We start from the raw sequence: 72,089 nt of genomic DNA, 5'->3' as shown, positions 1-72,089 counted from the left end.
TTGCTAAGGGAATTAAAGGGTCTTGCTTGCCCTCTCTGAGATAATTTTCACATAGTCTGGCAAACTGAGTGTTGTTGCTGGTGGACCTAGCTAACAGCTGAGTTGGAAGTACAAAGAGGATGGGATGACACAATTGGGCACAAGATCAGGAGATGCACAATACCCCTCAGCAAAAAGATATTAACCAAAAATAGTTTTGGTGAGTACTTCATAAAGGTGAGAAACAGCTTCACAGAAGCCAGTGTAATCTGAATTATATATATATATATACACACACATATATATAATGAAAAAGAGGCACATAATGTAGCAAAATACTCCTTGTATTCATCATTAGGCCAGACAGCTGGGTGGCTGTGGGACAGACCAGAACAGCTTGCTGATCTAGCAAGTCTGCATCTAGCTGACCCACCTCAGCCATTGTTCCCATAAGGAGGGGGAACCCCTACCTTATATACAAGGTCCAAAGTACAAGGAAGGAACTATTTCTGTTTTGATTTACCTACCACCTGCTGTGCGAGTTAGTCACAATCTGATAATCTAAAGCCTTCAGTAAGTTTAGCAGCATGCTTTGTTCTTATTTGGCACTATATTTAAGAATGTGCTCTGTTCCTGTTTGGTAGTGTAATGCCATTGAGTTATCATTTAAGCATTACGTGTTGTCAGGCTGCCAGCAGCACACTGTACGTGTGGGATGGTGTTTTCTGTTTAACCACCATTTAAATAAAATCTTAATTGCAAATGGAAAAAGATCTGCCTAATTAATCAGGCCAGGTCTGCACTGAATAGCTTCTGAAGCCTGTTTGGAGTTCTGAACTACATGAAAGCATTTATTTCAAACTTTTCCCAAAGTTCCAATTCAAGCCAGAAAATCAGGTGGAGAGCACCATCTATTGGCCTGAAAAGTTGCTGTAATGCCATTTCTTTTCACTTAACTCAGATCTAGAGGTACCTCCGCCACCTGAAGCCCTGGTTTCCCTCAGACAATTCCCCAGTTCTGTACTGCCATGTGAAGCAGCCCTGCAGGCAGCAAGCAGGCAGAAGGACCAGCACAGCTATAGGCCTGTGCAAAGTAGCTCATTCACATTCAGGGAAGAGATATTTTGCTTGCACATATTTGACCCTAAGGGCCTGAGAGGAAAACAGTCCAGGTAGTGTGGTCCTAGTGGTTCATCTCTATGTTACTTTTCATTTCTGCTGATGATACAAGGTTTTTTTTACTTCATGGTACAACCAAGCTGCTGATGTTTTCTGGCATTAGACAGATGCAGAGCACACACCCAAGGGCCTTTTCCAGCAAGCATCCCAGACCAGTATAGCAGTGTCAAACTGCCACCTGGACACCATTTCTGTATGTCACTGAGCCAGTCCATCAGCCCTCTGTGTCCTTCTCTGCATGCACACAGTAGCATTTTCCTACATGTCTCAATACAGAACAGGGAAGTGCAAGCTGTTACGTATCAGTACCTGTATTTTTGTGACACTCTATGAAAGCTCCATAGGATAGATGGCTTTTTCAGAAGGTTTATTTTTGATCCCAGAATTCTGTTTCTAAGGATTCCTACTCCAGTCTTGTTTCTAGACTACCTCTACTCAGATGCCTAATCTTAGATTTCAAGCATTGGCCTATGAATTCTACTTTTAGCTGTGAAACACAATACCCTCTGGATTACTTTTATTAGAGCAGGTTAACACTTTTAGCCGTGAAAGCAGGAAATAAATATGAATTAGACTTTCACTACATTTTGCCTAATTGCAAATTGAGTTTATTAGATGTGCCATGAAGGTACTAAAAGGAAATTAATACTGTCTTGCACCCAGGGAGGCAGTCCCAGGCAAGCTGGTGCCATATTCAGCAGCACCAGCACTTTCCCTGCAATTGCTCCATAGAAGTCAAATAGGACAAAAGGACTCCTTCAGCCTCCAGCTTCAACAAGATTAGAAGGACCTGGCTGTGGTACAGATACAACAGGGAGCAGAGCCCTGCAGCAAAGGCATGGCAGGCAGCTTGAGTTCAGTGTTCCAATGTGACAGCCCGGGTTCAGATGCCTAACACCTCTAGCAGGGCTCATAACTCCCCAGTCAGTGAGTCAGAGGGATGCTCTGTACCACATGCATGTCTCTTTGGAGCACTTCCAGCTCCAGTAGTTTTCCAGAGACTTTTTGCAGAAGCTGTACAGAATAAAGTAGGATAAATAAAATGTGAGTGATGTTAAAGCCAATCCATGCTTTCTTCTGGTCAAAACTGAATGTTTCATACATATCTTTTAGAGGGAAAAAAAAAAAAAAAAAAAAAAAAAAAAGAAAGAAAAGAAAAAGAAAAAGAAAAAGAAAAAGAAAAAGAAAAAGAAAAAGAAAAAGAAAAAGAAAAAGAAAAAGAAAAGGAAAAAGAAAAAAAAAGTCTATTAGGACTTTGATTTTTTTATTTTTATTTTATTTTATTGGGGAGATGACTCATGTCTGAGTGGATATAAGCATTTAACTTCAGAGCAACAAAAATCTGGATTTGAAGCAAAACATTTCAGCTCAAACCACACACCAGCTGAAAAAATCAACTGAACAGTGGCAATGGCAACAGCTACAGCTACAGCCTCATTTCAATAATGGTCTGCCCAGCAGAGCAGATTTCTTGGTCTAAAAATGCAGGGTAGAACAATACAAAACTAACTGGATTCCAGGAGTGGGCTCCGCTTTTCTCACAGCTCATCTTCATGGTCAGAGGGTATATAGTATTCATTCAAAGAGTGTAAGAGATGCAGCAGTGCAGACATGGAAAGAAGGTTGGCAGTAAACTGAAACAATTGCTTAAATAAGTTTCAGCCTATAAGCTCAACTCTACTACACATTTCTGTAGTAGGAGACAAATCAGAAACAAAATTTATGGCTGGCAAATAGCTTGATCCAATTAAAGGAAACATAAATCAACCTGCCTGTTAATCCCAAAGAGACAGGTGAGGGGATTTCAGGCAAAAAGCACCCTGTTTGAGTGGAGTTCTTAAGTGGAGTTCTCCTGGGAGAAGGCAGGCAGATCTGAGGTCTCAGAGTCCACTGCAGTGATTGGAAAATAATGAAGCTGGAACACTGTGATTGCTCAGGAGGTGTCAGCACTGAAAAACAAAGAGATCTTGGAGCCTGAATTAGGGCAGTGGGAAAGATCAGCTTGCACATACGGCAAGGGGTTGGGTTACATGTAATTGCTCCTGTGAAGAGTGGGTGGTTTGAAAGTGTTATGACAGCTGCAAAGCAGAGGATGTCTCCGCTATGAGACAACACAAAGCTGGACCAGAAAGCAGGGAGGCACAAGTCACTGAACTTGCTAATGCAGGGCAAGTACTTGGTCCCAAGGCACTTGTGCTGTGCTAGGACTCCAGAAGCAGTTACTTTTATCAGCACTTAGGCTTATCCATTTATTCCCTCCTCACAAGGAGGGAATAGCTACATTCACTGCTCTGATCTGTGCATTAGCCATATGAGTGGGACCTTCTCACAACATGCAACTCTAGGCTGGAGGACGGTGGTTTCTAAATATCTGTATTTATTAACAGTTTTCATCCTCATCACCTGAAGGCAGAAAAGCTTTGACTGCATGTTCTTAACATGACAGGTTGTCTTGCCAGTATATTCAGTGTTCAGAGTTTCCTGCATGTGCACAGTTCATTATAATATGATTTTACCTTTAAGTGGCTGATATGCAACCTCACCTTTAACTCCATCTTTAAATTGTTTATCTAGCAATGTATTTAGCAACCAGTTCTCTCCTTAACTTGTCTGCATTTTGTAACCCCGTTCAGTTTAGCTCAGGCTGAACAGATGTAAGTGCTTTCAGCACAGGAGGCCTCTCATTTTAGTCCTGGGGAAACCTGCTTCTAGGCAGGTGTATGGTAACTGTTGAGTCATAGCCTAAATCACTGATTGAGCACCTGGGGAAAGGACCTGGTCAGTGCTGGGAGCACAGGTGAAAGCAATTCAGCGGTGTGACTGGAAGGGGTCTGTCTCTCTTAGACCCCATTTAAGGGCTGACTGCCTTGTGGAGCTTCCCTTGTGAGCCTAGATCTTTAGATATAGGTGAGCAGTTGTTTTTTCCTTCCCTTGTAATAACTCTCCACTGTCCTTTTGTTATTATACTTCTTATATTGCTACTCTATCTCATTGATCTTTCAAATTGTTACAGCAGGATTTCTAGAACCATTACCACAAAATTAGAAGAGCTATATTGTGTCTTTAAGATTTGGAACCACCTGGAGTATCACTGAACTACCTGTCCTGAGTAGAAGCTCAAAATGTGATTCTCCAAGAGAAGATGCTGCCCTTCCATCAGCTAACAGATAAAGAGGCTGTTTATCTGTCCTCTCCAACACACGTTCCTTTACAAAAGTAAAACCAGCCATCTCTGCCTCCACTTCCTGAAACAACAGCTTCTTGTTCTGCTGAAGTTCCTTCTGGACTCTGCAGAGAGTCATCATTAATAGCTGTGCCCAGTGCATCACAAACTTCCAACTACATCAAGAGATCTAGAACTAGTCCTACAAAAAAGCCAACACCTTTCTCTCCATGTCTCTCTGCCGTTGTGGAAAGGGCAAGCAGCTGGCACAGAGGTCTTCTGCAAAGAGAGGCAAAGCAGTCTACAACAGCCATCACTGCTCACTGTGTAATTTGATTTGACAGTTCTAGCAATTTTAGCACAGACATTGTCTGTTTGTGCACTTTACCTTTCCATTTAGTTCTTTGCAGGTTTGCCTGATTAGAGACTGAGAAATTAAGCACTTGCACTGTAACTCCATGTATACAAACCTGGCCCCACTAAGAGCCATGGGAGCACCTTTACTGATTTTGCTCAGGCCATTGTTCCACACTTTTCTACTGACAGAAAAAAGCCCCCGCTTTGTACCCTGCCCCATTCTTAATAGTGCTCTGTATGGGAAATTGGTAATCACAGCCTGAACCTTTGATTTATCAGCTGAGGCAAGTGTTGGGTCAGCTGTGTGAGCACAGGTGAGAGTAATTTAGCTGTGCTCCTGGAAGGGGTGGAGCTTGACTCCATCTCCTCTAGACCTCATTTAAGGGCTGACCACCACTAAGGCAGCATCTCAGAGATTACTTCAGAGATAACTCCACTTCAGTGGAGTTTGCCACAGTGGTTTCCAGCAGGCTGAAGGCTTCCATATGGGTGAGTTTTTCCTGTAAATAATCTTTTGGGTGTTCATAACTATCATTATTTCATTATTGTCACCGTACAGTGCTCACACGTTCTCCAAATCTACAGCACAATTTGCATGGGGAGTTCTTTTTTTTTTTTTTTTTTTTTTTTTTTTTCCTCCTTTCCTGTAGTAGCACAAATTTGACATGTGACAATCTTGGGTTTTTTGATGTCAGATATGATTCATGTGACGGACAATGGTTTTACTGATTAATCTTACTTATGCATATGTCTTATTTCTCCCTTATGACTTGCTAAGATTATTTATTTCTGTTGCACTAGGAACAAAATCTCATCTATGTCTCTGGAGCATTACATATTGCAGACTCTGTCTCTCTGGTCCTCTGCATTAATTTTCTTCAAATGACACCAAGGGGCCAATATGTTAAGTTTGCACTATTGGTCTGACAAAATTTTGGCTTCTATTTGTAATCATTTGTGTAACATGCATCAGTTTGGGTTAGCTTAGACCTATTGCGGAGGGAATTGCCCTAGCACAGATCATTCCAAAACTGCTTTCGCTTTCTCTGCTTGCTGAGGTTTGTGTTTTTGATAGAGTCTGATTTGTGTCAGGGATACTGATAACTCTCTGATGTAACCCTGGAGGTGTACACTAGAAGGCTGTATTAATACAAGCTTTAGTCTCTTGTCCTTCTGAAGAGGGTTTTTTTGTAGAAATAGGTATTGATCCTGCCCTATTTATTGGGCTTCATTCACAACTGCATGACTCTTTGGCCTACTGGCATAAACCGTCTTAAATCATATGAATATTATGAGTAACAGTATAAAAGTTGCAACAAGGCCAATTCTAATTACATATCAGGAGGCAAAAATCACATTCAGTAGGATCAAACACTGTGGCAGGGCTCTAGGAGAGATTCAGGAATTTCTGTCCCTGGGGATATTCAAGGTTTGACTGGACACAGCCCTGATATAATTATCTGCTTTGAGTGCAGACAAGTCCCTGCTGATTCCCTTCCTTCAGCAGACAAGGTCTTTAGGTACCAGCACAGCCCTGCAGCACAAGAGCCGGGCCTGAACTACTGGCACACTGCACAGGGCATGCATTCCCCACCGCATGAGTACAATTGTTCTGGAATAAAAAAGTACCAGGCTTTCTTCAAATTGGACAAAATGTGGGATAAAAAATCAGATTTGGCTAATATATTGGATTTAAAGATAATGTTTGTTCTTTTTTTTTGCTTTATCATTTGGATGCAAAAGTCTAATGTTACTCCTTACACAGTATTCTCCAGAGTTTAGGAATATTATAGTTGTACATGACCCATGCTACAGGGCTTCTGATGTTTCTTTAGGCTGACTAAACTCTAATAAATTTAGCTGTCATAAAGTTCTTTGATATTTAGTCTAAAATTTGATGGGTTTTGTTTAATTTTGTCATAACATTTCTGGTTATAAATGAATGCTGTCCCCAGATACTCTACAGGGAATTGGACTGTAAAGCAATGCATCTTTACTCAAAATATTTGGAGAACACCAAGCTTCCCTAATTGAGAGCCAAAGTGGGTTCTATTCAGTAAAAGAAACAGTTCCCTTTTCTCTGCATGACTGATTTTTGATGTGTTGAAATAACTCTTGCAAACCACTGTAAGAAGTACAATCAAATAGATCAGACTGCTCATTTTGAGGGTTCTTCCAGGAGAATTTACTCTGAACGTTCCTAGGAGCAACTTGGAAGTATGTCAGACAAAAATACTGGGCTCTGTGAACCAATCCCAGATCTACTTTCTTTTACTTCTGCAACAAGATGCAGGAATGGGAAAGAGTTGTGTCCAAGTCCTGAATGGACTGAATAAAGGCTTATATTTTATTATGGGGCTTAATAGTTCAGTTCAATATGCCCAGAAGGAACATTTTTGTATATACCTAATAAAAGGTGTTGCTCTGCTTTGCTGTACCTAATCAGATGTCAAAATGCAAATCAGAGTTCTTAACTCCTAGAAGTAAAATATTCTATCAGGAATTGAAGTACATCTAAGCTGAAAACATGGGAATTTTCAGTAAGGAACCTAGATCTGCAGTTCTAGGAATTGATTACAAGCAATTAAGAAAATAAACCGAAGAGGTAACTGATTAATCCATGCTTGGGAAAGCCCAATATGTTTTTGCAATCTTAAATGCCATAATGAGCAGCTCCTCAGTAGAGGCTCTATAAAACCTGGATCTGCTCCAGTGAAGTCTATAGAAGGTTGCTCATGGATTTTAACTACCCAGCATCAAATCTGAAAAGATTCATTCACACAGCGAGTCTCAGTGAAGCCAAATAACTAGGCTTAATCTAGGCTGCCCTGAGATATTGCATTACAAATGTAACTGATGCTCTTTGAAGACAAGGGGATATTTTAGTTGTTGGACTCTTTTTTGCTTTTGGCTGTATCTGCATAAATCTGGAGTAATGACATTGACTTCATAATCCAGGCTTACAGTGATGTCAGCAGGAGCAGCACACAAGCACTGTTTGATTGCAAATGAGTACTGAACCCTTTAATTGAAATGGAAACATAAGGTAAAAAAAAAATGGGAAGATATTTTCTCAATTGCACTTGAGATTATTTTTTGTTTGTAGTTAATAATTAATGTAGCCACTACAGTCTAGGAATTCATATAAATCAGCATAACTTATGTGAGGAACTGACCATGCCTAATTAAATCCAATTGTTGCTTTGTTGTTTTTATGTGGGTTTTTTTTTTTGTTTGTTTGTTTTTTCTGGGAAATCAAGGCCCCCAGTGCTATAGGGTGAGCCAGAAAGTCCAGTCTGCTTTGAAAATGTATAGATAATCAGGATTTATAGCGCACTGAAAGGCCCACATTTTCTTCATCATAAATCCTTCCAATTCAAACACATCAAAAAATGAGATGTAAGGAAAATTATGCTTTTTCTTAGGTAGATTCTCAATGTTTTATTTCAAAAATATTAGAATTTATGAACAAAAGCAACAAAAGCCAAAATATGTATGGAAAAAGAAAATGTGAGGCATAAAAACTCCATGTACTTGAAAAGTCTTTTCTGAGGGGAAACCATTTTTGAGATACCTTTTTCCATCAGATTCATAATACCAAGGCATTAAGCTAACAGCAAACATGTTAGAGTTAAGCCATATTTCTAAAAGTTATTTAATATAACATTAAGAAATCATTTGAGTTCCTGGCAAACTCTACTCATTTTGTTATAAATGTTTAAGGCCCAGAGTAGCCATTATCATAATCTAGTCTGATCTTTCACTAAGTTGCCAGCCAAGAATTTGCTATCAGTAGTAGTGAGGATTTGTATACCCAGGCAGGACACTTAAGACTGCATAGTGCCATTTGGGGGTTATGCTGTTCTTCTATTCTTAACCTACAAATTTAATTGGTGGAAATTCTTAAATATTTTAGCTCAGTCATCTTAGGGAATTGCACAAGGTAGAGCTAGGATTATACAACAAAATAGACACCTCATAGATGATCTTCATCTTCTTAACCTTGCTCCAACTTGCATCTAATACAGTCCACCATCATATCACTTCCTCCAGAGGGATTTGATGGAGGTATGGTACCTTCTAAACCTCCTAACGCATGCAGTTAAACCTCTAGACTAAGATCCCTTACTGAAGCTCACCTTGAGTCACTATGTCACAGAAGGCAGAATGCGGGAGCATTATTTCATCAGTGATGTCAGTAGTGAGGGCATTTAGCCAGATCCTATTTCATCCTCCAACACACTCTGCCCCAGATATCATGGTGTTAGAAAATCCAGAGAAAAATCCAGAGCTGAGAAGGAAAATGACAGCCTTAGGTCAGATCATGTAGGGGTAGTATCAAACGTGTTCATCACAAACAACATTAACAAGCTATTGTAATGCAGCAAGATGGAAAATGCTTCCCTGTTCTTCCTACAACTGATATTTTGGGCTTAAACAATAGTTTGAGGAGCCTTTTGGCCTCATGTTTCTAATCCCAACTTCAGGACCTCGGATCGATTTAAAACAGTCCAGCTGAAATTATTTTCTTGGACTGTTATTTGACTGTCACATACATTAAATCTGTGCCAAAGACAGATCAAGTTCAGGCTGTGGTTCAGGTTTGGTTTTAGGTCCAAGGGATGTCTGTGCTTTGATTAGATACAACATTAACAAGTAATAATAGTGTAATAATTTGTAATAACTTCGCAAAAATACAGTCACAGATGAGTCAAAAGAAGAAACTAGTCCTCTTGCTGATATTGGCTTAGAATATAAATAGTATGAAAACTGTTGGATCTTCAGAGACATGGAAACTGATCCAAAATGCAGCAGGATTTGTTTGGCATCAAGCTTCCAACTTTGACTTCCTCCTAATGAAAATCAGCATTGTTTATATTTCAGCATCTTTCCCTAACATAAACTGATTTCAACCAATTTGAAAAACAAAACCCTCTCAAACTACCAAAGTTGAGGGGCCTCTGTATTTGCAGTTCCAATATTTTTACTAAGACATCTACTTTGTGACATTTTAATTATTCACAGCACCAGGGCTTTGCAAGTGGAAAATGCAGTGTATTCTCCATTCACTCATTCATTAGTTTTAATTAAACCCTTTAATTTTATTTATGCTGTCATGGACTGATTAACAATTTGCGGCACAAACCAGGAACTCTTAAACAGCACCTTGAGAAATCTTCCTTACTCTAAACAGAGATCTGCTATAATAAATACAGATCTGCAGGATTATGTTCTGCAAGACAAAAGGAACTACATCATCACCTTTCCCAATGCAATTTTCTTGTAGCTGTCTAACAGAATGTATCTCAGGGCCTTAGGTGAGAATCACAGATGATGAGGTGTCCAAGGGAGGCAGCAGAAAGAAACTACAGACAGACACTGTGCAAGTTCCTTTGTTAGAAGCAGCACATGGCTGAGCTGGTGCAGTGTGATGTATTAGGAACAGTGGATAAAGTCTCATTTCAGCAGAGACTCAGGACATTTTAAGTGCTGCCAAAAGGACAAAAAGTGCTGCCTGGAACTTGTAAAGGATAAATTCAAATAACAGCACAAGGGACTCTAAACAGGGCCATGATAGCAGTAACTTACACATTTTATTATTCTTTTAAGTGCCATCCATTTGAAGTGTCTGTAACTTGCTCCTTCTTACAACAGACCTCCTGCCTCTTAAAACCATCATAGTGATCTGAGAGCACCTGGGGCCATCAGCCTGTATGTTATAACTCACTAAAATTTAAAGAATTGAATCCAATGAAAAGATCCACCCCTATATCTCTGCACCACCCTGCTCGGCAAAAAATTCTTCTCTCCAAATCTTGCAACAGCCCTTCTTCCAGTCTTCTCATCTGTTTTTTCCTCTTTGCCTCCTGCCGTCTTTTCCTTCATATGTCTGTTTCTGTTCTCAGCTGCACACCCCATCTCTGCCTCTTGATTCCTCAGCAGCGTTACACCTCTGCTGCCTGCATGAGAAAGATAACGGCATGGCACTTCGTTCCTTCTTTCTCTGCAAGGTGTGGTAGTTTTCTCCAGCTGAGGCAAAGGGCACGTGAGTGCAGGTGAAGTAAGAAGCATCTCTGCTGAACAGCATGTTATGGGCAGGTTAGCTCCTGGGATCTTTCTATGACTCTGCTTCCCTTCTCCATAAGCTACCTTTAGTCCTGAGAATAAGGAGCAGGGACAAGAATACATGATCACAACCATAATCCCTCTCCACTTTAGTGCAATTAACTTGCAGGACTCTTAGCTTGCTGGTCTCTTACTTAATAAATGTATCTTTCAACACTCAGCAAAATATGCGCATTATAGCCACCAAGGTTAAATTTCACTGCTATGGAGTTCTCTGAAAAGTATTCAAGTTTTTGTAGATCTCTCATGGAACTTGCAAAATACAGTTTGCAGATATAGAAACAGTCCTACTGTGAGTGAGGAAACTGCATTAACTACCCTTTGTGCAGTACAGGATCCATTCTGTAGCTGGTGAAGATAAAGGGACGGGGGGTTAGAAGGAAACCACCAGAGGGACCACAACCTTTCCCACCTACCTACCTTCATTTAGTCAGTCACTGTTATTTTGCTTATAGGCTTGCAATTATGCAGAAGTAAATACTGAGTGAGGCAGTGATGTTTCATCCTCTTGGTCTCTGCTTTGAGCACAAACCAGAGCCAGACAGGGAAACCTGTGTGAGTGTGTCAGTGTCAAGTGAACTGAAACAACACAACCCTCTGTCCTTTGGCGCAGCCTTTACAATGTGCTCACACAGGAATTCAGCAAGGAGCTATTTATAGAGGCCCAGCTACCTCCAGGCCCTCTTCATGCAGCCCTCCCAGGAGAGCCCTGCTAAGACAAAGCAGAGCAGTGCAAGCTGAATCTGCCTGCCTCATCATGAAGGTTGAATTTCACTCCGGCCAAGAGCATTCTGGGCAACAAATGAGGCCTCCCGTAATGTATTCCAATAAAAACAGAGACTTTAAAAAGAAATCAGTGTTTCGTTCCCTTCCAAAACACATAAATTGTTGTAAATTGTGCTAGTTCAGGAGTCTTGATGATTTCTTTTAGGCGATGGCTCCCTCTAGCGTCAAAGCAGACAAGTCCTCTTTTGGGTCTATAATTTCAAGAGGTGAAAGATTTAGAACAGTTAACATCCACACGTTTCTCTTCCTGGCACCATCTGACAGCTTAAACACGGACTCAGCACGTACTTAAAACTACTATGGGCTTGCTTTTTAAGCAGAGCCTCAAAAAGTGCTGAGAGCTATGAAAGATAGATAGCAAAGATAAAATGCGAACCAGTGATCCAGCCGCAAGCTCAGGAATGTTCCTCTACAAGCTGGTTTGGCTAGGATGTCACTTGTCGTCTTCCTTTGGAAAATTATGCATCTTGGATAAGAAAAAACATGGAGTGTTCCTAAAAATTGGGTATTCTTAAGAACTTTCATTTTATGTGAGTCTTAGGCCAGTGGTGTTTGCTGGGAACATACACAGGAAGAAATATATGTAAAAGATGAGCAAATCTACCTTAAAGTAGTGGGAGAAACCTTGACTTCTGGAATTTGATCCCATTTAACTTTTCCAACCTAATAATCCACTTGGAGTAGATTTCTGCATTTAATTTCTTAAATGTACCGTATCAGGGAGAGCAGGGAGAAGAAAAATATTTTATTTCTTTGCAATATAAGAAGTACTGCTGCTTGCCAACTACGCAATTATTTTCAAAGGGCTTAAGTTGATATATTGACTTTAATACACTGGCATGGCTCTGAGAGAGATACTTGCCACTCAACTTGCTGGTACAAAGACATACAGATGCTTTATTACTGCAGATGGAATTCCCATTTCTGCCAATGCTGCCAGCAATTCTGTGCCCTCCTGAGAAGTAATGCAGACTTTAAATCACTTGTTATCTATTTTCACAGCAAATCTACAGTGTTAGTATTCTGTTTTAAAAGCGTGCTTGTGCCTCTGTACAGCATTTTCACCACGAGTACAGAAACCTCCTAGGATGCTGGCTCAGACCCACAGCTGATAGTTCATCAGGAAAGGAAATAAAACTAGAGAAGATAAACCCATATACACTAAAATCTGCTACTGCCATATGTTTGTTCTCTGTTTGAGAACAGTGCTGCCTTGCAGCAGTAGGATATTCTATACCTGCCTAACCAATCTCTCTAGCATTGTGTTGGGATTTTTTATCTTCTAAATGCAGCCCTGGGCAGGATGAGCATACCCAGCCAATCGGCTCAGTCACAGTGGCAGCATTTCTAGGAACACCCACAGCACAACTAACTGCTCAGGGAAGTTTCAGCTGGAAAATGCAGATGTCTAAGGAAGTATGGGGAAATTCGTTCCCCTGAAATTCAGAGTCAAGATTTTACTTAGGCTTCTTTTAAAATCCCACTGGAGTTTTTCCTTCCACTGTTTTTAAAACGCCAAGCCCTTATTTAAGTACCTGTGGGTGTTTAGTATTTTTTTAAAGCAAGAATGTTTCAGGCTACTTGAAATATGTTTTTCATTGCAAAGGGAATTACCCTTTAGAACACCTTACCAAGTCATGTAGTGGATTTCTATTGTTCATTGTATTTAAATCAAAATGTGATGTCTTGCTAAGCCATCTGTGCTACCTCCTCTCCAAGACACAGGCTTCATATAGGAATTACTGAGTGAGAATGTTCACTGTGTGTCACACAAGAGGTCAGAAAAAGTGATCTAATGGTCCCGTCTGGCCTTAAGCTCTATGAATCTATGAATAAATGAAAATATTAGGTCTAAGCACTTTGTGACAAGGGATGTCTTTAAATATTTAGCAAATCTCTGTGTCCATTGGGATTGTTCCGTAAATAAGAGTAGCAGTTGCAAGCCTGAGGCTCAGACATCTCAGATCACCTTAATGCATGTACACATTTGTGTGATGACAGCTCAAAGATGTTCAAATACTAGGGTCACATAATTCTGAATATATAAAGGTTCAGATTACCTTTTTCTTGGCTGGTCAGTCAAGCCTTTCTGTGCGATAGCTCCTTTTCAGTCAGTTGTACTCCATGTACAGGATTTCCTGAGAACAAAATCTGTAAACGTGTCCTGCCACTAAGTTCTTTTATCTTCAGTTTGGCAAAATACATACTGAAATCTGTGAAGGAAAGGCTTAATTAAAAACTTAACAGTGATGATTTGGCCAAGTGTCAGCAGGTCACACCCTTAACAGCACAACCAGGTCACTAGGGGAGCTGAGAGAATTGTCTCCTGCTAAGAACCAGGGGCTTACAATGTGGTAGGTTATTACTGATTACGATGGGTGTGTTGCTGGGACATGTATTCAGGCTGGGTGATGAGGGGATGGAGAGCAGCCCTGTGGAGAAGGACTTGGGTAACTGGTGGATGGAAAACTCAGCATGAGCTGGCAATGTGCACTTGCAGACCAGAAGGCCAATAGTATGCTGGACTACAACAAAAAAAAGCAGAACAAGAAGGTCGGGGAAGGTGATTCCCCTCTTCCACTCCACTCTCATGAGACCCCACCTGCAGTATCGTGTTCAGTGCTGTGGGCCCCAGCCCAGGAATAACATGGAACTGTTGGAGTGGATCCAAAAGAGGCCATAGGCTGATTAGAGGGTTAGAGTACCTCTCCTGTGATGAGGGGCTGAGGGGGTTGGGGTTGTTCAGCCTGGCTCCAAGGAGACCTTATAGCAGCCTTACAGTATTGAGAGGGAAAAGCTCAGGAGAGATTCTTTCAGAGCATGTAGCGATAGGACAAGGGATAATGGTTTTAAAATAAAAAAGCTTAGGTTTAAGTTAGATAAAAGGAAGAAATTCTTCACAATGAGGGTGGTGAGACCCTAGCACAGGCTGCCCACAGGAGCTGTGGATGTGCTATTCCTGGCTGAGTTCAGCTGTTTCAGGCTGAGCTGGCTCAGCCCCTGGGCAGCCTGATCTATGGGGAGGTGTCCTTGCTCATGGCACAGGGGCTGGAACTGGATAGTCCTTAAGGTTCTCTCCAACCAAAATTGTTCTTTCATTCTGTGATTCTATGTTTCACATAGAATTCCTATGCCATGACTCTCAGGGTAAGATTTTACAGCAAGAAAATGAAAAAATGACAATAAAAATGAAACCACTGCCCCTTTCCATTTCATCACTGACAGTATATTATGGATCTTGTTTTTTCATTACCCAGTTCAGAATCACATATAAGCAAATTGCTTCCTTTCCAAGTTGTTATTCTACTCAAGCTTCCTTGGAAGCCTAGTTGCATTTCCTCACAGACCACCAGAACAGACAGCTGAGCTCTGAGCTATTACTTTACACACTTGGCCAGGATCCTTTCCAGCATTCCTGCAAGGCTGACAAAAAGGGAAGAATGTCCACACAGTTTTAATCTGCCAGCCTCGCTAATTCATGTAAAAGAGCATCATTTCTGTGTATCAAAAGCTGCCAGAATCAGCTCCAGCAAGGATTAAGTGTCATCATTAATGCATGCACGCTAGAGAGGAAGGTTAGGACTACATTACTATATTTTTAAAAAAACTAACCAAACAAGCAGAACATGTCCTACCCAGAAAACCACACTGATGGTGATTTGGCAGAGTAGCTGCACTGGAGCAAGCAGTCATCCACGTGTTGGGGAAAAAAAAAAAAAAAAAAAAAAAAAGATAAATGGAATACTTGAATACAATACTGAGAAACATGGATGCATGAGGCTCTATTAGTGACTGTGTAAAAGAATCAGCATTCATATATATGTGTTTCTGAGAGGATACTTCTGATTCATCAGAGCCTGATTTTCTATGTGAAAAATGTCTACATGGGAAATACTGTTTCAAAGACACGCTGTTTTATAATATGGATTTTGAATTTTTATAGACCTTTTAGTGAATAGTTCCAGGAAACAGCTCAGGTTGGAAAGAGATTAAAACCGTAGATCTCACTCATTTAGGCAGAACTATACATAAAGTTAAAAGAGAAAAAGAAAGGCATAGTGTAGTAAGTGCATCAAGGATGGACCACCACAGAATAGTTTTAAAGGCCAATGGAATCTATCCTCATTATGACTTTAGTGGAGCCACGTTAATTTTTAGCTGCTGGAAGATTTGGTTCCATCGTTCTTCAGTCAAATAGCCTACATCCACACCACCTAGGAGATCAACAGTTTGCAACAGATTTGTTGCCCAACATACTTAGTATTTAAATGTCACTCCCAGTGTGCATGGCATTTCACAGATAGGTAATATTGATAAGTCTCTGCCTGAAAAGCCTGCCACATTTTTAACTTATGGTTTCAGAGCACTGTCACAAAGACCATCTTCATCATAAACAGATAATAAAAGAAACCATTATGAGCAAGCTCTACCTGGGGTGTTTGGAGGCAGTCATGACACCAGCAGAAATGTTTTGTTCTGTAAGTACCTACCTCAAACCAATAGTATTGTGCATTCAATTATAGCCTCTTACTTCTGGACCTAGTATGACCACATTAGAAATCTGTAAATATATAACAAAATCTTCACTCATTTTCCTGTCAAGCTTGGGAAAGAAGAAGCTTTTCATTTGAAAACTCCTCTCCTGGCAAATAATACAAAGCTCTTTTTTTCCTTCTTCCAGGACAACTTATTTTTCCTCCTCATCAATCAGTTTCTGGAAAGCTGAGCCTACCCCTCCATACAGCAGTTTACTTTTGACAACAGTTTGATGTTGCAATGTCTTTAAACGTGCCCTAGCTGCTGCTTATCTCATTCTGCTAGAAGACTTCGCACTCCACATATTCAATCATTTCAGCAATTACAAAGCATCATTCTTTGCATTTAGAGCATAGCAACAAAGGTTAAAAATAAACCTCCTCTTTCTAGTTCTTAAATAGGAAATAAAGGACATTTGCAGTAGTAGTATAGGAGCTAAGGAAACAAACAAGAACATATCAACTGACCAGTTTGTTGCTGTTGACCTTTCAGATCTTGACATTACAGAACATAGGTGACCAGATCTCTGCTTCCTTCAGACTTCCAGAGATTGGGAACAGGAAAGAAAAAGGCGTGGAAAGATGGAGAAAGAATATCTTCAGTCAATGAATGGCTCGTAATATTTGATAAGAACAAAGCCAGGCCACCAGCAATTTTGAGTTATTCATTCAAGCTTGGCACCAGTGGGTATTAAAGGAAATGGCTGAATTTCTCATAGAGCTTGCACACGGAGCACTCGGTAGGATATAATATTTTATTTAGCTGACAGTGCTAGTGATCTACAGAAAAAAGAAACAGAACTCCTACTCTTGGATCAAGTGCACCGGGACCGTGTGGGTGTGTTAAATATGTCACAAATTTGTAAAAAAAAAATTTTGTTATGTTTGAAATGCTTGAATCACTGAGTACTTGATTTATCAACAGTGTTTTACCACGGCAACCCGGGTTCCATCAGTGCACTGTAGAAAATGTCAGACAACCACTGTCTAGAAGGGCTAGGACTTTCCCAGTACCAGAGACTCAATGGAGACACCAGATTGCATCCAGGAAAGTGTGATGAAGATGTCCACAGGGCTGGAGCATCTCTCCTGTGAGGAAAAGCTGAGAGCTGGGACTGTCTAGCCTAGAGAAGAAAGGGTTTCATGGGTGATCTTATCCATGTGTACAAAAGGAACTGTGTGATTCTATTATTCTAACCTATAAGAATAAGGATTCCTTTGGATCCAGCTATTAATGTATCATCATCACTGGACAAACTATCTTTCTCCCTTTGGCCTGTAGCAGTTTATCTGAATTTGGTGTGGGAAGAATATGCCATCATGACTGTCACTTTCACACACTCACCCTGTCCCTCAAAAATCCACAAAATATATAGATGTATATATATGTGTGTGTGTATATATAGATGTGTGTGTGTGTGTGTATAGATAGATGTATATAGATGTATGTATAGATGTATGTATAATGTGTATATACATATGAAATGTGTGTGTGATATAATATGTATATGTGTGTAATATATATATGTATATGTGTGTGTGTGTGTATAATATATATACACTATATATATATATGTATGTATATATATATATTGCTTTGTTGTCTTTGTTGTTGTTTTTAATCTGCACTGTTTCAAGACTCAAGAGAAGATGACAACAGGAACATATACAGGAGCAACTAAAAGGCAGCTGAGGGAAGCAATTCTGTGGTTTAACTGAATCACAAATCGCCCCCTGGAGCCCAAGTTCGAATCTAGCTGCGCAGAACTCCTTCGGCACACGAATTCTAAACGTTCTGCGTGCTTGTCCTATCACAATGAGCCAAAGGCCGTTCTGCAACTCAAAGAGAAGCGGTGTCCAGATGCCTGATGGGGAGAAAGAAGGAAGAGGGAAGAAGGGACAGAAGGACTAACGAGTTCTGGTGAACTTTTAATTTTGCTTTTGCCACTTGGAAGCAATCAGGAACGAACGCGGAGATTGACAGTAGGACACACGCAGCCGCCCACCCCGCCGGAGGTGGAAGTGACGTCGCAAAGCGGCGGCGGATGTGATGGCGGTGGGTGAGGTGCGTGCTGCTCAGCGCAGTGTTAGTGGGACCCTGCGGTCAGGGGATGTCGGGTGTGGAGCACTCGGAGCTCCTCGGGTTCTCATCTCGCCAGCCTTGAGGGACGGCCGTCTGACACGGTCCTGTCGCAGCCACACCGGCCCGGGCCCGTTCGCGGGGAGGTGGTGCAGCTGGAAGTCGGGGCGGGCTGTGCGAGCTGATGGAGCGTGGGGTGGTAACGGTGTGTGGGTTTTATGCGCAGGGCCTGGCCTGCTGTGTGCTTCGCTTCGGGGCTGATGAAAGAAGAGGGTGAGTGGGAACCCAGCCCCGCGGGCTGCCGTGCTAGGAGGGGATGCTGAGCCCTCCTGCTCCGTCAGCGTCTTCATTCACAAAGCTTGTGCCTCCCTGAAGTTGAACAAAGCCACGTACTTCCCAGAGATATTCATTCTAAAGGCTCTGAACAACACCAGCACCGAGATAGCCGTGGTAAGTCGTTCCCACGTTGAAGCCTATTATTTCCTAGGGAACTGTGTCCTGTTTAAAGCTGAGCTGTCAAACTGAATCCTGCAGTGGTTCACAGAAGTGCTTTTGCTGGTGAGTTTCCTGGTTTGATTCTCAAACACCTGATCTGTCTTTTCTTGGCTGGTGAGAAGCCTTGTATTGTGATTTTTCTCCAGTAGCTGTCCTTTGAGTTCTCTGTCATAATTTCTTAGGAAAAGGTAAAAGGTTGTATGTCAAGTGGGCGTGCTTCTCTAGCTGTACTCTTACCAACAACAAATACGGAAACAAAGCCAATTTCCAAGTTAGGTTTGGCACATCAGAAAACTTATGTTAGGCTGTTTAAAATATTCAGTAAATACTAATGTTTTGGTTTTTATGCTTGATTCTTATCCTGTTTTGAATGCTTGTACTTTGGTTTAGCATATTTTATGTCACGTATGATTTTGGTTTTTTGTCCTCTGGAGTGTGACCGTTTATGCAAGGCTCAGTTCACTCTGGTGAGGAGAATAGTTAGTAGTCTCAGACTTTTTTTTTTCTTGATATTGGCATTTTCTAGGAGTGTATCATGCAGTAGACTTTAAGATGTTTTTGCCACTTCCTTTTGATTGTAGAAATTAGTGTAGAGAGAGAAGCCTTTGGGTGGAAGATGGCTCACAGAAGGGTTTGCTACCAGGTGTTTTGAAATAACAGTTTCTCATGAAGATACATGCTTGTTTTACTTCTGTTTGGGCACCATCTCAATGAGGAACTTTGTATGTGAATATTGCTATGGTGATGTGATTCTTACTGTTCTTTCTTGCTTTTGAACAGAGGATGCCAACAGAAAACAACCACCTACCAGACAGTATTCAAGAACAAGACTCCATTACTACTGTAAGCAATGTTTGCCCTCATGATGCTGAGGAATCAGGAACTGAACACGAAAATGGCATTTGTAACAGTGACGTGGGTAATAGATTTGAAGTTCACAACTATGACAGCAAGCCATCCACTTCTGTGGCAGTTCCTCTGGAGGTGCCCAAAAGAGGACAACCTCTTTTACATATCAACAGACAGCAGATTCAGTCCGTTTCATACAGTGCACAGGCTGCTGAGCTCAAAGGTTTAGGAGTTGATGTGTATGACCAGGATGTATTGGAGCAAGGAGTTCTCCAGCAAGTAGATGATGCAATTAATGAAGCTAACAAAGCAGCAAAAATAGCTGATGCTGAAAAAGAATATCAGTCAGTTTTGGATGACTTAAGGTAAGTTGTTGGTTTTTTTTTTTCCTTGATGTTGTTTTCTGTTACTGGCAATCAAATTGTGCTCAATGTCTCATTTTTAAAAGCTGAAAGATTAAAGCATTTCACTATCAGCATGAAGCGTTGCTCTTGTTTGACCTGTTCAGTCGTGCATCAAGGCAGTAGAGATGTAAGATATGGAGTGTATCTCCTTTTTCTACTTTGTTGCGCACCTTGCTGCTGTGCTTGTGTGTTTGCTGGGCCGTGGATACATGTGTTATACTTTGTTATTCAAAGTTACTACAAAAGTATCACTTCTTCAATCCTCCGTGTTACATGTGGTTACCCACTTCTAATTTGTTTCAATAGCTTGGTACAGTTATTTTCTGTAACTTATGTGACTCCATATTGTCAGAGTACTACAACCAGAACAGCCTTTGTTCTGGTTTGTGTAAAGTCCTTTGAGAATACTTTCGAATAATCAAATGCTTACTATAATATGTTGATAGTAGAAGACCTTGAGCGGTAGCAGCCACATGTCATTGAGTTTTGATCACAGAATTTCCTATTTCTAATCTCATTGTAGAGAAATATGTGGTATTATAGCATTATTGTGTGATAAAGTTATTTACATGTGCATCTTTCATTGAGCTGCATTAGTGTTCAAAAGTACTGTATGCCTCCACTGTCTCTGTGAACTTCTATGGAGTGTATAGCGCTAAGCATATGCATTAATTTTCCAGTTTGGGTGTGGAGATATAAAACAAAATATGTGTGTAAAACTGGAGCTTAATTTTACATTTTATGTAGCAGAAAAAAGTAGATGGTCATTGAGAAGATGCACATGATGAAACTATATATCTTGTAATCTAAAAAGGCATTCTTATATAATGACATTAGTCAGTGGACAGTTTTACAAAATGAAAGGAAAGAATTTCTCATTTAAATTATTGTATAGTATCATGGAATTGTGTAGATTGGAAGATACCTGCAAGATCAAATTCAGCCATCAACTTGACCTATAAAGACCCATCACAAAACTGAGTGCCTCGGTGCCATGTTCACAATGTCAGAACAGTGCACAGAGTGAAAAGAGCGAGCTCCAGATCCAACTCCTGAGCCCCAAAATCTGTTCAATAGAAAGTCTTCCCATTGAAGACATAACAGATATTGGACTAATAAGAACTGTTACAGTGCTTGACCTTAGTTAGTTCTTTGCTGCTTCCATCCCTGATGCTTGTCACTGTAGTCTGTTTTGTTGCTTTTTTTATTGTATTCTGTTTAATAGCAGAATCAGCCACTTCATTCCATTATTGTGATCATCAGGCTTGTGGCTTCTGAGTACTAAATAACAGTGGAAGTTTAGTGTCATTTCCTTTGAAGTTTTATTATTAGTAGAAATTTGTTCACAAATATTTATTAATGTTTTTGAAGTCTTTAATGTTTCTAATGATATTTAGCCATAAAGTGTTTATTTAACTGTGGTCCTTTTTAAATCTTACCTTAAATGTTCTGGAATTTCTAAATTGTCTGAATTGAGAATGTTCTAATTTTCTTTACTGGAACTTGTTTTTCAGATCATGTACAACATCTCTGAAACAAATAGATAAAATTATTGAGCAACTTTCACCTCAGGCTGCCAACAACAAAGATATAAACAGAAAACTAGATTCTGTAAAACGGCAAAAATACAACAAGGTGATTAGATTACTTTAATTTCCTGCTGTCAGTACTTAGCTTGTGCTTAAGGTCTGGATTATGTGATTGATTCTTGCTTAAATGTATCGATCAGAGTCAGTCTAAAATTGCTAAAATTTCTCTTTTAAAATGGTTTTGTTTTCTACCGATAAAAGAAAAAATGTAAATAACTAAAGATCTGAAGGGAGGGAGCTGATGTTGGCTTTTTGTTTGCATGTCTATTTGGAGGTGGAGAGTGTTGACTCAAATTTCAGACAGAGCTGTAAAAGTTGCTTGGAAGAGTGATCTTTCCTAGTAGTATTTCAAGAAATAGCAAAGCATTGTTAGAGCGTGATTTGAAAGTTGGGCTAAATCTCAGCTCTCATTGCCTTCATTTCCTATAATCCTTTTCCTGATCCTCTTTCACTGTATCTTTCTTGTAGTAATGTGTATCATTGCTTTTGTGAATTGCTGTAACTTGCTGCTATGGCAGAAGCTGCTCCAGTTTTTTCCTGCTGTAGTAGTTAGTTAAAGGAGCTGTAGAGTGATCTAGCAGGCATCATTGTAAGCAATAGACCTGTACATCTACAAATGGGTAGGAGAAGGGAGAAAAGCAAAACTTCTGGTTAGGAATGTAGTTCTTAGATCTTCTCACTGTCTTGTGGAAACACATCTAATAGTTTTTCTAATGACTGACCAACACAAAAACTTCCAATCCACACTTTTTTCCAGTCTCAGGCTTTTTGCCACTGACCCCATTTATTTGTTTCTTTTTAGTTATTCTTTTGATCATGTCAGCAACTGGGATAATGTTGTATTCACAATTTGGCCAACTGAGAGGGAATGGGAGCAAACAGTTCTGAATAGTGGCCCAGTCTAGCATCTTACTATTAGGAATAAGTAGCTGGAGGTAGTGGGAAGGTATATGATTATCATACTTACCACTGAAGTGTCATCAAGGAACTGTGTGCTCTGTTTTCTGTTATCACATTACTGAAGTCATGCAAGTTAGTAGCAGATGAAGTTCATAACTCATTGGAAATCTGTTGTTAATCATCTCTAATGGCCTTTGCAGGGTAAAAATGAATCTCTGTATGAAAACTATTATCTTTAAAAGTTATTTCAGTAGATAACCAGTAGATTCTGGTTAAGTCACAGTGTATTTGGAGGCAGATGTTCTGTTTGAAGCTCATCTTGAACTATGCATTGAGAATTGCCCTTTAGTACTTTATTTTTTGTCATATTTGAAAAGAAAAGTTGAAAAGTCTGAATTATTCAGATAAATGGGAAGTTACTAACTGTTAGAGCTGTTTCCTTAGAGCTCTTATGCAGGGAGTGTTTTGTAATATAAATTCTTCAATAGCAAGGATAATGGTTGGGTACAAAGTAGGTAATATATTGTAGTGTACAAAATGCATTACATTTTGTAATGTTGAAGATTCTACATCAGGACTTGGCAGGCAAGAGCACCTTCCTTCACACACAAGGAAAAAAGCTGATTGCATCATAAACTTTATTTTTTACTAAATTATGTGCCTCTGTAGGGATGGGAAAATACTTTGAAAAATAAAGTTATACATGAGGAAAGTTGCACTGCCTATGTGTTAGTTTTACTATTTGGAATTTCTTGTTTTGTAAATGAATATAGTAACACCAAGGAAATTGCAGCATTACTGGTAAACATACAGTTGAGGACATTACAGTCAGATAAAAGGAGTAGCAGAATACTAGGTGTGAATCATTTTCATTTCAGTAACAAACTACACTTGTTATAATGTCTGTAGTGTTTAATATTTTCACTTATTTTTCAAATACATTTTGCTTTGTAGTTTTTGCTGTTAAAGTAACTGCAACCATTCCTGAACTAGTTACGTACAAACATATATTAAGATGTCTGACTGATTTGTGGGGTTTTTTTTAGTTCCTAACAAGCAAACATTACCAGACTTCTGGGTGATAAATAAATCCTAATAAATATTATAATTGGTTTAAATAGGTTATTTGCCAGTAATTCAGTCTTGCAAATCATGGACTTTTTTTTTTCTATATTCTCTGCATATATCACTAATCCAGGGGCTGCTTTTGCTGGTATCAGCATAGTTATAAAATGACCTTGAAAGATGGACATGAAAATGCCTAATGAGCAGGTGAAATGTGTGTGTGAATAGTAATGTCTTGCTGTGTATTTTAAGATGACTGTACATATAAATTTATGCATATTCTGTGAGTTTTTAAATTACAGACACTTTGTGACCCTTTTTTGTGCTTTTTTATTAAATGGGATACTTTGAACATTTGAGTATGACTTTCTGGTAGAAAATACAGGAAGCATTATAGCTTAAGAGTTGTTTAAAAGGATATCAGGATTCTGAATCATCTTAAAGTTTTAATGATGTACCTAATTGTCATTCAAGGAGCAACAGCTAAAGAAGATCAAAGCAAAACAGAAACGTCTCCAAGCAGTTCTTGGTGGAACTGAGATTCTTGATAAAGTAAATGAAATTGAATTTGAGGATGAAGGTATGTATGGGAGAAGACTGAAACTTAATGCCTTTTGTTGTTTGAAGGTAATTTGCAAGATCTTTGCTAATAAGGAAATGCATTTCAGTGGTTAGTTTTCAAAGAGAATGTTCAGAACACTTATTTGCTGCACCTGCAGAATTGCAAATCTTGGCATATTCATGTGGGAAGTTTTAAGAAATGGATGTTAATCCTTGTTCAGTTCAGTAGGGATGACTGATGCACATTAGAGTATTGGGCTTAATAAATTGGAAATCTTAACGTTTTTTCATAGCTAATTTGATAATGATGACTAACATCATGATTGAATTACATTTTATATGCTGGATGCTATCAATCAACATTAACAAAATTGTTTTTTTCTTATTGTTGAGCATTATAGTTAGAAATGTAAGAGGGGAGTACTTTTTCTCTATCAGGCTGTATCTGTTTAAAAAAAAAAAATAGAAAAAAAAAAACCAAAAACCAGCTTCCAGAGCAGTATGTTTGTCCTCTATGATTCTTATGCAAATGTTCAGATGATAAATAACACAGTTAACACAAATATAATAAGTATAGTAAATGTGTATGCAATTTAACTGTAGTGCTTATCAATGGCAACATGCTGTGTGGTCAGTCTGACTTTTAAAATCATAATCCTAATGGTATTGTAGTATTGGAAGGTTTCTGGTTTTGGGTTTATTTTGTTGTTGTGGTGGTGTTTGTTTTTTTAGCTTGTGGGAAGATAGTCTTTTGTCTCTCTTGGTATGCTTAATGGAAATTTCAGATTTCAAGCTTTTAAGAAAATCTGAACAATCAGTAATAGAAACAGAAGTGGACATTGTTACTCCTTACGGGAATTGTGTTTTGTTGTAGTGAATGATGACATGTTGAATATAGGGAGCACATCAGAGTCCGTGTGGTATTAAGGGTTATTCTCTTATAATAGTTCTTGCTGTCATGTGTTATTCCAGAAGCATTAACATTCTGAGAGTGTACATAATGTTTCCTATGTGAAATTTTAGAAGTAATTTGAATTTTAAAACAGACAAGTATGTTTTGACCTTTTTTGTTGGTTTCTGCCTTTTCTGACCTTTTTATATTGTATGATGCTAGTTTGGAGTTGTTTTTAAGCTTTAAATCCATTCGGTTTTTATACACACCATTTTGTTATTGTGTCAGTTATTCAGAAAGTGTGGAAGTCATTGTGGTTATTCTGTTTTTTTGTTACAGAACCTGGACCATCATCTCTTGGCAGTATGCTTATGCCCATTCAGGAAACAGAGTGGGAAGAGCTTATTCGTACAGGCCAGATGACCCCATTTGGAACTAAAATACCTCAGAAGCCAGAGAGGAAGACACGGCGACTAATGCTAAATGAAGCATCTGATTTTGAAAAGTATTTAGCAGATCAAGCTAAGCTGTCATCTGAGAGAAAGAAGTTAGCCCTTCGCAGAGGAGTGAAGAAGAAAGCACGAGCCAAAAATGTTCAGTGCATAGCTCCCACATCTGCTACAAAGGAAAAGAGAGGTAAAGCTCTGTCAAAAACAGATAAACGTTTAAAAAAACACTTGAAGAAACTTCAGAAGCATGCCCTTCAGGTTCATTCAAAAGCGGGTATTCCAAAAGAGAAAAAAAGTCTTGAGACTATGAAGCTGAAGCCTGGACAGGAAGATGATAGTGGAGAATCTGAGTATGTACCTGATGAGGAACATCTTGATGCAGAAGCAGCTGAAGATGTGGAAGAACAGGTGTCTTCACATGCTGAAAATGATTCTGATTACGAACTCAGGAATTTGTCAAGAAAGGGAAAATACTCAGTGAAGCAGGATTCTAAAGATGCTGGAAGCGATGCTGATTATTTTCCAAGCTCTGAGGAGGAAGAACATACAGAAGGGAAGCACAAAGTAAAGAGATGGAGAGATGATGGAGATGAAGATTATTATAAACAGAGACTAAGGTTAGTCCCAGACATTTTAGTAGCAACATTACCAAAAGATATTGCACTTGTAAAAGACAAAGTCTGTAATAAACAACTAGGAACTGGAATAAGGGGAAGGATGTGGTAAGAATGATCATAGCCTTCCTAAAGGAATTATGCATGACTCTTAATTATAAGGACTTTGCTATTTAATTTTTCTGATTGTTTCAAGATCATTCAAAAGTAAGTTATTTCAGTTTTGGATTTATTTGTTTTTTACAGTACTGTGAATGTGCCAACAATAGAGTATTTATTAAAATGTATTGGTGGCATTACTGTTTACTTAAACAGTACTTGGTCTGCAGATCCTCATATCTACCTTTCAAATATATATGACACATTCTGTTTAATAGGCAGAATTACAGTACAGACAGACTCCCTCTTCAGAGAGAAGGCACTTTCTCACTGTGAGGGATGTGTTTGGTTTGGCTTGAGATGAGGTGCTCAGTTTTTGGCTTTAGTTAATGACTAGTCACGAATAAATTCTTTGAACAAATGTTTATATACTGTTTTTATATAATCCACTAGTTTGTTGAAATCTGAGGCAAATATATTAATTTGAATATCAATGGAAAGTGGATTTTGAATTTATACTTTTAAAATTCATACTGAAAGGGAATCATCTATTCTTTTTCATTATTGGGTAATACTTCTGGCATAACTTAGATGAGTAACAAAGACTGAACATCACATTGCTGTTAGTTAAGTATAAAAACAGCTTCCCTGCTTGACGGTGGTTTTCCTTTCTGTCTGTTCTTATTGATGGCGATGTCCTTGTCTAACAAAGATGTGGCAATGGTAGTAGTTTTCTCCAGCTGTGATGACTTAAGGTTGTAAACTGTGTAAGATCTATGAAGAGAAGCAATGTAGCTTAGATGTCAAGAACACAAGTTACTTCTGGAAATGGCACCTGGAACACCAAGTGCTAATCTGTAATTTATGAAATCTGTTCAGCCTGAGTGTTAGTGATTTCTCTGTAGCTACAGTGTGCTGTTGAGATGTGTTTTTTCCTACTGGTACCGTTGCTGTTGAGCTCCTAACAAGAAGACTGTGCAATGTTTCTATTGTTATGGCTTCTTGGAAAACATTTTTAAGGACCAGTGAAGTGATATGTAATTTGCTAAGGTCCTTCAAGTGGTTTATAGCCCCTAGAAAAGCAGGGATTCCATCTTGAAAGCAACTCTTCTAGAATGAAAGGAAAAGTGAGTATTAAAGCTATAGAGGAGAGTGACTGATGTAGGCAAACATCCTAGCATTGTCTGGTTAATAGTATGTCTGTATCAAAGAAAAGGGTCAAGATGTAGAGGTATGATATCCATCTTTTCCTGTGATAAGAGTTGATGTGGAAGAGGTATTCTCTGCTAGAGGTGCTTGTGTTCCAGTTATGACATTATTACAGGTAACAAAATGTTAAGTAGGATGAGGTCAACTTGCCATTTACGTTGCACGTTACTGAGGCAGATCAGGAGCTGGCATGAGGCATTAGGCTTGGAATCCCAGGACGCTGCTTTTCAAGGTTAAAGAGCAGTTTATTGCTTCTTGAATAGAAGATTTCAATGAGAGGCTAATCAGAACAATGTCCATAATGTCAAAAAAGTGTGTTTTTTATTGGGTACATTAACAAAAAATTATTGTATTTAACCACTCAAATATTTACTGTTTTATTGAATAAAATTGTACTCTTCACATGTAAATTAGACCAATATTAAATCATTTTTAATTCAGTGTTTTCATCAAGAGTAATTTATTTTGATTGAAAGTTTTAATATGACTCTCAGTTTAAATTCATTCAAACACGTTTTTTAATAACGTTAAGATTGTGACAATTTATCCTTAGCAAAGTCATATCATAGAGTACATTTCTTTTGGTTACTAAAGTTACAATAAAAGCCTAAATGAATTTTAGAAATATCAATAACTGTAATTGCCACCAAAACACTACATCTCTTAAAAATTTCATAGCCACAGTTATTATGGCTGTTAAGCTGCAGCTGTCCACATTGACGTTTTTATGCTGACACCCCCAGGTAATCTTCATTATGGGAAATGCCATGAGAAAATAAAGTGTAGTGAATTAAGAAACATATTAAGAATGCTATAGAAGTGCTGTCATTTGCTTACATTTATGTCTTGTTTCACATCAGTTATACTTTTGAATGCAAATAAATGAGTGAGATTATGGTATATTTTACCCCTGAGATAGGCAAGGGAAAGTCCTTTAGGATTACTTTAGTATTCTGAACATCTAGTCTTGTGCTTGGTGCTGTATAAAGTCCTATACTCTTGAAGGCTGAAAATGAGTTTTTTTAACATTAAAACTTTTCAGAGATGGGACTTGAAGAGATTGGTCTGTGTCAAGGGGAAGATATGATGATGATGATGTTAAAGCATGATAATTAGCTAATTATGGGGCTGCTAGAGAAACTGTTTCCAAAGAGGAGTTGGTGCATCTGTAGTAAACAGGGCATGCAGGAGAAGAGCTGCTCTACTTTTCTTCTAAAGGCAACTTGTGTCAATCGACCTGGTCACTCACAGCCAGACATGGTCAGCAGAAAGTGGAAAGGCCGCAATTCAGCACGCACTCTTAGTAATATTTCTTCTCTTGCGTGGCTCTTGCCTTTCTCTTGTTACCGTTACTGGAGCAGTATTGCTGTGCAGACGTGCAGGGAAAAAATCTTCTGGCTAATGTAGCAAGGAACACCAGGGCTGTGGGGAGGTAAACTGAATCAGTGACAGACTGTCAGGTGCTAAGGTAGTGTTATCATCATCTTCAGCTGTCCTTCATAGTGACTATTCTCAGCTAAACCCAGAGGCCTGGATTAGGTCATCAGTCTCTGAGGTAGTGCTGAAGGTCTCAGAGACTTGATCCCCCACAACAGCTGTGGTTTCAGTGTGTTTTTTGTCATACTCAGCAGTAACTGCCCTAGTTGAGAGCTGTTCCACACTGGCACAAGCAGGAGTCTGGAGCAGTCACCGACCTGGTGGAGCAGCCAGGTCACGGCAGAGCCGCTTTCTTTGAAGGCAGCTCAGTGAAACTGTGCCTATTTTTAGCTTTTCATACCTAGAATCAGAAAATAGAAGTAAGCTTCTCTTAAATGCATACTAAATGCATACTAAAGGCATAGGAAATAAGCCTTTTCTGACTTCTCCGCAAGAAAGTAACAGCATGATTTTCTTGGTTTACTCTGCCAAGGTTTTGGAGCTGTGGAAGCTGCAGCCCGTCCAGTCCTTTTGCTTGCTAACAAAAATTCTCCTTTGCACGAATTAAAATAGGAATTGTAAATATAATCAAATAATTCTTTCTCACTGTCTGTAGTTAATGTGTTACACTGTTGACATCACCAATACAATATCTGCATGAAGTAGTAGCTAGGAAACAAAAAGTTTTAATATTTATCTTGGGGTCACTATTCCCATAGCAGCTGCTAGTATGTGTATGCCTGCTGCAGGAAAAGAATTAAATTTCAGGTTATGGGACATAAGTGCCATAACTGCATTTTCTTTGCTTTTTTGTATAGTTTGTGGAGCATAGTTTTTTGAATAGCACTTCCTTCAATTGCTGTGAAGGACTGGGAGGCAAGGCTAGAGAAGCTGCTACTTGCCATGTGTGCCAAGCATCAGCCAGGCAGCTGAGTTGCTGGATGTTGTGGCTATCAGTGCACAAAACAGTTGATAAAAAGAGTCAAAACAAAGCTAAAGCTAACTAAAAAATGAGGGGTGTTTTTCTCAAGTTGGATCAGTTTTCATACACGAACTGTCTTTAAAGCTTCTGAGTCAGTCAGTCTCTTATTGTTTCAGAGTTATAAATTTAAAAAGGATTAAATATTACCTTTCCTGGAAGACATTTTCTTAGAGCATCCTAACTGCTCTTTAAAATGACAAATCTGAGACACAAATGAAGATATATTTTGGCTCACTCACTGAGTACACCTTTCATTCTAAGCTCAAGTGTGTAATCATCTACATCAGTCTTAATTTACTTGTGGAGACTTGTGGTACTGACTGCATTTATTTCATCTGTTAGGATGTGCCAATTAAATCCATGTATACAGACCATAAAAAGTTAGATCAAAAAAGTAATGCCAAATGCTTCAGTTTAGCAAATTAGAATAATCTGTGAGGGATTCTTAGCTGTCTAAAACAGAAAAGATATTGTGCTTCAAAAAGGCAAACTATATTAAACACTCAGCTTGGTTCCTGACTGTATTTTAAAAAGAAAAAAAAAAATGTGCTCATTACTGTTTTGGATGCAGAATTTCTTTCTTGGGTATTGCAATAAGTGGGAAATGGGCTCAGTATCTGAATGCAATCTTATATTAAGAAAGATTTAATTGTATGATATATGGCTTTCATTCGGCACTTGCAGGATAAAATTGTGCTTACGTTAGTGACCATGGATGGAAGAAACATAGATTTCTTAAAGGTCGTGCTTCTGTTTTCAAAAGTCTTTGGTGATACAATAAAGCCTGTGCTTGCCAATTGTTTAAGCACAGTAATGAGATTTAACTCAGACTTGTATGGATTTTTTTTCTTTGTTCAGCATAGTACCCTGTAATTAAGTTAAATTATGAGTTAGCGCCATTGCTCTCTTGAAAGTTTGGCTTACAGAGTAGAGGTTGACTGACCACCTGGCCAGACTGGTCTAGCAGTGTTTGTCTTCCCTTTACTTCACCTATTGGGAATGTTTTCACTTTTCTATTGAAAATAATAAAGTTTTAATACAATATTCTGTATTGAGTTCAAAGCTTTTCAGAAACTGAATGGCTTTCTCAAGCTCTGCACGTTGTTACAGTTGTAACAACAAATTACTGCTTTTTCTTTCAGCTGAGTGTGGAAAATCAAAGGCCAAAAAGCCTGCAGACCTTGGCTAGACACAACAGCAGAGCTTCAGTTCTACAGCTGGTGCAATTATACTCATCAATAGAACAATAAATACAAAGTATATCAGAATTTTTCTTTATGATAACTGGGTTCTGGATGTGTTAGTTCACATTCTAGATATATTGTTTTTCTCAGAATCTCATGATTTCCAGGGAGCTCTAGCAGGTCAAACTAATAGCAGAAAAAATGTTGGTTAAATTCCTTAAGAGCTGTGAACTGCGGGAAGTTTTCCTCTTGGTTGTTTCTGGATCACTTTTTCCAACGTACACTAGAGGGCAATCTGCTTCTTCCCAGGGGAGGCTGAAGCACCAGTGCTGGCTGCCGGACGTTCATATTAGGAAACTGGATGAAGAGGCTCTTGTACAAAATAGTGCCTTGCTTGTCAATTGTTTGATTTGAATTTTGTTTCTAAAGTGATCTACCTGTCACTTTAGTGGTTTTCTTAGTTGAAATTGTTTTGATTTTAATGTGGTAAGTATGTGTTTTCTGTTGGCTTTTTCTTTCACATTTCAAGCCTTATCTTAACTTGGTCAGATAACATAACCAAGTTCTGATGTGTGCTGTTTCCAGTAGTGACACAACCTGATGCAGCGACTGTCAGTATTTGTCAATTTGAATCTTTTGTCTTTCCTTGACACTCAGAACAGTAACTGACAATTCATGGCTGTTAGCACAACATTGTGATACTGAACAGAAATAAATGCACTTCTATGCTGTGCCTCCAGTATCATCAATATTTATGGGTCTGTTAGTCTGAGAGCATTATTTTATTATTATTATTGTTATTTTCCTAATTCAACCATTTAGAAGATTGCAATTGTAAGGTAGAAATTTTCTTACCTGTGTTAGGTTATGTAAAAGTATCTGTGGGGTTTACTTTTGTATTGATTTCTTGTTTTGTTTTGTTTGGTTGGATGTTCTTGCTATTTAACATTATAATGGAATAAGAACAGACTGAGAGGTGACAAAAAAAATAGTAGCAACTCATTTGTTTTTCATCAGAAAGACTGGCCCTTTTTTTTTTTTTTTTTTCTTTCTTTCCCCCCCTCTATGCATATGCTGCTTTTCCCATTATATTTTTTGCTTCTGAAGACATTAGAACTTGAGGTCAAAATACACTGGTATGAAGCTGTCTCTATGAACCCGTCTGGTATTATGCTTTCTTGTTAGTTTTTCAGTGCTTTTTTTGGTTTGTAGTTATTGTAACTCGCATGCATTTGGAAATGATGGTCTTTATTTTCACTTAATAAAACAATACCACAGTTCCATGTTTGTGACTGCTTCCATAAAGGCAAGCTGTAAGTATTTTTTCACTTCTGGAGTATGTTCTCTCAGTAAAGCAAATACTGGATAGATGAGTTTCACAGTGTCTCATTTAGGAGGCTTCTTGTAGCTTAATACTGGAGATTTTAGTGCTGGGAGGCTTATATTAGGTTTTTAGCCTCAGTCTTCCAAGTTGCTTCTTTTCATACTATCGCTGCTATTTATAGTTCTTTGGAACCTGAACAATTTCAATTTCTGTGTCTTATGTTTCAGATGCTTTTAGATTGCCAGGGTTCTTTCTTCAGCCTCATTCAGGCCAGCACCTTTAATTATGAGTATGGAAAAAGTATCCAAATAATGATGTCTACAATGGCTTAAATTGCAGTACATGCTTCATTTGAAAGTGTTTTGTCTGGCTTGAAGAGGACAGGACTGTTCACTGGGGAGAGAAGAGTGTTTTGGTAGGAAGAAACTTCACTGATAGATATATCTAAGGTATCTGCAAGGAGGCATACAGTCATTTCATCCTTATAGATGCAGCAATCTTCTTATTAGATGAAATATGTCTGCTTTTGTACTGCACAAAGAGCAGTAGCATGAGGGTGTTCTTAATTTGTTCTACAGCTTACCGCTTTCTATAGAGATTTTATCAGGCTGTACGCTGTGTTTGGTGTGGCTGCAATGAATGCAATTTCAGTAGTGAATAACAGCGAAACCCAAGTTGTCTGTAGAGTGCTTTTGGTAGTTCAATACTTATTTGTTCAGGTTCTGCAGTTATTTCCTTCCTGGCAGTAAGTGTATGCTTTGCTGTTACAACTAAATGGTTTTGTTTGGGTCACTAAAGCAAACACAAGTCCATAGTTGTTTTGGATGTTGAAAATCTTTTGGTGCTCTTTCTAAGAGAAGACAAGGACAAGAACCTAATTCTGGATGTAGTATGTGCAGAGTCCAAATACAGCACTTGGGCTGTATGCCACAAGTCACCATAATTTCAAAATGTCAAATATTAACTCTCCTAACGATGACTGCTCAGCATCTTTAGACCCCGTCAGCTCAAAGACAGTGATGTTTCCAGTTGGGTCTTCTGTGATGTTTGCATGCTACTGAACATTTCTCTAGGTTAAAGACATTTTAGTTATTTGTTTAAATTAAGAAAGATATCATTGTAATACTTGGTCTTTATTTCTTTGTTGTTTTATTTTTGTTTTATCCTTTTTAAATGGATGTTTGGGAGCTTAACATTGCCAGTATTTCAATAGTGTTAACTGTTAATTACATTGCATTAGCATAGCTTATGACTGTTTGGAAGCATGTGCACATTATGTCAAATATTTTGAGCGTTTAGATCCATAATTTTCTCCTTCAGTGGATTACTACTTCAATTCATCACACCTGAGAAAATGTTTTTGTTTATTCTTTACTTCTTGATGAATAATTCAATGTAGTATTCATATAGTATCTTTTCAATACAATAATTGAATGTTGACTGTTTGTGTCACTCATAGGAAGTGGCAAAGAGAACGTTTGAAGGACAAAGAACATCCTGTTGCTGAGGAACTTTCTGATGAAAGCGACACTGAATTTGAAGAGGGTTTCAAAATTCCGGGATTTCTCTTCAAAAAGCTTTTTAAGTATGTACTGCATGCTTTATTTTAACCTTAGGCTGTTCTGTGCTGTTAATAACGATATTATTAGTAACAGTGGTGGTGATTTCTAGATGTCTTGTCCTACAACTCTGTGTTCAGTTATTTCTGTTAAATAAAAACAAACAACAACAACAACAAAAAAAACTTCAGAAGTCCTGCCCAACCAAACCTCAAACAAAGTTGGCTATTGCAAGCACAAAATGCTGTTTTATGAAAATACAATCAATAATTATTGTAAATGTATATTAGCTAAAGCAAGGGTTGAGAAGCTCTCCTTGTCTCCTTTTGTAGATGTTTTCTTTTATTGGTATGTGCTTTCATTTAGTTTGGGTGCAGAGTGATATAAAAATGACTTTACTATGAAGATATGGTGTTGGCAATTGGTAATAAATGAAAACAAGGAATCTTAGCGTTTCTGTGATTGGGTTGAGAGTGACTGAAGTTTTCTTCCAGCAAAAAATACAGCCAACTTTTTCTTTGAGTAGTTTTATGAAGTCACATTATAAGATCTTTAAAATGTTACTGGTAAGAACATTCAGATATGGAGAGTGCATTCTTAATTCCTTTAGTATTTAACGATGGATTACAGATTTGGACAAGACTGCTTTCCATTCCACTTTTTTGAGAGTTTTGAGTTTTGTTGTGTCCACTGACACTTTCAGTTAAGTCATCTTAATCTCAAAAAGCTGTTTATAAAAGGCAATCTAAACAAGTTAGCTGCTGACAAGTTTATTTCATCCTTGTGTTTTCTCTAACTTCCATGCATCGATGGCTTGAATTCATTTTTGTTGGCAGCACTTCACTTGAGGAAAACCATCTCCTCTTTCAAAAGCTACCTCTAAAATCTTATAATAACCTAGCAGAAAGCTATTGTTTCTTATAGGCTTACACAGTAACTCTACTAACAGGGCCACTTAGTCTTAACCTCAAAGAAATTATTATTGTTGTCCTGCAGTTTTTCAGGAGGAAAGCACTAACTCTGAAATGGAAATGAATTAATGACTTGGTTGCCAGGACCATACACAGCCAATATGTGGTCTCCGGTTGTTTATGCAATGGTACTGCAGGAGTAATCATCCTGAGAACGGATGTGTGGTCTGAGCAACCCAAAGGGAATCGAAATAAGGCAGACAACTAGAAATTAATCTTAGAGATATCAGCCACGCTAATGAAGGGTATCCCTGCAAGCATGAGTCAGTTGGCAAGACTTCTTAAGTGGTTAGAAAGATCAATTGAGTTGAATGATTTGTCTGACTTGTAACTTAAATGCTGAAACCTCCAGCGTAGGAAGGCCCATAGTCAATAGTCATTAAACTTTGAGTTCTGAACAAGTTCAGTAGAAAACATAGAAGTACATTGATCCAAGGAGGAGGTGTATCGCACCATTTTGTAAGTGATCTTTCTGCATATGTGAATTGAATTCTAAAGAGAAGTTAGTAGAAATATTGGGCCCTTAATCTGGTTGTCCATTTTTTGGTTTGGTTGTTTTGTTTTTTGTTGTTGTTGTTTTTTTGTTAGTTGCTTTTCATTTTTTATTTCTTTGGTTTTGTTTTATTTCTTGTAAATCTGTTCAAGTAGAAAATCTTGTTTCTTCCCTCCTATATACTTCTGTCTGCTTTGAAGAACACTCAGCAACATTTACTTAGCTAGTACCACTGGTGCTGCCCTGGACTAAAACTGTGGTAAGCGAGACTGACTTAAAAGCATATGCACTTAACCTGAGAAAATTCTGTGTAAGGAGGAAACCAGGTTTCTTCCTTACACGCTTTGAGTGCATGTTTTCCTAACAACTGCAGTGCTATTGCATCTCAGTAAGATAGTGCCTATACTCTGCCAGCTACAGTTATGAGGTTTTGAGGGATGCATTCTAGTATGTTTACTTAATGTGAATTAAGTATATTATATGTAACTATTTCAAAGACTGGGCAACGTTTTTGTTTTACTTATACAGTGTTTTTAAGTTTAAAAAAGAGCACAGAAATTGGCTCATTGAAAGTGTAAGAGTGAAGAAAATTGATTATCTCCCCATGTAACCAAAAAGAAATTATTTGGGAAAAACCTGTAAAATCTTAAGCTTTACAGTAGTTGCAATTGCAATATTTTAAGTTTGGATGTTTCTTCGAAGCGTGTAATAAAGCACCTTAACTTTCCACATTAACTAATGTTAATGCTTTTTCATATGTACTTTCAAGTCATTTAAAATAATGTGCTGTCCATGAAAGTATGTATTTTGGGAACAATTCGTAGCAGAAATAAGTTACAAGCATGCTTTGTGTGCAGTCATATCCATTCTTTTGTGAAGTGGGAGATGTTGTGGGTCTTTAAAAAGACTAAGAATTACATTTCTGTAAGATCATATTTGGCTGTAGAAGCATGTGTGGAGTGGTGGAATGAGTTGAAATGCTGTTATGCTTTGCCTTTTCAAAAGACCAACAATATAAAATTTTAGAGCCATATAGATGGACCCTGTCTACGCAGGGCTTTAGAAACAAATTTAGAGGTCATTACTTAAAAACATATTCATGATTTTGTTTGACATGTTCTGTGCAGTTACCATTACTGGGAATTTCATTTCACTGCAGTAAGATGCATGATTATTGCTACTCTCTTTCCATTATTTGAGGGGGGGGGGGAAATATATCTATGCATTTTCAAATATACAAAACTCAAAGGTTTTCCTCGTAAATTAAATCTATTAATATGCCTAATTGTACATGTTAAAATCAGTAGTTACTATTAATATATTGTATGTTGTTTATGTGAATGTGTTTGATGAAAGCACCGGCATCATCTTCATTTTTATATATCTATGAAGCAGAATTTCTCTGAAACTTTGTTTATTAAATATATTCTTGTTATTTTTAAGAAGATAGAAGGAGAGGCAGAAAGATGCTTATAAATGCAGCTAGATTGTTAGCACTGTCTGTATTACAAAGAAATATCACAAAAAAAAAAAAATATTATCAAGGAATTGTCTTCTAAAGATACAATCTGGAAATTAGTCTGAAGTAGATTCTGATTTCTGTTTTGCTCCAGTTCTTCAATATTTCCTTAAGAAGATATTCTGACCTTCGTAAAATATTGTATGAATATCTTCATCTGTTTAGAGCTACTCCTGGAAACTATTTGGTACTTGTTTAATTTAAATTCCTGTGTTTTTAATGTCAATTCATCCCTAATAAAAGGGTTTTTTACAGACTCCTTGGTATAATGCATTTGAGATACCAGCAGATAGTATGATGTCTGAACCATTAGATGTGTTCTTTGATCACTTTTCTCTAACTACTCAGGGCATTTTGTTGTTTCCTTTCAACGTTAATCTAAATCCATACAGATCACAACATAAATTGATTTTTGATAGGATGTAGCAGACACAAGTGTCGTTAGTTGTCAGTAGTTCTAACCATTCTTCTCTGAGAGAAACACAGTCTTGAAATGTGCATTTGAGAATACCCCAGAATGAGCAATCCTTAGTTTACAAAAAAAAAGCCTGTCTTGTTCTTTGCTGTGCTTGGCATGACAGCAAAATGTGTGCCACCAAGAGAACAGTACCAGTGACCTTGATCTTCTGCGTTACAAGACACAGAAATGATACAATGATATAAAATAATGACAGCATCAGGAATAAAACATTTTGGAAAAGGGAGTTTAAATTGAAAACAAACAAACAAACAAATAAATAAATAAAATTAAAAATTAAAAAAAAAACAACAAACATGTTTTTAAATGATTCTTAGTCCAGTCGCCCATATACACCTTTTTAGCTTGCAGTTCTGGATGTTGTTTTCTAATCGATTTCTTTTAATTGGGATATGTTTTAAATTCTTGCTTATGCAATTTCCACTGAGTGACTGGGAATATAAGCATCCCTGACGTTCCCACTCAACAACGCTCTGCTGTATCTTATTCACAGTGTATCTATTGTTTTGCCTTCCAATGCAGTTTCCCTTGTTGTCTTCTTTCTTCATTGAAAGAGTTTAAGTTTTACTAAACGAATTTATGTGAAAAGAAAGCTTATTGTCACATTGTCACAGATGTGATCAGTTTTCAGAGTGGAATGTAAAGTCTGCACCACTTACAAGTCAGACTTTTCCTTTGGCTTAAGGTATATGTTCCAATAATGTAATTGATTAGACCCCTGCATGTCTTCTGACAATATATAGCTTTGTTAGAGTAGCTTTCCAAGTTATTTTTAACACTTAAAATATACATGAAATAAAATACCCTCTAATTACCATGACTATCAGTTTAATTAGAAATGTTTTAGTATTGCATAAAAAATGAAAGTCGCATGTAATATTTGACTGTATCAAAAATGTATGACCTAGTAAATAGAGCACTCATGTAAAACACACATCCAGCATGTTACTGTAACTGGTGCAAGAACCCTGCCAAATGATTAATTCATGAGTACTTTCTGTTACGATCTTTATTATCAAACATTTGCCATCTTCTTTTTCCTTGTTTTTAGGTACCAGCAGACAGGTGTTAGGTGGCTCTGGGAATTGCACTGCCAGCAGGCAGGAGGAATTCTGGGAGATGAGATGGGATTGGGCAAGACCATCCAGATAATTGCCTTCTTGGCAGGTCTGAGCTACAGCAAGATCAGGACTCGTGGTTCAAATTACAGGCAAGTGCTCCTCTGCAGACTGTCAGTCTGTAGAGCTCAATTAATATTTCATCAGATGTATTGCTGGTGGAGGAGGTTCCTGTGAATTATTAATGACATTTCAATTACAATATTCCTTTAATTCTTTTAGTGGGGGACATCAAAGGAAAAATTTTACGAGACAATGGAGCTGTAGGGCAGGAAAAATTAAACATGTAACACTTTTAATGAATTCCAGGCATTGATGCTTCATTTTGCAGATGAGCCACACTAGATATTTTGGGTCAATACAGTGTCTAAGGTTAGCTTCCACAAATGGATTGTTTACAAACTCAATTACATTAATATCAATAGTTTACACAATATGGAATTTTAAATTAGATCTAATACCTTTAGTTCCATTTATTAAATTTTACATTAAAATATTTGTTCTGGCAAGACACCAGGTGAATGCTTTACAGGAAGTCACAAGCTGATTTGTGATGGAAGTTAAAGTTCCTAATCTGCAGGGAATTACCTATGCCAAAAAAAATAGTAGTACTAATAAAAACTGTAACTTACACAGAGGAATTTCCATCTTCGTTACTGTTTAAAACTGTGTTAGAGTAACTGGCTGTTCTTGCAAGAGCTGACATGCCATTTCTTTATTACTGAGCAATACTTTGAAATTCTGTCTTTATTGGTGAAATTACCGGAAAAGGTACTTGTTTGTGTTCTTGGATTTACAGATGCATGCATGAATGATACTTGAGTTTTCTAGTTCTGGGGGCCTATTTATCTGATGTAAATTATGACAGGCAATTAAGCAAATCTTGCAGCAGTATACTGAACAAAAAAAACCACATAACTTTATAGTGAGCCATTTAAATTTTGTACAGCATGTACATGACTCGTAAAATAATACATTAAATGGAAAACATGGAAGACATATTCTTCATTTGATTCCGGATGTAGCCTTTATATAAAAAAACTGCTACACTGTACTCCATCATTCAAGCCAGTTATTTATTTGGGTATCACTGCCTCTTCTAAGGTTGCTTCTCTACTGATTATGTTGTGTTGGTATATTTGTTAACTGCCCTTGTTGGAGGACCACTGAGTTCATAGAAACATTTCAGGAACATCTCTGGACATTGTTATACAGTTTCAACTTAAGATCTGAGATACTTTTGTAAGATGGCAATGAAACTTTAGCATCTTCAAAATATGGACACTGATATCATAACATCCTTTCTGTATGTAAGATCATGTATTCTGGTTTTTTGTTTGGGTTTGAGGTTTTCTGTTTGGTTGGATTGGTTTCTGGTGCATGTAATTGACAAGTCCTCCACAATAGTAACTCTGTGGGGGAAAAGATAGGGTTTGTTGGTTTGGGGGTTTTTTGGTTGTTGTTTTTTTTTTTGTTTTTGTTTTTTTTTGGTGAAGCTTCTTACTTGCCTGTGTATTGCAAGGCAGAGCATCAGAATGTCTTGATCTGTGCATGGTCAAGTATTTTCTGCAGCAGTACTCAGAATGAGGAATTAACTAATTCTGACTGGCTAGCTCCTACTTGAAAGCCACATTATTTAGTAAGCAGAAGACCTCATGGTGAGTCTGGTTGAGAAGCGGGCATTGATAAGAGTGGGCATGGTTGTGTTGTCAACCTGTCTGAGTGACTTCCAGCTCACCTCTTATCTCATTGCCTTGATGTACAGAGGGAGCTTGTGTACTACTGCATGAATCTTGCATTGCAGCCTTTCCCATAGTGTTTATCAGCCTCAGCTCTCATTCTGTAAAATGGAGATGACTGTATGTTCCTTACTGTGCAGAAGTGTGAAGGTTGTGTTTGGAAGTGCTTAAGAATGAAAACAATAAGGCTATCCTTGAACATTTAAGATATGAGAAAATATATTCGTGACACTTTCTGAAGAAATTGTAAACACATAATACAGAGCATTTATTGCATGTTAAAGATTTTGGTTTGGTTTTGTCTCTTGGTTAGGTACCAAGGATTGGGTCCAACAGTGATCATTTGTCCAGCTACTGTGATGCATCAGTGGGTAAAAGAATTCCACACGTGGTGGCCTCCATTTAGGGTCGCCATTCTTCATGAAACTGGTTCTTACACCAACAAAAAGGTAATAATTGATATTCATTTTGTAATTTTAGAAACTTGTCTCTTTTTTCACTAGCAAAAAAAATTAAATAAATGATACAGTGCACTTGATTAAACATATTGTGAGGTAATCCATGCCATTTTACAGTACATAGCAAAAAAGAAATAGTACATACTAATGTGCTAATAGCTTCCTGTTGTTCAATTAACTTCAATCCCTAAAAATGTGTTGATCTCAGTAGCATGTTTGCATATCTTCCTAAGTTAAATGGTGTGTTTTAATTTTGAGGTATTTGTTAATTAATGAACTTGACAAACAGGGATCAGATTTTTTTCCATCTGCAAGCATAGTCAGGTTTCAGGATTGTACTTCCCCTTGTTGTCTCACAAATGCTTTCTCAAGAACTTAAAGAATACACTGTGCAGGCCTGTGGAAGAGGAACAAATGATTTCAAAAAAAATGAAGATATATTGAACTTAAAGTTAACAAATGAGAATTACAGAGGAAAAGAGTTTAGTAATGACAGGTGTACCATGAGGCAAAGCAGTATTTTTGTGGCTGAAGGAGCTAACAGCTATCGTCAGTCTTCAGCTATCCTCAAGGGAAAGTGGATTGGTAACTAGTGCTTTAGATGATGGAAGGTAGATGCAACAAGAAGTTGGATAGGTTTCCAAGACTTCAGATTTAGTCTGAGGCCATCTGGATGAAATACAACACTTGATTTTATTCCCCCTCCATTTGTGATAACAGAAGATCGTTTGGTTCTTCTGTGATGATTAGTGTAAATAAATTGGACGTCATGGGAAGAATCAGAGTGAAATAGTAGTCCTCCTCCATAAAGTCAGCTTTCAGTTTCAGTGTGGTGTAGCAATTGTGGCTGTGTCCTTTGGTGCTGTTTTATGCTATTAACCTCCTGCAGTAGTTTACATTCATACTTCGTGTAGCATAAAGTGACTTAAAGCATTAAAACATTTAAACATTGGCATAAAACTATACAATCTGAGAGGAATCATACTTCAGTTATCTTGATTCAACATCTCAGATATGAGAGGAGACTATTCTCGAGTTCAAGGCTGAATTTTTAATTTCTCAATCTTTAGAACAAATATCACTGGTGTTATTTCTTCTTTCAGCTGGTAATCTGATCCAGTCTGTAAATCCTTACCTACATATTCATCTATTCTAGTCAGACACTGGACAAAATATAGCCCACAAAAGCAATCATCCTCTCATGATGCTTGCACCTGTGGAACCACCTACTTGAAGACAACTTTGCACACTGTAGATACTTAAGTCTTCTACCCTCAATAGTATTACAAAGATTAAAGTTCTTGGTATGATTGATTGTAAAGCCTTTATTTTAGCTGAAGACTGCCTCTGTGCTAGGGATTAAACTCAGATAAGCTTTGTATCATGCCACAACAAATAACATTCCTCTTAAATATGTAGTAAGTGCTCTACCTCATTTTATTGCAACATTTACATTATTAAACATTATAATGTGTTCTTTTGAAGCCTCTTCATGGTGCCATTTAAATTGCTTTGTTGGGGGTAAGGAAATATTAGAGGATTTATAGGCTGAATTTATGGATCTCTGGTCTTAATGGTTGGTTATGAGATACTGAAAAGACTGCTGAACAGTGCACTTTTGATTGATAAGTGATATAGTTGTGCAAGTGACTAGGTATTTTCTTGGTGAGTTCACATGTGCCTTAAAAGTATGTGAAAGTTTAGAGAATTTCATATCTATCACTAGTCTCATTCTTTGAGTCTGGTGTTACGTGCATATTTCTATTTAAAAATATTAATGTTGTAATACATAATATTATGGAAGAGTTCACATTCTCTTAAGTATTTTTTAAAAAGACTATTTTAACAGCTAAAAAGATAAATCTGATTTCTGTATCTTCAATGTTTGAAACAGTTGTGGTTTAGTAGCTTCAGAAACCAACTCGTAGCTACTGCAAGGTCATCAGCAGAACGGAAAAGCTTTCTTCAGGGTTTGTCCATAGGATACATCTCTGAAACATTTTAGCTTTAAGCAATGGTGTTTGCTGAAAATCTTCTAGTCTTAGTACGGTACATGCATCCCAGAGGAGACAAGTCAATAATCAACACAATCAATGGCATCACCATATTAGGTGGTAATACTGTCCTTGAATTTTAAAAGCCTGAGACACTGTGCTGAACAAAACTATGATATCAGCCTTATTCCATCTATTTGAATGTTCTTGTATTCATTAGCATCTTTTTAAGTACCGGACTATAGAATTTCAGAACGAGACTACAGCTGTCTTATCTTTTGGCATTAGCAGGGTTTGTTTCTGAGCTGAACTTAATCTTGTATTTTTATTTTTTTCAGTTTAACAGTGTATGACCTGAAATATTACACTGAAATGCATTCCCAAGAAAATAAATATAAGAATAATACAAACATGCCTGAATCTAACCAAACAGGAACTGTGAATTAAAGAATACATGATAAAACAGCATAAACTCTGAAGTGCCACAGCTTCAAAATGGCACATCCAACATTAAATCCATTATCATGTTTTAAAAGGTTCTAAATTATTCTATGAGCTTCAAATTACTGATGAGGCAACCTCCAAGAAAGTTCCCAATACAGTAAAACAACGGTTAATAGGTGTTGTAGTATGAGCTGTTAAAATTGTGGTGTTGTATTTCTTCATTGTCAGCAGAAATCCTTGTTTATTAAAAATTTAGCTTGAAGGAAACTTTAATTAATTACAGGTTCAGTAAATCCTGACTAGGATTCTGCTGTGGTGTGTTTACAGTCAATGGCCTTCATGTGCCTGTGTTTCACTTCTGTTCTCTGTGCTACCTGACAGCGTGATTTATGGCTGTTGCTTTCTGCTAGTCCACTGCTTGCCCTCTAGGAGGGATTGGTCTCTTGAGCCTCCATAATAACAGCAGCACTTTCACAAAACATCTTTTAATGACAACAGTGTAGCATTCTGTAAGTCAGGCTAATTGCAGACATACCCTATTAATTGCAAAAACTAGGAGAGGTTACATATTTTACAAGCTTTTAATTTGAAATCGCCCGAGATGATTTGTCTTAAGTGTTTGGGTAGAGATGTGTGCGATATTCTGTGATAGGCCGCTGCCGAGGCTGTAGGACATCACTGCAGACTGTGGGTAGAGCACCAGGTAGAATTAGCTTTGGATGTCCCTACCTGCCTGGAATTCCTACTGTATCTGTAATATATTCTGTAATAAAGATTGCGTGTTTTCTTGACAGTTGTGATGTCAATATTATTTAATGCCTCAAATTGTTTCAGGAGGTGGTGATCAGAAAGTAGAAATTCTTGAACAGTTAATTGCAGAAGAGTTTTCTTCATCTTGGATTATATCTTTGAGCAAGAAGTTGTCGTAAGAAATTTTTCAAGAAGAGATCATGGACACACCAGAGTCCATAAAGATGTTTTCCTTATTAAGACACTTCAAAAAGTGTTCTTAATATTTTAGAATGTGTAGATATTTTAGGAATCTTATTATTTTCCTCTTTGGACTTCCCTTTAACAAATTCTGTGGTGGTTCTACTTTAAATATATATATTACATTCATTTTTTGTTTAATATGGAATTGCCTGTATGAGCTTCAGTTTATCGTATTCTGAACTTCAGTTTATCATATTCTGTTTTTACCCATTTGCTAATATGGTATACTCTAAATCAATGGTAAAATTCCCTTTCATTTTCCTACTGTAGGCTCAGGTCCTGTGTCAGGGAGGAATATGTGCAGCTCTTGGAAAACAATAGAGTAGCTAGCTAGTGTGCCCTAACGCTGAATTCCTATGTAAAAAGGCATGAGGGCTGTGGAGCTCTTAATACAGGACGTGCTTCAGTTTCCTCAGAGTTTGGTGTAACTTGGACATCCTCTGCATGAAGACAGGGATTACTTCTGCAAGCAACTTGACTACTGAGAGTAAATTAAAACAAAAGTTCAGAACTGATAGTTACCATTGCATGTATCTTTCATGTGGGCTGACTTGCTGGGTTATTTTTTCAGCATTTGTGGCAGCAACTACAGAACTAGTCCTATTTTCCTACTTGCTGTATAAACGCCATATAGCAGAGAGAAGATAATAGTAAGGATACTCCCCTGGGAAGAAGAAAAAGGGAAAAAAGAAAGAAAGAAAGAAAATTGGATTTGTTTTCCCTTTCCTTTGTGAGCTTCAAAAAAGTCATTTATGTCCTGATTAGGCGAAGATATTTAAGCACATAACTCCATTTGGTTTCTGTAGCAGCTAAGCACCTTGATGGATTTACCTAAATCCATGCAAGTAAATAAATAACATTCTGTGCTCTTTTTCCTTCCCATATATTGAATTCACCTTTCTACTAGATTTATACATGCAGGATAAATGCAGAAAAAATTAGGTTCTTGAATACTATGGTTGCTGTGAAAGTACTTAATGAAGATGATAAAGACCGGTACTGCCCCTAGATAATATACAGCTAAAAATGCTGAACAGGAGAAAGAATATATCTTTCAGGAGAAGCATACAATTTAAAAGAATCTAAAAATCCTATTAATGAAAAGTTAGACAGAATTTAGGATTTAACAAATATTTTGTTGTTTTAGTTTTTCACTTGTTTGTTTTAGGTTCTGTCATATATTTTATACAGTATGCAAAGGTGGGTTTGTAAAGTACATATAGGAGAATCTGAAGAATCTGATTACTTGGATGAAGTTTCATGTTTGACTTACAGATCTTTGGGAAGAAACAAACTGGTTCCTTCTCATCAGGCTTCAGATCCAGTTCAGTTCTATCAGAGTTCCCAAGTGCTTCATCTCCTATAGATAAGTCACAACATCAAAGACTTTTCTACACTGATTTTCTTTGTGAAGCAGATTTTCTGGTCTTTCAGAACTTTTTGCGTGTAGTGCTTGTATGTTCTTCATCAAGTCTGAATTTTCAGTCTCATTGTGTTACTGACACCTTCCCCTTTTTGTTTTTAGGTGAAACTAATTCGAGAAATTGCTTCATGCCATGGAATTTTAATTACGTCTTATTCATACATTCGACTGATGCAAGATAACATCCACAGCTATGACTGGCATTATGTGATTTTGGATGAGGGTCACAAAATCCGAAATCCAAATGCCGCTGTCACACTTGCCTGCAAACAGGTACTTTATCAAAAAGAAATGGAAGATGCTTTTTTAATGGGTGGGAGTTGCCTTCCAAAATCCTGTAGCCTGTATTAAGCCAACAGCCGTTAATTAGGAGTAAAAGCATAAATAGCTGCAGTATTTATTTGACTATTTAACTTAGTTAATATTTTAAATGAGTTTACATCAGTGTTTATAGAGGTAAGACAAAGAAAAGCATCAAATGTCGAATTGTGGAGGAATTTGCCATGAGGAACAACTGTCAGATGTTGGTTTTTATTTTCTGCTAACAGTTTGCAGATGATATCTCATAGAAGGTTGGTTCTTTCAGGAGTATGAGGCCATGTATTATTTTAAAATGAGAATTCATCGGTGGTGAAATTGAAAATCCATTGAGGGAGGAAATCTTGTTACGTTGTGAGCAATGACAGTGGCTTCGTTTTGTTTCTGTTTTTATTAATTAATAGTTCCGCACACCCCATCGCATCATCTTGTCTGGTTCCCCTATGCAAAATAACTTGAAGGAGCTCTGGTCCCTCTTTGACTTTGTATTCCCAGGGAAACTGGGAACACTACCTGTGTTTATGGAGCAATTTTCTGTTCCAATAACCATGGGAGGATACTCCAATGCCTCTCCTGTGCAGGTAAATGCATTGAAAATTTCACTAGAAACTGTTCTATTGTTTCAAAACTGATTTTTTAAGTGTACTTTTTGCTGTGCATTCTGGACACAAATGATAGAGTCATGCATCTCTGTTTCACTTCTGTGTATGTGGGAAAAAAATGGTTCAACAAAATGAGACCATTTATTCTATACAGGAATACAAAATAAGCTCAAATGTCTCTTGTCAGGAAAGTTGGAATTATTGTAAGTGTTGTCTGAAATGAAGTAAAGATGGACAGGTGTGGGGAAAAGACTCAGATTTTACTCTTATTAATGTTTGTGGTTGTGGTTCTCTTAAGCACATTTCAACTTGGCTAATAGTTAAATTGTTCAGTAATCTGTAGGCTAAAAGTTTCATAGAAACACTTAAGAATTTGCTTTAAAATATTATTCAAAATATTTTGCATGTATACATTTCTACATTTTCTTTTTAAGCTTAAGTGCTTCCCTTGCCCAAAGCTTAGTCACTTACTTAATTGGACAGCTAATTTGTTTTTTTACACATCAATAATTTATTGTATTCTTTGTTTTGCTTTAAGAAAAATGAAGGTATTTTTAGCCATTATGTACAGTTAATACCCATCTCACACATCCATTACCCATTATAGAACCATATGTTCCATTTGAGGCCAGAGTGACCTTTAGTTTCTGTGATCATAGGGATTTTCTCATACCGATTTTTTTATTTTAATAGTCCCAAGTGGACACTAATCTTCACTTATTGTCTAGTAACCACCATTGCTTTGGGCCTCTTTTTTTTCTCCTTGATCTTCAGTATATGCGTTAGCAGTTATTTATGCAGATTTTGGTTCTATGCAAGTTTAAAAACAAATACATATATATGTGTGTGTGTGTATTTATTTATTTTTATTTTTTAAGAAATCACATTTCTGGTCTCTGAAATTCCACTGAAAATTAGTCAAGATAAATCAGTGTTATCTAAGGAAAAGTTATTTATGCAGTATTTATTGCAGCTAATGTGAATTTTATTGCAGTTCATGTTGTGTTAAGTAGGTAACTGTAGGACCACATAAATCATAAGCCATCTCATAAATGTGGACTTCCCCAGTTACTAGTTATTTAATTTTGTGTGTTACTAGAAAATCAAGAACCAAAATACTATTTTTGACTTTTCTTCCTTTTTCAGGTAAAAACTGCATACAAATGTGCTTGTGTGTTGCGGGACACCATAAACCCATACCTGCTGCGAAGAATGAAGGCTGATGTTAAAATGAGCCTTTCACTTCCTGATAAAAATGAACAGGTTTGCTTTTTGTTACTGTTTGATCTGTGCCCTCTTACTCTCCAAAGTTCAGACTTTCTGTGCTGACAGCAGTTGAAATGCTATTTTAACTATGGATGAGACAGAGAACCTTTAATTTTCTTATTCTTTTCCTCTGTTTTCTGAGCATTAAGTGGTTTCCCATATTGGAAAACTTTAATATTTGCAAAGTCTTGTATTTACAAGTTGAACTTGAGCTGTTTTCTTGTTTTGTTTTGGTAGGTCCTTTTTTGTCGTTTGACAGATGAGCAGCGTCGAGTCTATCAAAATTTCATTGACTCTAAAGAGGTCTACCAGATTCTCAACGGAGACATGCAGGTTGGCATTAGATAACAGGTGGAGTTTGGGCAAAGTTACAGATTGATGTTCACTTTCTGCTCGCTGAGTTTTAAGCAGAAAGGGAAATGTTCAATCTCAGCTCTGCTTTTGTGGATGTCTACTTTTCCTTTTTTCCTTTGTAACTGTTCTGTGGAGTATTAAGAATTTGGGGTCCCCCTGTGATAGCATGACCAGATAAAAATAAGAAAAACTAGACCATAAATAATGTGTTGGCTCATTGAGTTTTCAGTTATGGAAGATGCCAGGATTACCTTCTTTCAAACCAGCTTTTTGAGCGTTCATTATATCAGATGAATTAATGTCAGCTGTATTAAATGAATAACTGAACAGAACTTTTCTTGCTTGATATCAAAGTGGTCGCTTTCAGCATTTTGTGTTTATTTAAGTATCTTGACTCAGCTGTATTTTGTTGCCATGTATTCCAAAAGGTTTACCTGCTATCCTGAAGGTCTGTTTGAAACTACTTGCTAACACAGGGAGACAGAGGGGAGATAGGATGGATGCAATAATTTAATTGAATGAACATGATGGATTTTATTTATTTATTTATTTTGAATAGGAAATGTTTGACCATGAGCAACAGCTAGGGACTGCTTCTGCTAATGTGGAAGTTTGTGCAGAATTCACTTAACCTTGTCATCAAAATAGACTCACAGTTATGTATTTTCATTGACCTTTTCCTACACTGATTTTTCTCAAAATGTTACATGAAACAAAAGTATTGGCAACCATTGGTTCTTCTAAAGAGCAAACTTCTATTAAAAACACTCATCTTGTTTATGATTAGATTAATCCATTGTTATTTCTCATTCACAGCACATGTATGTGTAAGTATTTGTCAAGAAATAAAAAAGATATTTTGCCTTTTGTTGTTCAGGTTTTCTCAGGACTCGTAGCTTTGAGGAAGATTTGTAACCACCCTGACCTCTTCTCTGGTGGTCCCAAGATTTTGAAATGTGTACCAGATGCTGACTTGGAGGAAGCAGATCAGTTTGGTTATTGGAAACGTTCTGGAAAAATGATAGTGGTAGAGTCCTTGCTGAAAATATGGCACAAGCAAGGTCACAGAGTGTTGTTTTTCACTCAGTCAAGACAGGTAAGACGAGCTCATCGCTTTTTGGCTTTTTATTAGTAAAACTGAAAAGTGTGTTAGTCCTGACAAGACTTGTAATTTACAGCAGTTGGTTTTGGTGACCTTCTTTTGAAGCTAACATGTTATTAGGGGGGGGGGGGGAAAGTCTGATGTTGGAATAATTGAAGACCAGCTTCATCGCTCACAAGCTTTACTGCAAGGACAGTGTTGTGGCAGCTGTTGCCCAAGTTTAAGATACTGAGTCAAAGCTTCTATTAGTTGTAACCATACAGTGCCAGGCTGAAGTAGTGATAATGTATCTGTTGTCCCTTCGGCATAATTTCAGGATCAAACTGGTAGTCTGTTAACATTTAATCCTGAGAATTGTGTGCTTTGGGCCAGAAGCACAGCCATTCCTTTTCTCTATATATTCCTTATTTTGTCTTCTGTGGATTGCCTGGAATCTGAACCACTTACCTGGTTAAATTGGCTTGAGATCACTGCTTATGGTTTCCCACACCAAGCACAAATGTTCTGGTCTTGCATTCAGCTATGAAATAACTATTCTTTAGTTTACTACAATTACAATAAGTTAATGAATTTTCTGCTAACTTAAGATTACAAATTGTTGGTTTTCTTTCTTGTTTGTTTGGCTGGTATTGCATTTAATACCAGAAATTCTCACAACTCAATCAGATGCTTGTTTAGTCTTCACATTTGGATTTCTTTTTTTTTTTTTTTTTCCTATCACAACAGATGCTGCAGATCCTTGAAGTCTTTGTTAGAGAAAGAAACTATTCCTACCTCAGGATGGATGGTACTACAACAATAGCATCCAGACAACCACTTATAACAAGATACAATGAGGTGAGATGTTTGATCCCATACGCTGATGCCTATTATTGAGTATGGTGCCTGAGCTTAGCTTGAACTACTGGTATTCATTTTTTTGTCCGTTTTTAAATATTTTGCATTTGGTAAGTTCAAATGAAAACACTTTCTTAGTGTGAGGGGGAAAACGTCATCATGGTTTTAATGTAAATTTTCTGCTAAGAAAAAAAAAAAACATTGAAAAGGAAAAGTAAGTTTATTGGGCAACAGTAAAGGAAATTTAGATCAAACTACTTGTATTAGACAAAAGTGATATTTAGATAAACAAGGAAATTGCAAAGGATCTTTGCAAACAATAGTAATAGAAGAATGCAGGACATAACAAAAATGGTCTTGTTCTTGGATAAATCTTTCTTTAGTAAGTTCTGTTCTGTGTTACAGGACAAATCCATATTTATTTTTCTTCTGACAACTCGTGTTGGTGGTATTGGAGTTAACTTGACTGGTGCTGACCGGGTTATTATTTATGATCCTGACTGGAATCCCAGTACAGACACACAGGTGAGTTTGTTCACTGCATTCTGTTCAGCAGCTACATTGAAATAAAGCTGAAGATAGAATGAGGTCTGTCTCCTTGGCATTAAAGCACTATGTTGCTCTTTCCTAAGTTGTTGTTGCCAGCAATGGTCAATTAGGGGACAGTTCCATATTATGATTGCTCTTTTGGAAAAGCTATTATCAGTGGTTCCCACCACATCCCTTTTATATTGTTACATGTTACCACTCTTCAATATTGTGGACTCATATAATCAGTGTAGCAAAACAAACAGTTGAAATGGCTTGTTTGTTTTTTTTTTCCCTAATAAATAAACATAGTAGATGTTTTGCAAGGAAGAGTGCAGCTGTTCAGCCATTGAACAGACATGACTGTTCATGGTGGCAATGCAGAGTGAGAAAAGGAGAAAAGTTTTGCTTAATTTGACTTTTTCATTGGTCATAAGTTGCTCTGTCTTTAAGAGAAGCAGCTTTTTATGATGAGACTCTGGGTTAACAGATCCCTTAATGTTATTTGGGGCTTACGTGTTTAAGAGGAATAAATTGTTTCTCATTGAAAGAAATCCTGAATAGCTCTGAGATCTGCAAGTATTCAGGTCAAGACAGGTCTGTTTTAGTGCTTGTTTTGAGAGCTCTTAATGAAAGTTATCAGTTTAGAAAAATGAGAATATTTTAAAGGAAATTTTTTTATTAAAGATGACTTCTGAAATAACTTTGTTTCAGAACAAGTCTATTTAAAGTATTTACCCCACGTATGAGTTCTGATTTTAAGATACTAATTTATACTTTGAGATTTTGCATAGGCTTCTTGTTACAATTGGATTCTTGTCTTTCTACGTATGCACCATAGAATCATAGAGTGACAAGGTTTGAAAGGACCTACAAGACCATCTAGTCCAACCATACTCCCATTACCGTTGCTACAACAAACCACTAAACCATATCTCATAGCAATACACTTTTTAAATTGTTTTCCTCTACTTCTGAGTTAGTTGTCCTAATGCTGTAGAAATACTACAACGATACAGCTGTTTGTTAAATGTCCAAACTAGGTCTGATAGACTGGTATTGATAGCTCCTTGTCAAACACATCTAGAAGGCTAATGTTTGGTAACCAAACCTTGTGTTCCAGGCTCGTGAGCGTGCTTGGAGAATAGGTCAAAAGAAACAAGTGACTGTGTACAGACTTCTCACTGCAGGTACTATTGAAGAGAAGATATACCACAGGTCAGTCAAAATGATTCTATGAATATAGTCCTATGCTCGAGAAAATGTTTGCAGGAAACCTGAGACTGTCTAACAGTAACACACCTGAGGGTGTGCTCACATGGAACGCAACCCCCAGCCTTCACCATGACAGGCATGTGTAGCTCTAGCTGTAAAATCCACATGCTAAACGTACTTCACTTTGCTTTAGCAGCTGTGTCCAGTGTACAAAGAATTCACTGTAAGGAAGAATATAAGCCTTAGCACAGAAAACGGGCTGCTTATTCAGAAGATGAAACTTGACATGTCTGAGGTGCAATTTGAAATCAACAAGCTTTTTTATCCTCAGAATGTGTAAAGATAAATGTTATATGAACATATATATTTGCTGTGCTTCAAGCCTAATTTTATTTTATTCCCAAATTGTTCCAAAATTCAATAATTAAATCCCAAGAACTGCCATTTATTCATGCCATTTATTCCAAAACATAGCTGGAGTTTTAAAGTGCTTGCATTTCTGAATAATGAAATCGTTTTGTTTGCTTTCCCATTCAGCTTTCTCAGTAGTTAACTTCACTCACATGAATTTCAAGTGAACAACATGCGTGGGATTCTTCTTGCTAGGTATTGCTATTTAGAACAGGAATATTCTCCTTTAAAATGCAGATGAATGAATGGAAAGCGCTAAATAATGAAATACCAGCACTTACTGAGTGCATTTATTTTTTTTTAATGCTTTACCACACTGATACAAAGCATCCACTGTTGGTTGGCTTGCATCCCTCTGGCATGTATGTGTTTGAACAACAGTGACCACATCAAGGAAGTGGGCTCCAAGGGTCAGGACAGCCATCAGAAATCTATTTTATCTCCAGAGCAGTGCAATAGACTTCATGCTTTAAGCAATTTGTCTTTTTCTTCTTGCCTTATGTTTTCCTCTCTGCAAATAAATGGTCGTCCCATGCAGAAAGCTTTGAAGCTGTTAATTCCTTAAAACTCCAGAAATCTTCTGATGGGTGCACTGCAGTACTTGATGCTGCTGTTTGAATATAGTTTTGACATTTACGTATTTTTTTAAAATGCTGTCCTTGTTTAATGCCAGCAGAGCCAAAATGATGATGACAATACTTCTTTAGAACTGATTCCCATTTCTATTTGCGATGTATTTTTGATAGCACATTTAATATTTAATAATAATGCTTATGACAATCACAAAATTATGTTGTATAAACGTGGCATAAAAGTAGATCTACAAATACCAGTAGACTTTCTTCCTCTCAAACCCAATAGTTTTCTCTTTTTGCTGATTGCCATCCAGTCCTCACCAGTAGGCTGTGAGCTACCCTGCTGCCTTTAATTCCTTCAACTCTAAAAAATGACATTTGAAATGAAAAACATGATCATGTTAAGCAGCTTTCTGATTGCTATATATATGAACTTTTCAATTTTAATGGACAAAAAAAGTAAAAATCCTAGCTGTGATGTTATTCACTGCTAAGCTAACGGATGCCTCACAGGACATTTCAGGATAGTGGTTACCTGTTGTGCTATGGGATTGTTGTTAAACAGTAAATCACTATGTTTAACAATTTAGTTGGTTGTTTGAAAGTTACCAACTCAAGATTGTCTTTTGGAAACTAGCATCATCTTCCCACTGTTTAATCATTCTGCAGGGTAACATTTGTGCTTAAGTACTGTAGTCAGTACTTAAACATAACTAGACGTTGTTTCCTGCATAAATTACTTTTGGTTTGTTTGTTTGGTTTTAGACAAATCTTCAAGCAGTTTTTAACAAACAGAGTGCTGAAAGACCCTAAGCAAAGGCGCTTTTTCAAATCCAATGATCTTTATGAGCTATTTACTCTGAGCAGCCCAGATGTGTCTCAGGGGACAGAAACAAGTGCAATTTTTGCAGGTACACTTTTTTTTCCTAATACTTTTAATAGAAAAAAAAAATAATAATGTTTGAAGTGTTTGATAAATTGATACTAAGTTTATTCATCCCTCAGGTACAGGTTCAGATGTTCAAGTCCCCAAACATCAACTGAAACGGAAACTTGAAAGGTCAGCTGATGATGACGCTTTGAAAGGTGGTCTCCATCTAAAGAAAAGCAGCTCACCAAAGTACAGCAAGTCATCTGGTTCCCACTTATCCAGCCATGTGGTAAATTCTTCTAAAGCAACAGAGACCGGTGAGGAAGCCAAAGGAAATTTGGAAACTTTTGACCAAAAGGGCTATGCAAAAGATAATGCACAAACTGCTACTAATATGAATTCATTGAATAAAAGCAAGCAAGAAAGCTTGGAAAGAGCTGATATATCTCTGTCCCAACCATTGCATGGTGATACAGAGTCTTCAGAGAACACCACGGTGACTAAGGAAGAACATGAAGTGGCTAATGAAAATGTTGAGGGAGATTTTGGCCTTCTTTGTGGTGCAGCTGACTCTCAGGAAAAGCAGGTTGATAAAACAGGGGATGTGCAAGTGGATAATAATCATTATAAATGTACCTCAAAAACAAAGCACAGAGTGGATATGCAATCACATGACAGCCATAAAGAGAAGTCTAAGAAGAAGCATCACAAAGATGCCAAGTTTGAAGGGGAGCGTATTCCTCACCTGGTGAAACAAAAGCGCTACAGGAAGGAGGACAGTGAAGAGAAGGAGTTAGACCCAAAGAAAAATGATGATTATGTCTTGGAGAAACTCTTCAAGAAAACAGGTAATTTTTGTTATTGGATTTGTACAGCAGTGACAGACTATTTAAATAGATGTGTGCAAAGCTTATGCAAATGACAAAGAGCAGTTTATCTAGTCTGTTACTGTCATGACATGTTAAAATGTTCGTTACTGAAATTGCTCAGGTAGGAGTGTGCTGGTTGCCTTCCAGAAACTCCTTAGGATATGAAAGTAGTACAGTGTTCATTTTGGAAATAAGTATGTAACCAGCCTTCATTTAGGCAGGAGTTCCACTTCTGTTTGTCCTGTCTGTAACAATATAAGTGATCAATTTAACCACATAATTGCAAAGTCTTTTGTAAATAATGACCTCATCTGCACATCAAATGTGGTTTACAGTCAAATTGATTGCTCAACTGATAGAAGGGGGATCTCTTCTTACTAGAAATGACTGTGCTGAAGTGCTGAATGTAATCGATCTGAAAATGAGAGGGGAAAAAAAAAGATTGTGGCATTCACTTAAGGTTACCATTTCAATTAATAGGTGTCCTCCTTCAGCTTTTCTTGTGTGCTCTGTTTGCTAGGGGTGCACAGTGTAATGAAGCACGATGCCATTATGGAAGCTTCCAGTGCGGATTATGTGCTGGTAGAAGCAGAAGCAAACAGAGTGGCCCAGGATGCACTAAGAGCCTTAAAAGTCTCTCGACAGCGATGCTTAGGAGCTGCTTCTGGTGTGCCAACATGGACGGGCATGAGTGGTCTTTCAGGTGCACCATCAAGAGTAAAGTAAGTTTGTTTCTCATGCTGCTTATTGATAAATAGAAGAGTTCCTTAAAATGGTGTGGGTTATTTATTTTTATACCCAGTATTTGCAGTAACATATTTTTCATTTGTTTCAATATGTTTCTTATTTTTTTAAATATTTAATAGAACGAAACGACATATTTTGAGGCTAGAAAGTATTCCTTTCTGAAGGATAAAAAAAAACATTACTGTTGTACAGTACAGGGAGGTTGGTAGAGCATTCTTAAGAATCCTAGAATGCAAACCCAGTCACTGGCTTTGGCAAAAGTATTTTGAGAGAGATTTCTCATGGAATTAATTCTTCTGCATGTTTAGGAGTCGGTTTGGTCAAAAAAGAAACCCTATGCTGCTTTCTTCACATTCCACTTGTGCATCACCTGTCAAAAAGTGCAAGGTAAGAAAGACAAGACAGTATTTATCTTTTAGTATCTTTTCGTACTGATTTATACTCCCATAGCTATTCTTCATATGATTATGTAGACTTCTAGAATTTTCATTCACCCAAGAAATTTTCATTTTTTTGATGCAGCACCTTGTCTAGTCAGATACATCAAACTGCAGCGTTTACCACTTGTCTGTCTCAAGATCAGCAGTGCTTTTCTTTCACTTCCTCAGTTCTAAAGTGTATATTCAAGTTGAGACTAAAGCATACTGGCTCTTTATTGTATATTACAAATGTGCTCACATATGATTTAAGTCTAAACGGCAAGCAGATTTTGTTAAAGATTCTGTCTTTATACATGGTCTATATGTTTATTCGTAGGACGCAGATACGATGAAGAAAGAAAATGTGAAGAAGAATAGTTCCAATGGGCACTTTGACGGAAAATCAGAAACTGGAGAATCATCATCTAGCGTATTAGATTCTTCATCCTTATTAGCTAAGATGAGGGCAAGAAACCACCTTATTTTACCACAAAGGACAGGGAATGAGGGAGATGAGAATCTTAACCAAGCACCAGCTCCAGCCCCAGGCTCAACAGAATATGATGAATTGCTGGTGGATGTGCGGAACTTTATTGCGTTCCAGGCCCGTGTGGACGGTGAGGCTAGTACTCAGGAAATACTGCAGGAGTTTGAGTCCAAACTGCCTGTGGCACAAACTTGTGTCTTTAGAGAACTCCTCCGCAATCTCTGCAGCTTTCATAGAAACCCAAATGGTGAAGGTGTCTGGAGGCTGAAGCCAGAGTTCCGCTGACCTCTGTCACGAGAAGGCACTGGTTTGCACTTGGCCAACAGTCTGCTGTCAAAGACTTACTACTTATCTTTTGACATGAGGGATTTGTGTTTGTGATTTAATAAATGACTTGAACAGACAGTGATGCAGCACTCATTGCAGGCTTAGTGCTGGCTTCATTTCCAATTTAAACTATTTGTATGGGAGTGCTACCTACCTCATAGGTGAAGCAATACAAAGTATCACCTTTTCTTTAAAAGAAATGTTGGGGTGAAGAATATGTGCTGACTTTTTACTATAGTAAGAGCCATGGATGTTGCCGTGGGTGTTTATTTGATTTCTGTGAAATTCCAAGAATTTCTCTCAGTTTTCTGTATGTTACTTAAGTGGTCACTGAGCACACAGTGTAACATCAAAAAAAAGTTTGTGATCGGCATGAGAGATTCACTTGCACTGATGAGAGTACTGAAATCACTAAGAAGCTTTCATTAGTAGTGAGAATTTGCTTTTAATGTTTCTGCTTTCATTGTTGCTAGCATCTAACAAATGCAGTGTTACTTACATTACTGCTTAACTTGGAAAATAATCTATTTCCACAGAGGTTTAATCACAAAAATAAAAAGCCTGACAGTTGATATTCATGAAAAACTGATTGGATTATGGAAAACTAATTTACCCTATAATCACTGATTCAGTTGTAGTCCATGGGCAGTCCCACCATGGGCAGTTGCTCAGTGTAGTACTTCTTACCAGTGAGATAACAGTTACTGCTGTGTTTGTTACAGGCTGTGGACTGATAATTCAGATCTCATTACGTATTTGTAGGTTTCACTCTTGGTGATTTCTGTATAGAAAATTTTCCAGTTCTCTGTTAGCACATAGTCTTTTACAAGGATCAAGATTGTCAGAGGAGGAATAGATTTTACTGTATTTTGCTGAATATAATCATGTGTTCACACAGTCATAATATGGCCTATAACTTCTGTTTGTGCTCCTGCCTATTCCGTAGATAGATGGATGGAGAAAATCTCAGTCTTCCTGGCAGTCAGATAAATTCTAATAACTGTTTTCTTCCAGGAAGGGAGAATCTGATTATTTGTAGCAAACCCAAGTGCTGTGTTAGAGCTTTGGTGTGCTAAATAAGGAGATTTTGGGGTGAAGAATGGATGGGCTGTGAGAGAAAAATGACAGTCTTGCACATCTTCACAGCAACAAGTTACTCTTAAAGTAGGGATAATTAGATGTACTTAATATCCTCACTGTCTCTAAGCTATTGAGAAAAGGGAAATCTGAGTTACTTGTTTTTCTTTATTTTGGGTACAAACACTGGAAGGTGAATGGTGAAGCAAGAATGCAAACTGGGTTGCTTTATGCTAAAGAAAAGTAGTCTTTAAGGTATTTTCTATGGCTTTTCCTTCTGTTTTTATTCTGTATTAAAGGGTCTGCTGATATTTGCAAAAAAGTGGTGCTTTACTGTTTCAATAACCAATTAGCTTTTCGCAGACTGGCATTGGAGAGGATAGACTGTCAAAGAATCTGCTTTTCTTCCTTATGACATTTGAAGGTAGGCCTAATGCACCTTTTCCTGACACCCTTTTCTGGAGTTTAAACAATACAATGTTACTGTTCTCTTCAAATCTTTAGAGTATTTCAACTAGGTTTTGGTGTTGTCCACAACATGCATCCCTATCCATGCCCCATGAGCAATCCAGGAATTCATGTGTCAGCAAAGCTGCTGTTGTCACCTTAGCTATCAGTTCTAGTGTCCTGTTTTATGTACTACTTTCAGTCTTAAAGACATTTTTCCTGTACCAAGGAATGTTTGGAGCTTCTTACTGATGATCTGTTGATGTAAATGGACCTGCATGTGCTTTTATAAATCCTTGGCTTTTACAGACTTATTAAAAAAGTAGAAACAAAAATCTGTTCTAGAAGTCTTTCTGGGCTGGGGGGGTGGGGTCGGGGAGGTGGGGGTTGGATGGAGTGGGGAAGCCATCGTTTCCTGTATAGTGGAGCTCTGTGACTAAATGGTTCTAATGATCTCTAAGTACAAGTCTGTTTTTCATGCAACTTCAAATTATGTGCCCTAGCAACTAGGTTTTTTTCAGTACTAGTGGATGTTTATGAGGCTGAATGAACATTAGTATGATACTCAGTACATTTTAAAGTATTTCATCTGAAAAAAAAAATAAATCTGTGAGATTAAAGGTCTACAGACTGACTTATAAGTGAAAGCTCTTCTGGAATGTCTGAGACATTTGACAGTGAAAGAGTTATTTAAGAATAATCCTATTCTTATTCCAGCATAGATGCTGTATCTGACTTTGTTTCTTCAGCTGTGTAAAATCAGGTCACTTCATATCTTTAAAGAAGATACGAAGCAGCTCCTGACTAATGATTATGCAGTCAGGTGCATTTACCTTCAGATAGTTTATAGGCATGTAATATTTTCAAAAGCTTTTATTTCACCCTTTCCATTTCCCAAGCATCCAGTGCTGCTGTGTGTGGGTGTTACTTTGTGTATGATTACAAAATTCACTCTATGTGGAATGCTTCTATCTTGCAGTTCTTACCTCATTGGGAAGGAGAGAAGGAAAGATCAAAATACAGATATTGTAATCAAGTTAAATCTTATTAAAGAGAGCCATTTCAGCCTGAAACAATGTAGCCCTTAAGTAGAAGGAAAAAAAATGTTTTGTTTCACGCTGTGAATATTTGGGAAGCAGCTCTAGCATTGGTTATTAAGGTGCTTTATACCCCTTTTGCATCCTTTTCTTTCTTTATATTCTTCCAAGTATTATTCTCCTTTTGTTGATCCTTTTGATGAACACTTGAGTTTGTTGGTGGGTTCAAGGCTCTCTATTGTAAGAACTAAATTCTGACCTAAATGTCTAAATTCTGATCTGGAGATTCTGCTGCAGGTGATTGATTGCCCCACCACAAAAGAAGTGTTAGCAAGACACTGAATGGATAGATAGGTAGGAGTGAAACAGCGCTTTACAATAATGGAGAGAATTATAGATCATATCATAAATGAGTGCTCTGGCTCAGCCTCAGTGGGGTACAGTGTGAGAACTGAGTCTACTACAGCTAATAAACATTATCCTGGCAAGTAAAGTGGTACAGAATCGGGCTGTTAAATTGGGAAGCACTGGATTCAGATGATATTCACCTATACCCATACCCATTTGTACACAAGTGGCATGGTATGCTTTTGATTGCTTCTTTTGTTTCCAAAATTGCTTGAACTTGACAAATTTTTATGTTCTTGCTAATAGTGCAATCTCTGCCTTTCAAGAAGCTACAACAGGACAGCCACAATTTTCCAAAGGGCTTCACAGAATTTTGTTCATAAAACCCTTCAGTACTTCCTTTCTGAGCCACTCGGTCTGTAGGTCTGAATTTTCCATCTCCACTGACACTGATGGGCTGATTGTCATACCTCGAGGACCTCACCTTCTGACCTGGGCCTTCATCAGAGATAAAATGTGTGTCATTTGGAATCCTGTGTGTGTGTGATTGAAACAGTCACTGAATGTTAATCTTTCTCCGATTTCTGTGTGCTTATTGCTGTGTGGGAAGGACAAATACAGGCAACTTGTGTTCCTGAAAAGAGCCTACTACACCTTTTTTTGTTATTGTTTCTTTTTAGTTTTGGGGAAGATTAATCTTGTGGGCTCCATTTTTGACCTGAACTCCAAATGCAGTTTGGGATACATTGTTCAAAAACCATGGAGATGGGTGAGAGCGATGATTTTAGTAGTCATTAAAAGGTAAGTTATACTTCATCAGTGAAAAAGATGTCCAGGAAGGCGTCACCTAAGTAGAAAAAGCAGTGTGATAGTTATTGTTATGGGATGTGTCCTTCAGGGGAAGCTGTCACAGGGATGCAGCGTTTGAGTAATTCATTTGCAATTCAACTGACAAACCATTCTTAAAGAAAACAGCAACTCAACTGTTGTTTTTTTTCTAAAATGGTAACAAATTGCTCCAGGATCAAGCAATGCTGTTTTTAAGATGAGGAACTGGGTAGATGAATAATAGAATTGGTAGATTAATACTCTGTTTGCACCTCATTTGCATGCTGTTGTGATTCCAGTGCCAAATATTAGCAATACCAGTCTGAGCAGTTTTCTCTCCTGTATAGAGAAGGTGTTGAAGAATGTCTATGGAGACCAAACAGTGAGGCAGTGGGTGAGGTGTTTCAGCAGTGGTGACTGATATGAAAGACAGCCATGCACAGCTGTCACACTGTGAAGAGTGTGTCGATCAGCTCATCTGTGCAAATCAGAGGATTATAACCAGGTAACTCTGTAGAGAGCTGAATATCAGCTTCAGTATGTTGGAAATGATGGTGGCAACACTGGAATATTGCAAAGTTTGCTCCAGATGGGTCCTACAGATGCTCATACAGGAACTGAAAGAACACCATATGCAAGTTTTTCAGAATCTATTGAACAGCATGTGAATTCCTCATCTAGGAAAATGTTCAAGACAAAGTCCTGAAGAGGTAAGGTGATATGCACTGTCTTGGGGTAGGAAAGGGGTGATTCTTCTGGTTTTCCTGGAGCCTGGACAATCAGCTTTGACTGCTACATTGCAATGCTGACAGCTAAAGGCTCAAACTAGTTTAGCTACAGAAGAAGACAGCCTTTCTCTTGCAACACAATAACACCAAGTTCCCACGCCAGTTTGGATTCCACAGAACACATTGCCCATCTTGTCTAGACTATCCCAAACTCCAACTGTACGGTACAGATTTGGCCCCTTCTGACTTCCATCTGTTCAGGCCAATGAAAGATGGATTACATAGGCTACATTTTCCTAGAAACAACGTTGTCATAGCAGCTGCCAAACAGGGGGTCACCTCCCCTGGTGCAGATTTTTATGAGCATGGCATGCAAGCTTTTGTTCAGCACTGGTGAAAATGCACAGTTAATGGTGGTGACTATGTTAAAGGACAATGTTTTGTAGCTGAGAATTGCTATCAAATAGCGGTATTGTACTCATTGTGGTTGTAGTTGAAAACTGTTATAGTTTCCATGGAAATAAATAGCAGACATTGCTTTTGGAGTGACCTATGCATAAACTTCAATAAGAAGAATGAGCTATCATGATGCAGTTCCTCATGTGCTGGTTGTGATTGTGCTTTCTTAGATGATACATTAAGTTCATGAAAAGATGACATGTTAAGAGACCCTGTAGAAACTTTTATCAATTCTTGGCCAATCCATTAACTAAACCATCAGGAAAATTTAGGAAGGAATAAAGTTAGTGTCTCAGTGTAGTCACTGAGATCATTTAAAACCTGGTGTAATCTGTTTGTTTGGTTTTGTAGGAGCAGGGAGATCTGAATTCTGCTATAAACTGTTCAGAGACTTTGGATGAGATATTTTATTGCCTTCTTTTCCACCATCTGACTGGTTCGGTCTTTAGGGGGAATGGCAAGAAATTTTTCACATCTTTGGAAATGCTTCAGGAAATTATTGCAGAGTAAAAAGAATCCTAGTTGGAAAAACAGAAGGTAATATGGCATCTTCTTGTCTAGATCATGAATTCAGTAACTGTAGTTTGCACAGAACTATAGTACAAAAAGCTGACAGTCCAGTTTTTGAAGGGCTTGAGTAGGGCACATGCTTTGGAGTCAGGATGTGCTGGCGAGTCTGCACTTGGGAGTTCTCCCTCCCTTGGGAGAGATATTTATATATTAGGTAAATGGTAAAACCTCTCTGCTACTTAAAGCCATTTATAATTTCCCTGTTCCAACATTCAAGCTATATGCTGAATGTACGCTTACTAACTCAGTGGCTCTCTCCATCTACCCACTCCTCATGGGATTGCTATTCTAGGCTCTGGGGTGATGTCAACATTCCTATTTCACGTGGTATTGCTGATGTGATACAGGTCCTGTTCCTTTAGCTAAGATTGAGAAGATAAATCTTTCCTTAGTAATTCTTAGCTTTCACTGGTGACTTCTTTTTGCTGCCTCTAATGCTATAAGCAGAGAGAGATCAGACCCCTCCCATGCAAGGGTCGTTCCTCTTTTCATTATAAAATGGCTCTAAGGCAGCTGCTATGAAGCAGGTGAAATACTTTGGGGTTTGTTTTTTGGTTTTTTGCTCCCAGCCAGCAAAACCCACCATGAAGACTGCAATGCATCACACTGTGCTCAGGAAACAAAAAACAACTCCTTTGTCCAGAAAGAAGAAATTACTGTGAGTCATCAAACTAGAAAATATGGAACCTGGACAGATAGTGCACAGAGAAGAGTTAAGCCACTCCTCTGAGAAAGAAGCAACTTCCAGCCTGCTCTGCGCACTAGTTTCAAGGGGTTTGTGCTGAAATGAAACAAATACTGACAAATTAAAGGAAAGGGGGAGCTATAATTGGAGCTGAGCTCTTTGTTTCTGAACAGCAGGACTGACCATGCACTTAACACCAAATTTGTTAGGGCTCTAAAACATGCAACAAAGGTTCACAAGTAGACGTTGCTCTGCCAGTTAATAATACAGTGAGATAACTATGCTGTTTCAGTGTTGCTGTCCCATACTAATTGCTGTATGATCAAAGATGAGGTTTTGATAGGCCACAAAATGAACCCCACTGTTCTTACCCATGAGCTATTCCTGAAAGCCAGGCAATTTTGAACTCTGCAGACCCTCCAAGCTGTTTATCCAGCCATTTGAGAGAGTGAGAAGGAAAAGCAATGCCAGTGCAGAATTCTTTGGAGAATCCACCTATAATTTTATGTTGTTAGCTGTGTATCATAGTTCCCCATAGATTCCCTGCTTTTCCTAAGCTCCCAAAGCCACACTGCTAGTAACATGTAAGTGGAGCGAACACACTATTTTTATGGTACAGAACAGGGATGTTGAAGCCTTGCACTAATTGCAAACTAGAATGTAGTATCATCAGTGGAGCTATGACCAACTCCTGTATAAGGCTTACATAAGTGGTGAGTCATACACTCTTACGAAAGAATAAGGAGCAAGGCTTTCATTATGTTGTTTGTCTAATCAGAAATATGAAAATAAAAGAACACAGCACTCAGTGGGTTATGTTTGGCTAACAGTAGGCTAGAATTTCTGCAGTTGCACTACTGTGATTGAGGCATTTCATTGTTTGTGGTCCCAGCTTATATTAAACAGAGAGGATTTTTTCATAAATCTTTGCCTCTAGGGCAGAGTTAAGGTTGTTTGGGAACCCTAGCTATGCATTTCCAGGCATTAATGTCTGGAAGCAGCACCAGGGGAGCAGAAATGGAGGTATATGCCTAGGGAGGATACTAGGAGTAAATGAAGAGGCCCAAGGGCAGTGCAGGGTTTCTGAGGATGAGCACATAAAGAAGTGGTAGAGTGGAAGCCGAGCTTTTAGGGTGACCAAAAAACAGTCCTGTGATGATTTCTTGTATCTCACTAGCTTTTTTCATGCTCTCAGGCAGGTCGTTGCAGTGAGTATTACTTCAACCACCAACCACTGCTGTTAGCCACAAGCTGAGATACCTACAGCTCTTTGAAGACAGCTACAGAATCCTGAGGACTGAAGTTCGCTGCAGCTTTATGTGCACCAAAAGTGCTCTTTAAACTGGTCCGATGAATCCATCACCACTTCTCCTTTTCTTACACTAGTTCCCTGCCCCTCCTGTGGTGGACTGGATCACTTGGCTGCAGCAACAGCTGAAGGCTGGAAGGAGCAATAATAGGAGGAAATCTGAAACTGAAGAGCCACACTGTCATGAGACTTAGGAACTCAAGGCCCTGGAATGTGTCCAAGGGCAAAAAAGCTGTGAAGGATCTGGAGCACAGGTCTTACAGGGTGTGGCTGAAGGAACTGGGATTCTTCAGTTCAAAGAAGAGAGGAGGTTAAGGGGAGACCTTATTCCTGTTTGCAACTGCCTGAAAAGAGGTTATAGTGTGGTGGGAGTCAGCCTCTTCTGCTGGTAGCAGCAATAGGATGAGAAGTACTGGTCTCAAGATGTGCCGGGGAGGTTCAGGTTGGATACTGATAAAAACTTATCCAAAAGAGTGGTTGGGCACTGGGATGGGCTGCCCAGGGAGGTGGTGGAGGCACTGTCCCTGAAGGTGTTCAAGACACGTGTAGATGTGGTACTGAGGGGCATGTTTTAATGGGGAATATTGGTGGTAGGTGAACAGTTGGAGTAGATGATCTTAGAGGTCTTTTCCAACTTCAATGATTTTATGAGCCTACTTTTCAGCTGAGAGCAGCAAAAGGTGAGTATAGCAGAGCTGCTTGAATGATCCTGGTTCTATTTTGTAACTTTAAGAGGCTAATTTAGGAGTGGCTGAAGAGCATAATTAACACAGCTACAGCCTCAGTCACCGCCTCTTTCTCCCACAGCCCATCTGCCAGTACTCTTGTCCTAGGTAGTGTGCCTAAGCAGATGGGATGTGTCTACCTACCCCACAACCCCTCCTCTGCCTGGAGAGTCAGTGGCCCACGTGTCACAAGCAGAACAGGCAGTGCGGCATAAACCCTTGGCAAGATAAAATTGCTCCTTTTAAGTCGACAGACTGCCTTGAAAAGGACTAGTGGGCATGATGCCTCAAGATTTCATGGTTGGCTGGTTTGTGTTGGGGATGGAGAGAAAATTATGGAAAGCTGAGTTTAGTTTGGGTATTATTATGCATGTAACCTTCCATGCCTAATTGCACTGAAGCTTGGCTGCTTTGAGAATCGTAGAATAGCCCGAGTTGGAAGGGACCCATAAGGATCATTGAGTGCAACTCCTTTTGCTATGCTGCAAGAGCAGAAGCCACGTCCCCAACCAGCGTAGTGATCAGGCCAGCACACTCATTTCTGCAGCTTTGCTGAGCCCTTCGTCGCAACGAGGTCTGTGGGTGGAGAGCTGCAAGTTACAGTGGCTCACCTTCATTTTTAAGTGCTGGTGGCAGCCCGGCCCGAGCGGGGAGGGGGAGATGCCGCGCACCCTGCGGAGCGCTCAGCTGTTCGCGAGTCCCATTGAGTCCTTGACGGGGCTTTAATGACCAGGGTGAGGCGCGGCGACGCAGCCCCGGGGCACAGCGGCCGTCGGAGCCGAGAGCCGCACAGAGCCGCGAGGCAGGACGCTCCGGCCATGGCGGGCTGGCGGCTGTGGCTATGGATGGGGCTGACCTGGCTGCTGGGGCTGGCGCAGCTCGGAGCCTTGCCCCTGGCCGCCGGACCGCGGGACGAGGTGCAGGCGGCGGCGTTGCAGCGGCTGCGGGAGGTGTTTGACATCGAGGAGCTGCCCCCCGACGTGCTGCCCCACAAAAAGCCGCCGCAGTTCATGGTGGATCTCTTCAACAAGGTAGCCGACGCCAACGGCATCACCCGCGCACCCGGACTGCTGGAAGGAGACGTGGTGCGCAGCTTCGAGGACCGAGGTGAGCAGGGGGCGTCGGGGGGCAGCGCCGTGGCGGGGCGGCGTGGGCAGCGGCGGCTAAAGGCCGCTCTTCTGCAGCTCCCGTGGAGCAGGACCGCTTCTTCTTCGATGTCAGCGCCATGGAGAGGGGCGAGCAAGTGCTGAAGGCCGAGCTGAGGGTGTTCAAGCTGAGGAGGAGGCGCGTGGCCAGGAGAGCCGATCCGCAGCACTTCTGCAAAGTAAGTGGCAAATGAACCGGCAGTACCGTGTTTACTTGTGTTGCTAATAATCCGGAAGGGAAATGAGAAAAGAATGGAATATAACCACTTAGCACATAAACCTTCTTTACTTTTATTATCGTTCTCTGCGCAGAGTGGCACTTTGTCTTCAGCATGCAGAGAAAGGGTGCAGGGCACTGGTTGGCAGGATACTATCCCTGGGGGTACCCTTCCCTTCTGGCCTACACCAGACTTGTCTGCTTTTTGAGATGTTTTGAAATTCAGATGCAAATTTGATTGTTTTGCTTTTGTAATGATGGTAGTATGGCATCGACTGTATCCACTCTGTAGGACGTTTAGCAGACTTGAAGGCAAAAATACAGTAAACTGGAGGACTCTGACAGTATCAAAGGTTTGAAAGAGATGCCCAGTGTAATAGCATAGTTCTGCCTCTGAACTGATAGAATCATAGAGTCGTTTGAGTTGGAAGGGACCCTTAAAATGTCATCTAATCCAGCTCCCTTGCAATAAACTGAAATGCATCTGCTGATACTCATTTTGCTGTTGAACAGCAAACAGTAAACAGCTTTTAGCATCAGTTGGAGCAGTTTTCCATTTAAGATGTGGGAAAAGTACTTATAATCTTGATCCTCCCTATTTTGCTGGAAGAACGATGGCTGTCATTTCTCACTGTTCTGTTGTGTTACTCTCGTTAAGGTGGAAGTGTATGAGCTACTGGAGGGTGGAAGTAAACCACACAAAAAACATCTCATTGCATCACGATTGATGTCTATGTACTCAGAAGGCTGGGAAGTATTCAATGTCACGCAGACGGTAAGCAGAGAACTCTTGGCTTACATTTTTAGTTCTGAAATTTCTCTTATGGCAGTGCGCAGCTGACAACTTGCTCTTATTGCTGGGTTCCGTGGTCAATTCAAACTAAAGGACAGAGCAGGGAGAGAGCCCTACTCATTACACTCAGAAGTACATGTTCTTAGTTCTCTGATGAGAACTAAGCAACCCAAACCTAGACAGCAGGAGGGATGTCAGGCCAAATATGGCAGTGTGAGTAAAGCACGCTCATCCTTAGGCTGTCAAAAAAGAAATCATTGATTATGCGGTATGAGTAGGTCTTAATTTCTCTTTAATTTTACTTTAGTCTGTTTTGTTTTGTTTTGTTTTGTTTAGATGAGATGTGCAGCGTACTTCAATGTTGTGTTTCTGGAATTTGTAATGGTTGGAATGTTTTTCATCTTCACTTTGTATGTAGAATTCCCAATTTGCTAGCTGGAAGATTTGTTCTGTAGATATCCTTAAATTATATCAGTATCAGAATGTCTTTCCTTAGCAAAAATACAAGTGAGCTTTCAAATACTTTCTGAGGCTTAAATATGGTCTGGCAGTGGTTTTAGTTGCCCGAGCTTTATGATCAGATTGAACAATATGCTTAAATGATTGGTTGAGTTGCATCCATAATAGCCTTCCTTGAGAATGGCCTGACCTTATTTAGTAGACTGTAATTAGAACAATTAGAGAAAGTAAATTTGCCTGTTTTCTTCAGATAAGCTAATTTCTTCAAATGCCACGTTTGTGTTAGATTTAAATGAGTTTTAATGGTATGGAAAGTCTGGAGAGTTTTTACTATTCCATTTTTAAGATTACTAGGAAAAATAAGGTTCTGTCTAAAGTCAGGGATTATTTATTTTATTGCTAATGTTAACTCTTAGGCTCATCTATTCACTAGTAAATTCTCCAAAGATTAATTATCTTTGTGTAAATGTAACTTTGGGAAACGTATATGTTATTTTTAAATGTTGAATTATTGGTTTAAATATTTAACTCAATTCAGTCTTTACAGTCACCTCACTTCTGTGATTGTATATGTATTTATAGTCCTATATCGGTTGCCTGTTCCATTTTCCTAATGTAAATTATTCTTAATCACAACGCAGTGCAAAGATTATTGAAACAATATTTTCTTGTTTCATTTTCATTACCAGGTTTCCAAGTGGGTAGGAAGCAGTAACTCCAACCATGGCTTTTTGATAACTGCAACACACTTACTCAGCAATAGGATTGAACACAACCTGGTTGCATTTGCAAAGGGACAGGGCAATTTGCAGGAGAGCAGAAATGCTCTCCTTGTCCTCTTCACCAACAGTAATAAACGGAGGTCTTCCAGCTTTGTATCCTCTTCTGCAAGTAAGTTCACACAACAGTAACTCTTTTAGAACGTGAAAAATTCTGTTCCCTCCTGCTGCCTTATGAATGCCTTATCCCAGTATTTATGTGCACTGTTGAGCCTGGTGCAGTCCTGTATTGTCAGTCACCAGAGTTTGCTTGATAGCTCTTGGTTGTAGCTCACCCAGCATCTGCAGCCACCTCTACTCAAAGAAGATGTGCTTGCAGAAAATATTCATGAAGCCTAAGGGAAGCTTCATTTATTTTCGTTGTTTATTTTCATAGAGAGATGGGAGTTTTCTTTCTTTTTTAAAATTATCATTATTTACTTTATCTCTGTGGTGATGTTTGCATGGAAATTATAATTTTCACCTTAGGCTGAAAAAACTCAGTGACCTGGAAAACTGTGAAAATGCTGGTAAAGCAAATGGAAGTAGTTATGAAGTGCAGTTTTCAAGAGTGGAAGAACTGGTTAGATAAGCAGTTTTAACTTCTCTGTCCTTTGCCTGTTTTTTAAACACCTATTTAACTCCAGTGATTAATTAGCATTGTTACTAATGGCTTTTTTTTTCTTTTCCTTTCGTCAAAGACAATGCCTTTATCCCTTAAATTACAAAACAATAGCGCCTTACCTCTCCCACGGGTCCTCCAGTAAAATCAGCTAAAGCTGGATTTTAGAGCCTGAGATAAATTCAAAGAGCAAAAGCTAGAAGGAGGAGGAGAGGTAATGGTTTGGGCTTGGAGGGTCTTTTTGGTAAATCATTGCATTTGTACCTTAGAAAGGAATAATTAAGAACCAGGTGGTAAAAGTGATACAAATCAAAACCAACAACAGTTTAGAAAACAACCAGAAACTGGCCTGTTCACTTTTTTAATTTTGTAATTTATTTTTTAATTTTTTTAATTTAAAATTACTGTAGTGAAATTATTGATTGTTTTATTTATTTTCCAAAATGACTGCTGCTCAGGAAAGCGTTCTATTCTCAAGCCTATGGGTAGAGTTGCTGAGAGGAGAATACTGGAGAGAAGAAAAGGCTGTGGTCTCCACCCTTTGTTAGCACTTAACAGCAGGTCTGTTGTAGGAGTAGCCATGTAAAGGTCATTGAAACCATTCTGACCAAAGCTTTTATGTTTCTGCTAAACTAGGGCCTTTTAGTCCACATAGGGAAACACAGACCTGCCAGATTTTGAAAAGTAGATGAAATGGCAATTGAGTACACACCTCTCCCAGTGCTTTCATAGTCCTGTCATTTTAAAATATTCTTTGAAGTCTTTGATGTACATTCTGGAAACAGATTTTCTTGCAGATTATTGTACTTAAAGAAAAATGACTTTGAGAAAGATTAACACACAGCTTCCTTTCTGAACCAGAGCTGAACCCTGCCAAAAATGATGCCTTGTTACGTGTGCCACGTGAAACTCTGATAATCAAAAACAGCAATGAAAGCAACAGCAGGAGACCTCGGGCTGCTGCAGTACCTTCTTCCAAAAGCCAGGTAACAGTGTGTCATCGAAGAGAACTCTATGTTGACTTCCACGCTATTGGCTGGTCAGGGTGGATTATTTACCCAAGTGGATACAATGCATTTTACTGCAGAGGCTCCTGTCTTTTCCCCTTGGGGGAAAGTCAAAATGCAACAAACCATGCCACCGTTCAGTCCATAGTCCATACACTTAAACTGTCTCAGGATGTCAGCACGCCCTGCTGTGTTCCAGATGAACTGAAGTCCCTCAATCTCCTCTACTTTGATGACAAAGAGAATGTGGTTCTTAAAAATTACAAAGACATGGTGGCAACAAGGTGTGGTTGTCATTAACAGGACTTTTTTTGTACACATTTGGCATATGCTTGGATTCAGTTTCCTATTTGCCATTGAAAATACCAAAGCTAAATGGTATTTCAGGTTATGGGTTGGGTGAACCAGAAGCTCACCTGTGTTTGAAATCCTCTCACCATGGGTGGGAGGAAAGGAGTTTAAGGCAGATGTTCAAAGAACCATCGGTCTGTAATGGCTCTGCTTACCTCTGTGGAAAACTCTGTGCCTGTAAACCAGAGGAAACCATTAAGAACAAGAATTTTGTAATGTAAAAGATCCCAAACACATCCAATTGCACTCAAACAAAGGTCCTGTTTCATATGTGAAAGCTCTGAATATCTGAAGGACTAACAGGCATGCTGTCCTGTAGGATGTGGAGGGAGGACCCATTATGATCATCTAGTCCAACCTGTGGCTCCACACAGGACCACCCAAAAAATCAGACCTTATGTCTGAGAGCATTGTCTGGATGTTTCATGAACCCCAGTAGCTCAGTGCCATGAGCACTTATCTGAGGAGCTTGTTCCAGTGCCTAACCACCCTCTTGGTAAAGAACTTTTTCTTGATATCCAGCCTGACCATCACCTATCACAGCTTTATGCCATTCCGTTGAATCCTGTCACTGAGAGGGGAGCTTAGCACTGCCCCTTAGCACACCCCCATGAGGAAGCTGTAGGCCACAATAAAGTCTCCTCTCATTATCCTCTTCTCTTGGCTGAACAATCAGAGGGATTTAATCTGTTCTTGAAATGTCTTTCCCTCTAAACCCTTCATCATCTTTGTAGTCCTCCTGTGGACACTCTTCAATAGTTCTGTGGTCTTTTTGTACTGTGGTCAAAACTGCACACAGTACTCAAGGTGAAGCCACATCAGTGCAGTGTAGAGTGGGGCAGTCACTCTCCTCAATCAGCTAACAATGCTGTGCTGGTACCCTAGGATCCTACCTCAATCCAGCCTGGGGATGCTGGTTTCAGTAATACTACCTCATTCAGCTTTGAATGCACATGATTCAATGGGGATATAAATTCCTAAGCAGAGCTTTGAGGATAAATGTGTGCCCAGAGCTGACCTCAGAGAACTCTTCTGAGTAATACATAAACTGTAGATAGTAATGCACTTCTTTCCCTGTTCTGTCTGCAGTTTTACTGAATACAGAGACTACCTAAGAAGTCCCTCTGGGACTTACTAGGCAATCTGATGGAAACAGGACAATATATATCTGGGCATCAGCAAACTTGGCTTCTGGCTCAGTGCTTGCACCTCTATGATGAAGAGTAAGCCTTTTGTAAAAGCATTTTCTTCCACCATGGCCTGCTGTAGCTTTTAGGCTATGTGGCAGCAGAGAGTGCCCTTGCGTATTTGTTGTATGATGACTGTACAATAAGCTTGGGTTGTAGCTCCCAAAATCTAGGCAGAAAGGAAATAAAAAGTCCAAACTTTGGAAGTCTGCTAGAACATTCTGGGTGCTGCCTAGGTCCTGTAGCTAAGACTGGTTTGATGGAAGGTACTTGATGGTTCCCTTTCATTCTTCCTTGATCCATAAGATGCAGACTTGGAGGGGGACCCCTGAGGTCTTTAAGTTGTGCTACAACTTAATGTGGGCAGCCATCCCATTGCAGTTCCATGATCAACTCGTTGAGTTGTAACTTTAGCCTGTTATGGTTTCTTGTCTCCATTAATCCTTGAAGGAGGTTGTCACATTACAGAATTTGATGTTTCCCATTGGTAGAAACTTCATGAAGAATTTTTACTTCAATGAGATATATATTTAAAAAACAAAACAAAAAAAAACCAAACAAAAAACAGAAAAATATTTATGTAAATGTTTTTTTCCTGTAAATACCAATGTCTGTAATTAAGAAATGTATTTTATTTAAAACTCAAACACTTCAAGTATATTAACTTAATCTGTAATACAAAACATGACTTTTGAAATAAATGTACATAATGTAACATAACTGTTTTCTTTCTGTGCTGTATTTGAGCTACCTTCCCAAAGTCTTGAACCAAATACTTTGCCAAAAGAGCGGACATTCACAGTGGCTTCAATAGACAATGAATCAAGGCCACTGACTCCATGACTGAGTATAACAGACAAGCAGAATAGATGTTGAGGCTCTATTCCTCCAAGCTGGGGGAAAGAGGTTGTGGTGAGGTTCCTGTATTTCCATCCAGCAGACCATAGGGTGAAATGCGTATGTGTGAGCTATTCGGTACAGGG

At 38.5% G+C, this 72,089-nt stretch overlaps 1 protein-coding gene and 2 pseudogenes across 4 annotated transcripts; 2 read left to right on the top strand and 1 right to left on the bottom strand.

Moving 5' to 3' along the window:
- The first annotated feature begins 18,155 nt into the window (after positions 1 to 18,155).
- ERCC6 (ERCC excision repair 6, chromatin remodeling factor) lies at positions 18,156 to 58,213 on the top strand. 4 transcript variants are annotated; one of them, XM_015866822.3, is made up of 22 exons: positions 18,156 to 18,190; positions 18,432 to 18,655; positions 19,481 to 19,914; positions 21,468 to 21,588; positions 23,982 to 24,087; positions 25,300 to 26,026; positions 33,697 to 33,822; positions 38,309 to 38,467; positions 40,428 to 40,563; positions 45,529 to 45,699; positions 46,149 to 46,325; positions 47,493 to 47,609; positions 47,850 to 47,945; positions 48,844 to 49,062; positions 49,795 to 49,905; positions 50,311 to 50,430; positions 51,557 to 51,651; positions 53,400 to 53,545; positions 53,640 to 54,353; positions 54,895 to 55,096; positions 55,430 to 55,508; positions 55,878 to 58,213. In XM_015866822.3, exons 3-22 carry the CDS (start codon positions 19,484 to 19,486, stop codon positions 56,310 to 56,312), a joined length of 4,488 nt encoding a protein of 1,495 aa, XP_015722308.2. In that variant the 5' UTR covers positions 18,156 to 18,190; positions 18,432 to 18,655; positions 19,481 to 19,483; the 3' UTR covers positions 56,313 to 58,213. The 4 variants fall into 4 exon arrangements, 3 of the variants coding, with proteins under 3 accessions (XP_015722308.2, XP_015722309.2, XP_015722310.2); XM_015866823.3 differs by having other exon boundaries at positions 18,156 to 18,351; XR_014948871.1 differs by lacking the exon at positions 53,400 to 53,545.
- On the bottom strand, positions 20,938 to 21,101 carry LOC116653637 (U2 spliceosomal RNA; annotated as a pseudogene).
- A 7,172-nt stretch (positions 58,214 to 65,385) lies between the features above and the next one.
- On the top strand, positions 65,386 to 71,659 carry LOC107315785 (bone morphogenetic protein 2-like; annotated as a pseudogene).
- The last annotated feature ends 430 nt before the right edge of the window (positions 71,660 to 72,089 follow it).

This window comes from Coturnix japonica, chromosome 8, assembly GCF_054131305.1.
Source record: "Coturnix japonica strain WE chromosome 8, WE-NBRP24, whole genome shotgun sequence".
Classification (NCBI taxonomy): domain Eukaryota; kingdom Metazoa; phylum Chordata; class Aves; order Galliformes; family Phasianidae; genus Coturnix; species Coturnix japonica.
The sequence above is the reverse complement of the archived record's forward strand: the minus strand, read 5'-3'. Positions and strand labels throughout refer to the sequence as shown.

What these genes read in the sequence shown, in the direction of transcription:
- ERCC6 (XM_015866822.3), top strand. Translation starts at nt 19,484, where the DNA reads ATGCCAACAGAAAACAACCACCTACCAGACAGTATTCAAGAACAAGAC. An exon ending in TATTATAAACAGAGACTAAG is followed by an intron (nt 26,027 to 33,696) that starts GTTAGTCCCAGA and finishes TGTCACTCATAG; the next exon opens with GAAGTGGCAAAGAGAACGTT. An exon ending in CTCTTCAAAAAGCTTTTTAA is followed by an intron (nt 33,823 to 38,308) that starts GTATGTACTGCA and finishes CCTTGTTTTTAG; the next exon opens with GTACCAGCAGACAGGTGTTA.